Genomic DNA, 72,089 nt, shown 5'->3' with positions numbered 1-72,089 from the left:
GACGGAAAGGAAACTCCAATATTCCTTTTTCGTAATATAATCCCTTAAGTCCGAAAAAGTATAAAATAATACAAAAGGGATGACTTTTCGATAGTTTTAACGAGCCAAACAAGGCAAGCGCTCAATCTTTTTGTGCAATGATCCCTCAGGTCCAAAAATATTAAAATCTAGAAAAGGGATGGCACTTCCAATCACTTTAATGAGATGGAGAGGCCAATTGCTTGGCAATCTTTTCATATTTTACGAGTCAGATGAAAAGAGCTTAAAGTAGACTCGTTTTCTGAGCAACAATTGGTATTTTCGAATAGCAGCTAGTTCCAGGTAAGGTTTGGAACTTTTTAATCACGTCAGTGTAAAGAAGATGGCTAATAGAATCACTCATCGCAGTTGTTCCTCAAAAGGGGTAAACAATCAAATGGAGGCATATGATCGGCTAAAAAAGAGTGGAGATGATGGTAAGAACACGACCAAGGCTCAAAAGTTGATAATTATGCAATCGCAATGGTTATTTATTGAAAGTGGGTTCATTTTTTAATGAGCTTAAACTATGGTGGAACATATGCTCATTGCTAGGTTTATTTTTTAACGAGCTTGAACTTCGTGTAAAACTGCTCATGGCCTGGTTCATTTTTTAATGAGCTTGAACCATGTGACAACATATGCTCAGATTCAGTTTCATGTTTACACAAGCTTGAAACGAAAAACTGTGCTTGTTATAAGTTCGCATGCCCCCAGCATAGTGACGCAAATCAAGGTGCATGCCCCCCAAGCTTTATTGCATTCAACGAGGTGGATGGAATGAAGGTTCACTTTCGAGATCAAGTGAAAGACTTGACTTGGAACTTAGCTCAACCTTGTTTCATTTTTTAATGAGCTTGACATAAGACAAGGAATTCTGCTCAGGTCCTTGGTTTCATTTTTTAACGAGGTTGACACCAGTCAACGAACTATCCTCTGGCGACCTTTGATCACAACTCATAAGGGATCACGAAGGAAAGATTTGGTTTCAATGCCCCCAGTACATAATGTACAACATCACTGAATTGATCGTCAAATGATGTAGGTATGGTAGGGCTTGGGGGTAATACATCGCAATGATCCACACTATCAAAATGGTCAGAGCTCTTCTTAATCTTTGATGATGTAGAAGATATCATATGACAGGTTTGCATTGTGGGCACTTCCACCAGATTACTTGGAGGCGGGAGGGTAAAAGTACCCATTAAGAAAGGGTCTTTTAGGAGACCTACTCTGATAGTTTGAAGTGATTGAGAACTTCCATGGATCAATGGAATGCTTCCCGTAACTTGTGAATTGTTGGGGAGGAAGGTTTGTTGATCAACGATTGTAATTCCTCCTTGAAAAGGAAATGCAATCTTCCTAAAGTATTTTGACACAACAACAGCCATAGCATAAATCCAGGGCCTTCCCAGTAGGATGTTGTAATCAAGGTTTCAATCAATAACTTCGACATCAATTTCTACTGTTTTGCCCCCCAGTTCTACTTGCAAGTTACTTAAAATCACATATGGGGTGTATGTCCGGCCATCAAATGCTTTTAATGTCGTTGACGATCATGACAAGGGTGGTAAGCCTAAAGTTTTCCAGCAACTCATTGACATAATACATGTAGATGCCCCCTCATCAATAATTGTTCGATGAACAGTTTTGTTGAGGGCTTTCACTTGAATGAGGAAAGTGAGTTGAGCTGGTAACTGAGGTTCATATCCTTTATGATTAAAGGCCACAGATTGGAATCCGTTGGGTCAATCCCACCTATTGCTGATAATAGAGCCTACTTTTAGGAGGGGAAATTTTGCAGTACTTCAAGTGTCGACATAGCGGATGGCGATTGGGCCAGGTCCTCTACTATATTATAATTGTGCTGCTCTGGCACAAGGATTAAATATTGATTTGTGTACTACTCCCTTTGGCGGCTTTATCGTTAGCTCAGGAATGATAGGTGGAACAACTTCGGTCGAAGTCGTTGTCGAACTACTAGGTTGATCAATAACCTTGTTGTTCGATAGCTGTGGATTCTCGTAATCTTTATTCCTTGTTGATATCAAAGCATCATTTTGTTGTTTTGAAATGGACAACATAAGAACTTGGGATGGGGAAGCATTGTCGCAAGCAACCAGATTGGTTTCTGGGTTTGGAAATGGATTAGTCAATACCGCTGAGGTTTTTGAGTTCTTGAAGAATTTTTTAATCTCAGCTTTATGCGGACAGTGTTTCGTCCAATGATCCTCATCGCATATAAAGCATGGATGACCGGGTTTCTTTTGCCCAGAAGGGTTTGTAGAAGATTTTCAGGAGACGAATCATCCTATTTCTTCTTTTTGCTTTTCCCTTTCTTCTTGCCCCCTGGTTGCTTCAGTTCTTTGCCTTTGTCGGTTGACACGACAATAACCTTTGAGGCAAGAAGTTCTTGATTTGCATTTTAACTAGAAACCGTACGGGCTTTCTTAGATGTAGACTTTACGGTTTTCATGCTAGTTGTACCTATCACACCATCACCGGCATGAGAGTCTTTGTTTGATTTAGGAGGACGAGGAACAGAAAACTCTGGTCTAGGAGCATCAGGGATTTTGTCATAGAGCGTGCCAGACTGAGTATAGATCAAGTCTAGATATTACGCACGAGCAATCACTTGCTAATTAGTGACAACCCCCCCTTAGCCACATCTTCTGTAATAGAAGGTAACAATGACTTAATAAACCATTCAGCTAGCAGCTGATTAGGAACATATGTTTTCACCATTCTATGATGACGTCACCACTCATGAATATGATCAAATATGTGAGTGGCTGTCATTTTCTTGAAATTGGTAAGAAGCTCCATTCCTATTTCGTACCTTATTGGTAACTGAAAATGGGTTAAAAAGGTGGTGGCAAGGGCGCTGAAGTTATCGAATGAATCTCTAGGCAATTCGATGTACCATTTTGTTGCCGGGCCAGTTAACGTTAGCTAAAAAAGGTGAAGCCTAATCGAATCATCATTGAGAGTGTTGGACGAACACAACAGATGAAAGGTCATCACATGATTCGACAGATCTTCACCCGAATTTCCATTGAATTTAGGAATATCTGATGGAAGTTTATGAGGAATCACCGTCCACCAAGGGGCATAAGCAATTGGATAGTTTGTTAGCCGATTTAGATCTGGTAACTCTAAAGTCGCAACGAAGGCAACTGTTGATTCAGGTTTGGTGAAGCATACCCAGGATAAGATGGGATCGCCTGAGCAGTGGGCCTTTGCATATCAGCATAATGTACTTGATGTTGATAACTTTGATAAGGTTAATGGGCATAACCATTATGATATGATTAATGGTGACCATTTTGAATATACGGCTGCCCATTACCAGCAAATCTTTGTTGCTCAGGTCCTCAGTAAGCTTTTTGGAATTACGGTTGTTGATATTGCACCAGCCATGGTTGTGAAGCCATTTGCTGTTGTCCAATACTGGATGTTTGACCAAGATGAGGGGTAATAGTACCTGTTTGAGCCTAAGCCGCTCCAGTTAAGGAGTCACTAATCGACGATTGTGGTTGTGTCGTGGAGACAAGAGGTTGTTGTATTACGACTTGAGAAACTTGAGGTTGACATACAACAGGCAACGCTTGTACTTGCGACACCGTCACAATAGCCAGTGTAGTGGGGATATTTGACATAGGTAGACTTGGTTGCATTGAATATACAACTCTTAGCTGTTGAGGCAGTATTGGCACCCAACTACTGGTTGTGATTCCAGCTTGACCTGAATTCTATTATGAACTCTCATATGGTTGTTCTCTCGGAGGGAACAATGAAAGGGTATATTGCCCCCCATATGGTGGCAATCTAGTGTTCAAAGGAAAGATTGGCCTCTGGAGACTGGACTGCCCAAATTGATACTGTTGCGAAGGATCAATTTGATGAGACTCAACATAAGAAATTCCAGATATTATTCCGGACGAACAAACGAGAATAAACCATACTGTCGAAACAATCCCTGGGTGGACTTCATCTAGTGGTTGAGAGCTAGTTGGGAGAGATGGTATACCAGCGAACATGGTCAGAGTGGCGGCAAGAGGTTCTGTTGCTGCTGTGTCAAATGACACAGTCCTAGATGTCAATGGCTGTTCAGACATATCGAGTCTATCCAACAGATTTCCTAGTGATTCTACAGGAACTTGCGATGAAGGATCACTAACTTTTGCCGTAGAAGGATATAGGAGGATCCTAGTTCCAAAATGCAATGGGGTGCTGGATGGAAGATCCTCCACAATCTCTTCTATAGCAATCAACCCAGGTGGAAGAGGAAGACCGTCAGGTCCGTAAAAGATTTTTGGTGCCGAAGAAGGTATAAATTCGACAGCGACAGATGCTGAAGGGGTGACACCTTCCGAATCAGTCTTAGATGGAGTTGGTTCAGGAATAGAAGTGTTTATCGTTACACTAGGATCAGTTCTAATGTCCTCTTGTAACTGCGGAACTTCTTCTGTAGAGGCAGGGATACCAGAAATAGTTGGAGTAACTGGAGTCTCTGAGGATGTTGAAACACAAGTTTCAAACAAACCAGGAGACTTTGACCCAGTTAAACGAGTTCACTTGGCCCGGAATGGTTTTGTTTCCGGAGTCAAAGACGGTTGACTTGCCAGTCTCCGCGAATGACGGGGTTTTGAATGACTTTCTTCCCCGATTGCGGATTACTTGATCAACTCAAAATAAAAAGGGGAAAAAGTTATTCCGAATTAAATGAATTTTATGATGCTTTGACACAACTTGCTTTTTTAATTTTTAAGAGTCGAGAAAAAGCTAAAGATGACTCTAGTCGCCTTCGATTTTTAATGAGCTTGAAGTGACAAGTGCTCCGATGGATCTTTTATTTTAAGGAGTCTGAAAATGAACGAAAATTACTACTCTGGAAATCTAGACAGAGGGATTACCAAACCAATCGCAAAACTGCAGAATACTTTTTACGGTACGGCAGTCAATCTTCCCGAATGCTATGTTCAGTGCATTGCGATCGATAAGGCGGCAGACACGGCTTCCTAAGGATAAAGGATATAGCCTATTGTGGTATCCCAATATCTACTCGACGGTATGTGGGAGCACAAGTCCGTACTGGCACTTGTTGTCTCAAAGAGGAGGAATCACCCAACCTACGATGAAAGCGATAGTTACCAGGTTTTACGACGCCAGAATATGTCTCTAGCTTAGACTTATAGATGTTGTGCGTTAGGTTCCAAAGCATTTTTATGTTCATTGAAATTTATTTTACAGTTGATCTTTCTTAAGAAGTTTGCCTTTAAGGTTCACCACGTGATGTAGATATACAATTCCTAAATATGCAATCTAAGATGATAAACAGACGTTTACTTTCTTTTTGCAATGAAAATCCTAGCTATTAAGGAAAGAGAAGTAAAATTCTTTCAACATAGAGCAGAGAGCACACACTAAGATGCACTGTCCTAAATCAACTTCCACAAGTAGTCTAAATGCAAATGCACATGCATGTATTTGTTTTCCGCTTTCTTAATGTGTGAATGACAAAAAGAATGCTAAGTACAGATTTGAACTATTCTTCTTTCAAAGCGACAGTACTAACAATTTTATTTTCGAAAAACAAAAGGAAGGCTAAGATGACACTTTGCGATTTCGAATTTAAAATTTCTTTCGACACTAGAAATACTATTAATTCAAATCAAATACAATGGCAAAAGTGTAATCGACTATCAACAAGAGGAAGACTCTTTTCTTTGATTGAAAACGACACTTGCGACACTTTCAAATCAACAAACGACAATTCTATTAAGCTACTGTTTGCAAAAGAGAACTGTAAATGACGAAAAATACATAAAAACATTTACAATTTCTTTATCAATGGAGGCTAAATAATGCAAAGGAAGAGAGTTTCAACAGTGATAGATTGATCACAGACAACAAAACTATTGAATAAAGCTGAAGACAATGAAGAAAAAACCAAAATCTGGAGGAAGAAACAGTGTTATTTGATCATCGCACCTATAACACAGGGAAACAGGGATGCATCTCACCTACAACACACCGGAGGTGCAATGCATCCAGACTGCGAATGGGAGACAATGTGATGGTCCAGGGAGAAGACTGGGCTTGGTTTTTGCTCACAGTTTGCAACTGAGTTCAGGGGTTTAGGCGGAGCTAATGATAGGCAGTAAACACAAAGTATAGGGGCTGATCTAATGAGGTTACTTGAGCTACCACCAGGGCACTTAGGATGTTTTCAAGTCAGTTGTTTAGTTCATAAACAAACCTGGAGATTGATTGAAGCAACATTGATCTACTTTGCACTTGCATAGCAAATGCAGTTCGAAGGCTAGCTGGCTTAACTTCAGGCTCCGTCTATTATTTATAAACAAAACAAATAGAAACAAGCAAACAAGCTATTCGCTCCCCAGCGGAGTCACCATTTTGTTGCCGGGAAAACTAGTGTCCATTCAGAGCTGCTAGTCCCACTAAGACGGGTAGCTATCTTAGAAACAAACAATCTAAAGTTACTTTTGTTTTCCTTTATGAGAGATAGATGAGAGAGAAGCAGAGAGTACCAACCTCAGTCTTTCGCTTGGCTCCTTGCTTGTTTCCTCCCTCCTTTGACAGAGTTTCGCCACTCCTTCCTTACTTGTCCCGCTTCAAGGAACACTTGTAGAGTCAAAGCAACATAATGCCATCAAAGCATAGAGATCTATAACCATAAACAATATAGGATCAGATGTATATTAACCATACAAATGCATATATCAATACAATATTCAGAGATATACAAGAATAGGAGGAAAACTCAAATAGCCTTATTGATAGAAGTAGTAGAAGAGAGGATTACAACCCATTGGTCTGACCCAACGCCATCCTCCCAGCATGAAAGCCCTCTTCACCTCATGAAAAGCTTAGATCACCCAACAATACTATGTTGCACAGAGAAACCAACAACACTTCCTTACAAAATACAAAATTCCAGCCTTTGGATCTCTAGGATGAGGGATCCATATATAGATGTTTGCAGGTGGGTGAGTCAGCTTCTGGGATTTTGATTAGTGTCCTCTCTCTGATAGTTCTTGGTTCCACTTGGAGATTCACGATCTCTTACTCATCCCTGGGCGAATTCAGAGAGGCAATTATCAAATGGGCAGTTTCTAGAAGATTCTCTGGGTTTCCACCTAGCCAACTACCTCTGCTATTTGTTTGCTCTCGTTCATCGCACCCTACAGAAGGGCTTTTCAGTATGCATCACACTTTTCGCATGTGGCAAGTGAGATGCATCGCACCCTTAGCACTGAGCAATCTGTATGGTCCTGTCTTGACCAGTTCTGAGTAGTTTTTCAGGGGGAACTTTTGGGAGATGATGTAATCAACTAACCTTGCTCCTTTAGGGTATGAAACAACACTTTTATGGGCTTAGAAGCCCTTGGTTTATGGACATATGAGATTGGGGTTGCAGTGCCCAAATATGTCTATAACACATCCCTACCCTTTAACCATCCACCCTTCTCATTGTTCCAATCATCCACCCTTAACATTCCAATTTCCTTGGCTAGGGTGATCCCTCACCCTAGGGTTATTCCCACTATCGTACAACCGATGGGGATGTATCATTGCCCAAACCCACTAAATTTTTCCTATTTTTCTCTCACCATGCCTTTATCAGTCACCCCTGAACCATGTCTATATCCATCACCAAGTGCTCCACCATCTACCTAGGAAGGGCAGTCTTCTCCATTGCCTTAGATCTTCATGGTGAGAATGAGTAGTTGATCAAAAACTTATCATTAATTAATGAAATTGATTATATTAATTTTGGATTTTACAACTAATTGGTTATTGAATTTTTGCAGCAATACCAATTTGGAAATGCACTTGGGAGTGCCAAGAGTGGCGATGGTGACTTATACACCCAATTTCTAGATCATTCATGAGGCCGCTTTTCCATAATGTCATTCATGGGCATGAACTTCCATTATCTATGTTGGGAATGAAGTTCCATTTTGTAGAAAAGAAAAATGTATAGCTAGACAAATTTGGAATACAAATACATGAATTTGAACTTGTGTGTATGACAATGTCTTCATTGACTTTTAAATTCATGATGTGGATTTGATGTTATATTCTATCAATGTTACATTAGTTTTGATGAATGTAGTTAGAATGGATTTATTTGTTTCATTTACAAGTTATCAAGTTTGCAAGTTAAGTTACTTTTATATTTATATCTTACTCAATGTTGCATGCATGAACAAACATATCATTACCAAGGAACTTTGCTTAGTTATAATAATAGATGTATCATGTACATGCAGAGAGCATATATACGGATTTAGATTTATTTTAATTTTTAATTTATGAAAAATAAAACTAAAGTTGAATTTTTGAAAAAGAAAAGTACATTATACATGCCTTATAAGAAAATCTACAAAAATAGATAAATATTTGAGCCTTTTCCACTTCAATACTAACATTTGAAGATGAAAACTTTATTGATAAGTGATGTAGATTTGACCCCTGGGACCTGATGGCTTCAATACAGAATTCTTTCAAGTGGCCTAGCCTATTTTGGGTAAGGATATCTTGGAAATGGTTGAAGAATCTCGGCTATCTCGGAAGGTACATCCATCTCTGAATTCTAGTTTTATAGCCCTGATTCCAAAAAATACTCATTCTGAAGACCCTCAGGGATTCATACCTATTTCTCTATGTAATATCATATATAAAATTATCTCCACCATTATGGTCAATTGTCTTAAACCCTTTCTTCCTGCCCTGATTTCCCCTGAGCAAATAGGTTTGTCCAAGGCCGCCAAATTATGGATGGGATTGTCACTATCCAGGAGGCAATTCACTCTCTCAAGAGCCTTAAATCAAAGGGTGTGATGATAAAATTGGACTTATCCAAAGCCTATGATTGCTTGAGTTGGTCCTTTTTTATGAACATAGTGAAAGCCTTTGGATTTGACCAGCGATGGATCCAATGGATTTATTCTCTCATTTCCTCCCTAGTATTCTCGATCCTCATTAATGGCTCTCCCTCCCACACCTTCAATGCATCCAGAGGCCTCCGTTAAGGTGATCCTATTTCACGCTTCCTCTTCATTCTGGCTGCGGAAGGGCTGGGAAGATATATAAAATCAGTTATTCAAGTTGGCCATTTAAAAGGAATTCATCTATGGGGCAATGATCTTCCCTTATCCCACCAACAATTTGTGGATGATATAATGTTATTATGTCAAGTCTCCCTTTAGGAATCCAGGGCTCTAAAAGCCATACTGCAAGACTTTATGCAAGATTCTGGTACTCAGATAAGTAATGAGAAATCCAATATCTTTTTCTTCAACACCCCGATTCCTTCCCAATCTTTCATGGCCAGGATTATGGGATTTCACATTGGCTCCCTTTTGTCAAAATACATGGGAATTCCCCTAGTGACTAAATTTCTTAGGATTTCCTGTTGGAAAACCATCCTTGAGCGAATCCAATCTCGGCTTCAAAATTGGTCTTTCTGATCCCTAAACATTGTTGGGAGGGTGGTTTTACTTAAGGTTGTGCTACAATCGATCCCAATATATCAACTCTTGGGTCTAGCTACTCCTAAAACTGCTTGCTCTGATATGACAACTATCTTCAAAAACTTCCTATGGTAGGGGACTCAGGAAGCTAAAAAATGGGCACTCCTTTCATGCAATCAGTTGACTAAACCTAAAATGGCAGGGGGTTAGGTCCTCAGGATCCCTTTCTACTAAACCAAGGGATGGGGGGGGGGGGAGGGGGTGGCAATGGATTAAAGGTGTAACTGATCTCTGGAAGGTCATCTGGGGCCAAAAATATAACATGCCTTCAACTATAGAGGAAATACTGAGAATGTAGGGAACTCCAAGAGGATCATCAATTTGGAACTTAGCTTCTGATAATAAAGAGTTAATTTGCAACCATACATTCTGGGAAATCAGAGATGGGAGGAGTGCTCTATTCTGGCCAGATTCATGGCAACAATGGGAAAAACTATTGAGTCGCCAAGATTTGGTGAAGATCTTCCTTTTCACTAATAAATCCCACAATTTGATGGTTAATTAGTTTTGGGACCCGACCCCCAGGAATCAATGGAGACAGTGGAAAACGAAACAAGACTGGAACAACCCTCCTGACTCAAATCAATGGGATGTGTTTGATTCTGAGTTTCACACTAGAAGAATTGCATCGTTAGAAGGACATGACATTCTCAGGTGGGGCTATAAAACTAAAGGTATGTTCACCATAAAATAAGCGTACCAACTAGCATTAGAGGAACATCCAGATCAATACAATCCACTCTGGAGGAAAATATGGATGGGACAATTTTGGCCGAAAGTAATGTATTTCCTATGGCTAGTGTGCAGTGGCAGGATTCTCACCTGGGACGAATTACAGAAGAGAGAAATCCATGGGCCCTCTTTTTGCAATATGTGTGCCTCTCAGACTGAAACCATAGAGCATCTCCTGAATATATGCCCCTTTGTAGCCCGACTCTGGCAAAATATAAATACTCTTTTTGGTCATCTAGACCAGATAATACCAGTATCAAATCCACCATTGGGAGTTGGAGGAAAAAAATCTCTTCCAATCTGATGGTAAATTGAGCCCGGTGTCTATCTCTCGGCTTTCTTTTATGGGCAGTATGGAAGGAAAGGAACATAAGGATTTTGAAGGACCAGAAACTGTCACACTTGGAAATCTGGAAAGGAATACTCCAAAATGTAAGAGAATATATACTAGCAGAGAAATGGCATTCTCATGATTGGAAGGTCAACCCCCAAGAAGCGCGAATATTGTTTACTCTCAACTTATCCCAGTAAATGCTTGCACCTTCATATTGGAACTTAAATTTGCCTCTTAGCTAATCTCCTTCTCGCTTCTCATGACCCCTGAGGGTTTTTTCAAGCTAAACTTCGATGGGGCATCCAAAGATAACCCTGGTGATGCAGGTTTTGGAGGGGTCATCAGCGATTCACGGGGCCAGGATGTCCGAATATATGCTTCGGATTGTGGCATGGCAAGTAACAAAGAAGATGAATTCGATGTTGTTAAACATGGTTTGATAATAGCCAAAAGGGAAGGGTTGACAAAAATGGTGGTGGAAGGCGACTCTTCTTTGGTCATTAATACTATTAAAAATCTTAACCAGGGGTCCCAGTGGGAAAAGATTAGTAAAAGTTGGAGGATTGCTCGCTTGACCAAGATATCAGTGAACTTATTCAATATTTCGAATATATCATCACCTCGCATGTCTCTCGCAATGGCAACAAAGCTACATATTTCTTAGCAAACTAGGGCTATCTTTAGCCGAGAGTGAATGTAGATAAGCCTTGGATAAGGGAGATTGGGGAAGAAGGAATGGAACAATTGACTCTGATTTTGAACCAGGACCTAGCTCTTAATCAGAACCCCCAATAGGGGTGTGAGACAGCTGAAGGCTCACTTGGGCTTGATTGATACGACAGAGCTTTTATTGTTTTGGGACGGTGGGTAGTATCCCTCATGCCCTCACACGCGTATTCACTGTGATAATATGAAGCGTCGCAGATCTTGGCAGATCCATGACATGAAGGTTGGAAATCCTTGGCACCTATAGGTAGTGGGAGCAAAGGTGACGTTAAGACCATATATCTTGTGTATAAACCTGGGTCCTCAGTTTCTTAAGGAGCCTAAGTTTGTTGGTTATAGGTTCGCAACAACAGGAACGCGAGAGGAGTACCCAGCTACTACATGTCTCTGCTAGAGGTTGGCGTATAAAGTCTGGTTTTCCTATGTTGTCTTTACTCTTGGCCTCTGTAGAGTGGCTTGGGTCACGAGCGCGGGAAAGTGGGAGAAGGTTGAAGAAAGGGGGCCGAGCTTGGTAGATATGGTGAAGTCTCAGCCTCACAGTGGAGCCTCGGGTCAAGGTGGAAGAGGTAGAAGACACTAGGAAGATAAAGGAAAATATGTAGATCCATCTTCTGATCGGACTGAGCGGTAGAGGACTGCGCGACAAAGAACTGAACGACAGGAGACTGCGCGATAGGTGACTGTGGGGTAGGTGACTGCGTGGTAGGGGACTGCACGATAGGGGACTGCGCGACGGAGGATTGCGTGGCAATGGACTGCGTGGAAGATGGGTCGAAAAAAATTATGAGAATCTTCAGGCCACGGTCAAGGCTTACTGCGAAAGGACCCCGACGCAGGTGAAACAATTGATTGCAAATTGTGAGGCAGAGTTGAATTTGCAAGCTAAGTTGGAACTGCAAGTCAAAGACTGGGGGAACTAATCACAAACCCTAGGTACACAAGCGACCATCTCACCTTGTTCATATAGTCCATTCATCTTTACTGGTTAATGAAGTGCATAGTGGCCAAAGCAATGGCTGCGAACACCAATGGAGTGGTGCACAATGACGTCGAGTCGGGTCTAGAAGACATTCAAAATGAGCTCCAACTTATCCAAATTATTTTTTATATAAGAGGCATGTACTAAACAACAATGTTGCATGTTATACTTGTTTATATTTTTATTGATAAAACTTACCAAATATTGCAACATTTTTTGTCCAATCATAATATTGTAAATGGATGCCCATACTGTAGAAGATAATTCATAATTTTGAAAACTTATATTCATGTGATAAGATTGTGCATATTTTTTAATAACTCCTTTTACTTATTAGGTGTAAAATAATTTTTTACTTTTATTTATTATTATATAAATATAAATTTATTATTTACTTCATATATAAATATTATACTATTTCATATAAATTATGAAAGACTTAGAATATTTATTTCGAATTTATAAAATATTATCTAAATATACATATTTCATATTACACAATTTTTAAATTTTTTTTATTAGAAGATAATTTATAATTTTGGAAGTTTTAATTTGTGAAAAAAATGGAGATTGTTTTTTATTTATTACTAATTAATCATTTAAATTAAATAATTGGTAAATATCCATAAATCTTGGATAGGGTGCTGCAAGAAAGGGTGCTGCAAGTTGCAAGTGGCTCGCTGTTGCAAGTGAACAGGAATCTTGGAAAGGGTGCTGCAAGTGGCCGCTGTCCGTTATCTGTTCGGATTAAGAGGTTTCACTGGTTTACCCTCTTCCTAAACTTAAATCTTCCTTACCTTAAGATAAATAATGCGTCGTTTAAATCGTCCTTACCTGTCGCGGTCCTTCTTCTGTAGTGCACGGCGGCGGGATGGATGACCTTTCCTTTATGCTAAGCCATACTCATGTATATACATTCTTGAATCCTCCACTGTCACGGTCTGTCAAAGCATTCAACACCCTATAGCATAGGAAATATGGCTTTCCTCCACAATCTGCCAATGGATAGGTACACTTACCTTTTTATCATCCCAAAGTCTTCATATAGGCTTCCGCTCCGCTTAAGCAGGCGGCCATGGAAGCTCCTGTTGAATGAGCTTCAGACACGATGGATCAAACAACGTTCCCGATCTCTCTCCTGGCATGGATATTCATTTTCCTCTTCCTATGCTGTCCATCCGATGCTGTTGGAGCTGGTGATGGGTATATGCTCTCTTCCATCTCTGAAGCACCAGATGGAAAATCCTTGACAGCCCAATTGCAACTCATCAACAACAACTCTCTCTATGGACCGGATATCCAACGCTTGCAATTGAATGTCAGGTACAGTGATGTCTTTGATTATTTTTCTTGGAAATCTCAAGCGTTTTGGCTAGGCATACATTCCACACGCAAAATTACAGCCTCTGTCCCTACCAATGCCAGGAGTCATTTACCTTCTGCTTCCAACGGGACGGTGGGTTCTTCCTCTTGCTTCTTATTCCGCTAGGTGCTAGCTCTTCTGCAATCTCCTTGCAGCGCTACCCAGTAAACACACTGGACTGCCTTTTTTTGTTTTCAAGGATTGGTTCTACCTAGCACAACTGCTGAAACCAAGTTCTTACTGTTCCTGAAGATTCTACCCAGCTTCAATATACTGAAACCCTTTCTTCTATTCACTTTGTTCTCCTTTTCCTCTTCAATAGTAGCTCTCTTCTATGAGAAGGATGCCTCCTCTTTTCTTCTAGTCACTCTGTTCTCCTCCTTTTCCTCTGCAAGAGTAGCTCTCTTTTATGAGAAGGATGCCTCCTCTTTCCTTAGCTCTGCAATTCTAACCAGCACCCCACTGGAATTGCCCTATCATCTCTCTGCTGTTGCTTCTTTTCTTTTTCCTTTATACTTTTTTCCTTTTCCTTTACACTTCTTTTCTCTTCCTTTCCATTCTTCTTCCTCTGCTCCACTGTTTTTATGACCATTCTCCCTTGTCTCCGTTCTTTCTTATTCGTAAGAGGACCATCTGCCCTCTTCTCCAAAACTTCCTTTACCCAAAAAGAAACTAAGAATCCCCGTTCTTCTTAAACTTCAACAGCTCTCTTTAATAAACTTAATGGTCTGAGACACTGACCTTAGAAATAATGCCAAGTGTGCCTTTTCAACCCTACCAACAAATAAATATTAAAGGCCATGTTGGAACAGGCCTGGCCACCTTTAACCGGTCTCAAAGTCATTTGGGCTCTGACCTCATGGCCCCATCACACATTAATTAATTTAACAAATGCGTGGGAAAGCATATACCTTTGGTTGAGGAGTGGAGTATTCGATGGCTTAGAAGGAGTACACAAGGAAGGGCAGACAATAAGCATTTAATGATATATCAGTTGGTATATGCATTGTTGAATATACACTGGAATATGCACCATTTATATTCAAAAATAAATATCCCAACCTTTATAGTGTTTAATGCATTGCTGCCAGGTGCATATTGTTTGCCCACAAGTAAGTGGGATGGTAGATCTGTAAATGTAAAAAAATTAAAATCCTTTCAGATGGGGTAATGATTTGACAACTCAGGCTTCATTGGCAGCTTCACCCTCTTTTTGCCACCAATTTGATGCATGATGAGAGTCAACCAGAGGGCGCAAGTTTGATGCCCATGCATCATTCTCTCCAGCGAAAAAAAGAAAAGTGAGCAACTACTCACAAGATTGGTAGAACAACCATCCAAAGGTTGAGCGATTCATTCCAACTCTATTTCTGAGGTCCAAATAGCATCTTCCGAGCCTCTGCCTTCCTTAGGTGCACTAATGCAAAGCCTCCTTCCTCAAATTTATGTACCAGCCTTTTTACATCAGCTCTTTGCTTATAACCTTGGCAACTCCACTATCTTTGTTGCTGGCCCTGATCATGCACAGACTTCATATACTTTAAAAATGACTTGGCATCTGCACTCCTCTTGCTCTACTTTCAATGTACGTGCCATTTCAACATGCACATATGCAAATTTGTGCCCTTTTCACTCTTTCCTTTGACTCGACACCTTGAACTACTCATGGTTTTGCACCTTGCCTTTGGAAAAATTTCCATGGTTCATTAAGCTTTTGTTTACAGTAATAAGATTTTTCTTGGAATGGGATGGTTCCATATCCAACTCAAGAAAATCCCTTCTGCCTTTTATCTTTCTACTTGCCTTTTCTTAGATTTCGTGGGCCACTAATACAACAAACATCATTTCCTTTTGGTGCTATATGGACACAATAAGGTCCCGCTTGCTATTTTTTCATTTCCCTCATTGGCATAATTCCCACCAACGATCTTCTTCCACTTCCCTATTTGCGGGTGGCATTGTTCTTTCTCATGTTGATTTTGGGTAGCATCGGATGTGCTTTAGCTCCGAAATTTAGTGGAGGGGCTAGATCACATGAGATCTCCAAAACCCAGATATCGTTTGGAGAAATTCCAACCGGATGAGGAGTTATTAAAATAATTAATATTTTTAATGGGTTCTCACCAGTGTTGTGAAAATCGCGATAAATTGAAATAATCGCGATTTTTTCGCTGCCCTGATAAAATTGCGATAACTATACGAAATAATCGCCGGAATTCTTTTTTGCCGATTTTTATTGAATTTATCGCGATAAATTGAAATAATCGTGATAAATTCGAATTTATTGCGATAACAATCGAAATTATCGTGGGGGTCTCCGGCAATGAGGTTTTATAATGTTATTTTTTGTTTTTTAAGGGATGCTAAATGTTTGAAATGCAATTTTTTTGAAAGAAACAAATAATTTTTGAGTGGGGCAGCGTAATGATCAAGTCTAGGCCCTAGTATTGATATGCTATTCATGGTAATGTTAAATTCTTAAAGTAAAAGTGACATTCTCCTTAATCTTCATTTTCATCCTTTTACCTAAATTTTTAACATTACCATGAAATGACTCAGGATGTTTGAGAGTGGTTCCGGCCTCATTGGATTTCATATGGAGAAAGTAGAATTATAGATTTCATTCAAAATGCAGTAGACTTATCAGTTTTTCAAGATTTCAGGATTGGGAGATTGTAATGTTTCCAAGTGACACCACCTGCCCAGGCTACCCCTGCCACCAGTAGAGGACATGGTCTACCTCCTATAGCTCCTACTTCTAGTTCTTCAGCTTCTAGAGCATAGCAGACTCCACTGCCAACTCCACCAGCACCATCATCTACATCTAGAGGGAAAGGGAAAGTTGTGGCATTTTCTCGCAAGAGGGACAGAGGAAATCAATAGGATTTGACTTTAGTTATTTTCTTCATTTTATTGTATATGACATTATGACATGATGAGATACATTATTATATTTTTTGTTGATATTTTGAGGCTGAGTTGGGACTCAGGAGTCAGGACTTACTATTCAGGACATAATTCAATGTTATGTGTGATTTTAGCACTAGAAATGATATTAAACATCTTATATATTAGTTCTTTTATCATATTTATGTGTCAATGTATTTATTTTATGTTGTAGATGGTTTAGATATTAAAAAAATTGAGAAAAAATGAAAAAAATGAATATTTTTGTACCAAACAATTATTTCCCGATAATTCCGATTTTTTTCCGATTTTTTCCTCGTGCTAATATTATCCCGATAACGATTAATGCAACATTGGTTCTAACTTCTCACCTTGTACAAGCAGCTCATAGGGTCCCCGATGTATCTAGTCAATACTAGGCCGGGCATTTGTTACGCCGTAAACACCCTCAGTCAGTTCATGGTAGAACCAAAGAGGGCGCACTGGGCAGCAGCGAAGCATGTTCTCAGATATATACGAAGAACAATCGAGCATGGACTAATGTACACCCAAGGCAATGGCATCAGGTTGAGCGGGTTCACTGATGTAGATTGGGCTGGAAGTTTAGTATATCGGAAAAGTACCACTGGGTACTATTTTAGCATTGCATCAGGAATGACCTCCTGGTGTAGTAGGAAACAGAAACCCGTGGCTCTTAGCTTAGCTGAAGCTGAATATATGGTAGCTAGCACAGCTTCGTGCAAAGCCATGTGGGCGGGTTCACTGATGTAGATTGGGCTGGAAGTTTAGTATATCGGAAAAGTACCACTGGGTACTATTTTAGCATTGCATCAGGAATGACCTCCTGGTGTAGTAGGAAACAGAAACCCGTGGCTCTTAGCTTAGTTGAAGCTGAATATATGGTAGCTAGCACAGCTTCGTGCAAAGCCATGTGGCTTAGGAAATTGGTTGTGAATCTATTCAGGAGAAAGATGGAAGCGACCAATATTTTGTGTGATAATCAGAGTTGCATCAAGCTCTCTGAGAATCCAGTCTTTCATGATCGGTTGAAGCACATTGATATCAGGGGTCACTTTATCAGACACTGTGTCCAACGCGGGGCAGTACAGTTGAGGTACACCCCAACAGGAGAACAGGTGGCAGACATTTTCACCAAGGCCCTAGGAAGAACAAAGTTTGTTTACTTCAAGGGGAAGATGGGGATCGTGAAGAATCTGTTTCAGTAGCAGAAGCAGATAGTATAAGGAGTTGCAGTGCAATAGTTAGCAGTGGCAATGTTATAGACAACATGATGCAGCATATTCAGAGGGAGTTGCAGTACAGATGTAGCAGTGATAGTTACAGTGTCATGGGCAACAATACAGGTTGCAGCAGCACAGTGGATGAGGGACAGTAGACCGAGCATCAACAACACGGAGGACTGGTGCCGTGGATCAGTGTGATGCTTCTATTAGGAAGTATTGCTAGAGCACATTCCTCGCTAAGAGGGAGTGTTGATTTTGGGTAGCATCGGATGTGCCCTAGCTCCAAAATTTTGTGGAGGGGCTAGATCACATGAGGTCTCTAAGACCCAGAAATCGTTTGGAGAAATTCCACCTGGATGAGGAGTTATTAAAATAATTAATATTTTTAATGGGTTACTAAATGTAAACTTAGAAAAATAAAAATATTAATGGGTATTAATAAAGATATGGGTGAGAAGCTTCTAAGAGACGAGGATCAAGTCTGTTTTAATCTTAGTCGTTGATTAGAGATTTTGACTTAATCTCGACCATTGATTCATCAACAAGAAAAGTATAAGAGAAAACTTAAGAGTCATTTGGAGACATACCGGGCAAATACTCAGTAACACGAGGGAAATCGATTCTCAAGGAGAAGGAGTTTGATTTCAGAGGGAAAGTTGCAGGGTGAAGGAAGAGGATGGCATCAACAGCAGTCAGAGATTGAGAAGGAGGTGACGCAGGGCATTCGAGAGACAACACAGAGGGAACAACAGGGAGACATCACCATTGGAGATGCGGTCCTCACGCAGGTTGACACAGACTGATGCAGAGGTGACGCAGAAGTGGGTGAAGGGTCTCCAAGGTGTGAGAACTTCTCTAGGAGGAGGAGAAACTTTGTCTTAGGTGTTTCTCTCAGAAGTGTCTCACTTTTTCAGTAGAATCATTCCTTGTAAAGCGATTGTTGCTGAAGATTAATAAATAAACCCTCATCTGCTGCACCGGTTTTCCCACATTGGGTTTTTCCAGGGACAATTGTCCAAAAACAACTGTGTTGATGTGATTGATTCTTGTGCTTGTATATCACTGTTATTTTCTCTATGTAATTATGTGATAACTGTAGTAGAATTTATTTTAATGTTTACTTAAGGGTTTCGTAAATAACTTATTGTGGGAAATAAGTACGAGAAATAAATCAGTCACTGCATTAGAATTTTGTGTTAGAAATTTTCACATCTCATTCCCACCAATGATTTGTTGAGAAATCAGTGTTAGTAGATTTTAGGGTTTGATTCCTCTTTCTTGATAATTACTTGTGAATTATGTTGGCCTTTTTTACTTTTATTTAGTTTATCTTTCATCAAGCAATTACCAAATTATATGTGTATGAAGATCACAAGAACAGGAGACACAAGATGTAGGCGCACAACCAAGGCAAAACCCCTATAAAGGGAAAACCCAGTCAAGAACTCTTCCTTTAGTAGATTCAAATCAAGATGAGATACTTCCAGACTTCTAGACCTAGACAAAGACCTCCTCCAATCACCAAGTCAGCCCTTCCTCCTTGTAGATGTCCTTTTCTCAGCCTTCCAAGTGTCAACGCTTCAAGGTACAACTTTAGATTAGAATTTCGCACCCATCAACAGATTTTCGGCCTCCCCAGCTTCAAAACTTCAACCTTGCAACAAAAGCAGACTATTGGCCCCAGCTTCAGCCAAGTATCTTCGCATGTGTGAGAGAAAGGTAGCCCAAAAACTCGATTTTCTTCTTCCTAGCTTCTTTCCTTCTTCTCCAACAACTTCACACTCTTTTCCAGCTACTGCTTCTTAGAGATCGAACTTGTTGATAATGCTCTCCAAATGAAGTTGAGTTGCTCAATATATAGGCTTCTTATGAGGTTGAATTGCCCTAATCCAGGCTGATTTGTTGAGGGCAAGGCCGACTTGGTGTGGAGGTGACAAATTATCTTTTTGACTCAAAATAATTCTTTTTACATGATACAAAATCCCAAGAAGGGTCTAATGATAATGACCATGGCTCTAATGACTCAAGACAAAACCTAGAAGCCCTCAATGGGGGCTTTGACCTAGAAAAGCTTGACCCAAGAATGAAACCCATGCTTTAATAAGTCATTTTCTTTTGACAAGTACAATTATAAAGATTGAAGCTCGTTACATTTTTCAGCATGATCTTCTTCCACTTTCCCATTTGTCGGTGGCATTGTTCTTTATCAGTGATTTAAGACGTGAATATTTTTTCGAAGTGTCCCTTCTCCTCTTCTTTAATTGCGATAATCAAGGCTTCATCCATCATCTTTGTTGCAACTTTTTCGTTGCTTATTCATCTACTTCAATATTTTAGCTGCAATGGGCTTTTCTCCTATGTGTGGAACATTGCACATGCTTCTTATCCTTGCAACCAAAGTGCAAGAACATGCATTAGGGATAACAAGGGTTCCTAAAAATTCTTCTTCTAGTGATGACCACTTGATCCTCTTCAACTATCTCAACATTAGCACAAGGGTTCTTTTCTACTTTCATTGATTTTATCACAAAGGTAAATTTTACATGTTGATGGAGTTTTGAATGGCTTAGGATTATGGTTTCACTTGATGCCTTGGTTAATAGTTGATGGCATGATTGAGGATGTAATGGATTCTTTGATGGTTGTTTGTTTGGTATACTTGTTTATCGTGGAGATAAAGCATTGCACTTGGTGATCTAGTTTTTACATTAGTTAGAGAGAGGTTGATGGTACGTGATGACATGTATATCTCTTGATGGAATGCCCTAGCATCTTTGGGGTTGTTTGCCATTGCATTGGCATCTTGGTTTGGTTGACATCATTTTGTTGGAGAATGCTTGGCATTTTGCTCCTTTCTTCCCCTTTGTTTCACACTCATTGGGGATGATTTGACAATCGTTAGAGGCTCATTGTTCTAAAGCCCTAGTTATGGATATTTTTCACACATAAAGATGTTACTTATTAGGTGGATCATGGTCCTCTTTGGAGTGACCCCTTCATTGACACATATGTGGAGGCACACACACACTTGTTATTATTTTATTACTTGAATGATGAGGTTGTCCCCCTTTTTTGATCACTTGGCTGGGTTGTCATATGGATTGATGGTGATACATGGCTCTTTCTTCCATCGATCTAACACCTTGCATACTTTGAGAATTTTTGGGTTGATTGATGGTACACATTTTGAGGGATGGTCTTTTGGTTGATGAGGGGCCACCCCATTTCGTTATGGAGTTAGTTGAGTATTGATGGCATTTCAAATATGTTTTTCATAGATTCGATGCGTTATTTCATGGATCCACTTGCTTGACATTTGATATGAGGAAGGTGTCCACCATTTGAGGCTACTTTGCACTCTTCCATGCCTTATTTGACGGGATGTTTCTCTTGGAGGTCTTACACATGCTATCATAAGAGGTTTGACTTGATTCACACCCTACTTTGAGGAGATGTCCACCTTTGGAAGTTACATTGCACACCTTTTCTTGCTTGTTGATGGGATGTATCACCTTGGGAGGGAGGGGGTTTCATGGTTTTATGCTCTTGTGGATGTTGCTTGCACTTATGTTTGTGCTTATTATTGACGATGTTCACCTTTCTTGGAGCCTTTTTGCATTTATATTTATGTTTGAGGGGAAAGTCTAGCCCAAATGGGTAGCCAGGTTGGTCAAAGCCCCCCTCTGCCAAGTTGTTGGCCCTATGTCACGAGGCATGGGTTCGATCCTTCTTGGGTCCATCAGGGTCAGACTCCATCAGTAGAGTCGACTGGGTGTGAGGCCCTTTCAGGTGGGCCTGCCTAGGGGTGTTACTGCGAAAAAGAGAAAAAAAATGAGGGGAAAGTCTCATCTTGGAGAGCTTCAAGTCCCACATTGGAGGACACCAAGGAAGTTATAAACCCTAAATCTAGGATTTCATTTTATATTTCGAGGACATTCTAGCTTCAAGATAAATTGTCTTTTAATAGAGGGCTGAAATTTCTAACGAACAAATATCTTTAGATATAGAGTGGCTGTGAGATTTTCAAGTTGTGATCATAATAGAAATTCCAACATAAATTAATGGAGTTAGGGTGTATTCAATATCTGTTGCTAGAAAAATTTTGTCACATTTTTATGAACTCTTGATAGGTTCTTTCACCTTGGAGAGCTTTATTGAGGTTGTTGCATAACCAACTCCTTTATTTTATTATCATTGACTTGTCTTATTAAGTTGGTTACATAAGAGCGTTATTGTATTGTTTTTCTAACATATTTTATTTATTCTTCTTGGAAAAGAAAGTGGATCTCAAAAAATCATTGCTACTTTCACTAATGAAGTTGTTAAGAGGTTATTTTATGATATTCCTTGGAAAGCTTAGTGGATGTAAGAAAACAATTATTATTTTATTGTAGAAGGAGATGCAGCTAAACTCTATATAATGAGTAGCTCTCTTCATTTGTAGTCATGGTTGGTTTGTGAGGAGTTTCTCCTCTTTCTTGAATATATTTTGTGGAGGCTTAATGAAATTTCAAGGGTTTTTTCTTATCATGTTTGAAGATATCTTTTATTTCTACTTGTTGTTTGTGGATGCTAGGGGTTGCTTGCAATTTGCGAAGACCTTATTATAAGAAGCCATAAATAATTCATTTACCATATATGAAAGGGTTTTATGTGAGAAATTTTCAACTTTTAATCCCTTTGATGTCATATTTCTAAATGTCTTGTTTTGCATCTATCATCCTGTTAAAGTTGTTGCTGGATCAAATACTTCATTGTGGAATTCACCATTACAACATTATTTCAGCGTGGAACCTTTAAGGACCCCTCCAAATACATTTCATCATCATTTAACAAGAAGTTAAAGCTTATTGCAACATGTATAGCAGTTCTACGTGTCTTACTCTTAACCATTCATAAATTTCTCTCTTTGGCTTGCCCTCTTAACTCTATTGGCCCATAATTGGACAAGCACTAGTCCCTTATTCTTCTTCACCCCTTTATTTTCCTTATACGACAAAAAGACAAAAACACTTTTTTGCTAAAACTATATGGGGCCCCATTTTTATAGCTTTAATAATCCTAATACATAGGATACCCCTTTGAGTTGGAGAAGAGCCAATCAAAAGTGAGAGGATAGGTTGCTTAGGTGACAATGGTGTATTTTTCCTCGTCTTTCTCCTTTGTATTGCAACTTGTGGATTAGGGTTTTTCTCATCAAGTGTGAGTTGGGGAGGTAATGCTTAGTAGCCTTAGCACTACCGCATGGTGCCCTTCTCATCTCATGCAAGCTCCATGCCATTATTTATCGTTGTACACTCATCAACAAATAAATGCTCAAATTAAACAAGGGCTCTCTCTGGACTCTTCTCTTTCTCTTTTGCAGCTTTGAGTCTATAATTTGCAACTCAGGGTTGCTTTATCCACATCTACTTTCCATTGCTGTTATGGCAACATCATCATTGTCATGCTCCTCATCGCTATCCATCTTCTTCTCATTCGTATCCTTCTCTTGGATGTAGGAGTCTCTGCCTTTGCAATGAAAACAAATACTGGACACATTTGTGTCTGCCCTCTACATCCATAGCCTTCAAAGTTGGTTTCTCTTCAATTCCATTAACACTTCTCATGTCATGCTTCTCATCCTCTTCTCTTTCAACACTATTTTTGACAATTTCACTTTTGAATATGCCTAAGAATATGCACTTGGAACCTGAGAGCCTCTTGCATATACACGGCCAAACATCTCTGATCGAGATCGTTGACCACTATGTGTCAACGACCCATAGCAGTACACCTCCTTTTTTCGCAAAAGGGATAGCGCCTGATCGATGTGTTTGTGCCTTCCAGCTATCATCATTAGCCTGACTTCCAAGATGTTTATGTAAACCCATTCTGCATGTATATAATGTAAATAATCTCAGAAGACTGGTGTCATGTATGTAACGACCTGGGTAAACCTACCTTTCTAGTGACGATCTCCATTCTAGGAGGCTTTTTGTCTCACCGATTCATTTTCGAATAATTGGCAGAGTTTTTCCCTCTAGTCTTACCCCAAAGCTGGAATGGATTTTGTTGCTAGGATTTTAGGCGAGTCCTAGTGTTCTAGATCGAGTCTATGTAAAAGTAATTTGGAAATAATCCTAACTATTTGGTTAGATTATTTTATTAGAAATTACTTGGTCTGCTGGATTATACTTGTGTCGCAGAAATGGGTAATCTGTGAGGGTCTATTACAAATGAGTTTCCCCTCTTATGATGTAAAAAATATGAAAATCATGATGTAAAGTGTCTTGAGGGTTGGAAAAATAATTTATCCCCTCATAGGTTAATTAATTAAATTTTCGGGCCCAAAATTAATTAAAATCTTAAGCCGGAAATTTAATTAATTCTAGGTCCTAGGTAAATTTAAATTCTCCAAAAGCAAAATTCGTCGGTCCTAAAAATTAAATTTTAAGAGGTCTAGGGACTAAGGTAAATTAATTATTTTGATAAATTTTAAACCTTTGATCCCCGAGATTAAGTCAAAGTCAATTTTTTTGGGAAATTAACTCAAAAATTAAATTTTTGAGTTAATTAAAATGCATTTAAATAAAAATTTCGAATTTCCTCAAAATTTAAGTATTTCGACGGATGAGATTAAAAGAAATTTTGATCTTCATCAACGGTCGAGATTACTTTGACGAGGATCACTCGATCCATCCGATCTTTGAGTCGTGTGCTTAGCAAGAAGCTCTGGTGTAATCTTTTTCTAGATAATAAAGAAAGACTTTGGGGTTAAATTCTGCTGGTGTTACTCTTCATGGGAATACTGTAAGATGTCTTATTTCATGCATATTTTTTTCTAAACCCATTGATGATAGCATCTAAAGAGTGATTTGAGTATAGGTATCTTGCTTAGTTGTTGGGATTTGAATAAAGATTTAAATTTTGAACGTGATAGTAGGTATCTCTATTTGTCTAAGTTTTATTATTATTTTCTCGCTCTATTTTTAATGGTTGGATTGGGTTTTGCAGCGAAATCTTGATTTAGATCATCGGGCGTCAGGGAAAGTTTTCAGTTGGACCAGTCAACTCCCGATCTATGTTTCCTGAAGAGCCTAACTAAATTAGTCATGGGCTTATCATAAGATTTTTGTTTTATTGATGCATAAGGGTTTCGAGTTAGCACCTCCTTTATTTTTATTTTTATTTTTTATGTGCGGCATAATGATAGATGTGGCTACTTAGAGCCTTCAAGTTGTAATTATTTAACTGGGTTTATGGGTTTTCTTTTTATCATTGTATATATCATTCTGGGTGTCTTGTTTTTCTTTTTTGCAACTACAGATTTGAAGGAGAATTCTTGTTTGAAGCCAGATCTAGGCCTTGGAGGGTAACATCTGGCCTCAATATCATTTTGCGAGGACTTTTTTTTTAATTTTACAGTCTGAGGGTTTTTAAATTTTAAATCTAGAGATTTTATAAGGGTTTCAAGGATAATCTGAAGCAGAAGAATACCACTTTGATCACAAATTTCTAATTTTTTTTAAGGGTTTGAGCTACCAACGTTTGGTTGCATTTTTCTTTCTCTCGAAAAATTTCAAAATTCATTTTTGTTGCCTGGTTTTTTTTTTTCTTGCAATTCCTCCCTCACTGCCATATCCTTGCTGCCTGACCTATGAAACCCTGCATAGCTGTTCGTTTCCTTGTCGTGACCTCAAAACCCTCATCTCTCCCTCTCCGCGACCCTCTTTCCTCCATCGACCCGCAACTTCCTTCGCTCGAAATCCTACTGTTCTCATCTGCAGTCATTCAAAACCCCTCTCCTCATCGACTTGCTACTGAAACACATCCCTCTTGCTCGAGCCTCCTTCTCCTCGCACCATCTTACCATTCTTCTCGACCCACGACTCCCTCTCTCAGCTCCTTCATTTGCTTCGTTGAGCTCCTGCCACCGTCGAGCTTCCCGCTCTTTCGCATCTCCTTTACCTGCGTCATTTGTCCTCGCTGCCCCCTATTCGCTGCAACTCCAACCCTCATCATCGTAGCTCCTCCGTTGAGCCCCTCTCGCCACCTCTCCCCCACACATGCACACACTCAAACAAATTCGACCCTTTTTTTGTTTCATTTGTTTTATGTTTATGCATTAGGGTTAGGCTTAAATTTTGATTTCTCTGGTTTATGTTAGTTTAGGTTAGACTTTACGTTAATTCAATTTTATTTTGTTGTTGTTGTATTTTGATTTGATTTGACTTTTTTGTTTTACATTTTTTTTTTTTACCTAGGACTTAGATTTTTGTTTAAAAAACATTTAAAAAACTAAAAAAAAACTAAAAGATTTGAAAATTTTCATTTTTGTGACTCTGAGATTACTAAGGAATTAAATCGAAAGGAGAATTTACACTTTCACATTTAAAAAATTAAATTTTTATGTGGCCTATGACCCATTAAAAATTTAAATTTAATTAAGTTCATTTGATTTTTATCTTTGGTCACATTAAAAAAAAATTAATTAAACATTTGCCACATTAAATTTGCTTCATAAGCTTAGCACATTAAAAATTTACCTAAGGGATAACTAAATTCTAATCTAAAGTTCCTTGGTGTCTTTTTGTGTTAAGTGTAAAATTTTGTGGTATTGATTTCTCTATTGTCAAGCACATTTAATAAGTTTTTAAATCATCTCTAAAGATTGACTATAGGAGAAAGATAAATTCTAGATCTGGGTTATTGAAGAAAATCATTTTAAATCTAAAATCATTGCTTAACAGTTAAATTTCATAGCTTTTCATGGTATTTAATTGCTGGAAAATCTTCCACGATAAAGTTTTGAGCATTTACATTTAATTGTTCATGATCGTCACTTTCATCGCATTTATAAATTGCTCTGGATAACTTGTTTTCATTTAGTTTATGTTTAACTGAATATTAAGGCACTGGTCTAAAATCATTTCTATCTTGAGGTTGTATTTGTCTTAATTGTTTGATGTATCCATCTTGGTTAACCAAGAATTGTTCTATATTCTACAAGTTGTTCATCCTTAAGTCTCCTAGAGCCTGTGTTCCACAGGCTACCCTCATTTATTCACCCTAGAGACTACCCCCCTTGACTTGTCTAGGAGAGAGTCTAAATGGAGTGAGTAAGGATTAGAGTGATAGCCCTTACTCTGAGCGTTGTCGCGGTGCCTAGATACTTTGTGCGACAAAAAGGATACTTGAAAAAGTATGCGAGGGTCTGAGAGTCTCTGAGCAAGCAATGGAACCTTCCGTTTATCTTGTAGTAGATAGGGCATCCAAAAATGAAGTGCACCTCGGTCTCTACTTGTTGTAAAAGGCATACCTGGCAGATTTTGTTTGGTCTATCAATCTGGTGGTCTGTCTCTACCCGAAGTCTATGATAACCTACTCTGAATTGGCCTAGAGGAATGCGAAGAGTATGCATCCAGTGGTGAAACATATAATAGGGTCAAATAATGAGCTCGTCTCTCAACTCCAAAAAGTGCTCACCGTAGAAGGCCATCTTTGGGCGCAACCCTCCCGGAGGATTGACCCAGGTGACCTAGATGAACTGCCTGTAGATGTCCTCCCTGATGATCTTGTTCAACTCCTGTCTAGTAGGTAGAAGGTAACCAGGATCATCCAAGGAATATTGGAAAGGAGGGAGACGATCCAATTGAATGCCCACTGACTCTAAGAGATCTAAAACTTCTGTAAACCAACATCTAGTCCGACTCGAGGGAGTAGAACGGGCAATAGTCTCATAAGAGCAATATGCCAAGTAAGGGTAACGGTCCTTGCTCTTTATTGAGTCTGCAAATCCTCGGACACGATGCAAGAATGAGACCAAACTGAACACTATCTCAAGCCGAAAGGGCTGAGATTCAAACTCTGCAAGGATGATGTGCTGAGGTACTGTCTCTTTGCATCTAATGATGTGGCAGAGAAGTAGAATCTGTACTCTCTCAACTGAAGCCCAATCCAACTCAAGTAAAGATGGTCCCCAAATCTCTAGGCCATATAGAATAGTGGGACGGATCAAGGTGTCCATGAGGCTCATCTTGGATGAGATGTCCTGGAAGTGATATCGAAAGCACTGACTCTTGAGAAGGGCTAACGATCCATATCCTTTGTTGATTCGAGGCTGAAGCGTTGGTCGCAAACTAAAGCGGGGACCTAAGAATTGCACCCCAAGTACATATACGTGTTGGTGATCTCAACCTCCTCCCTTTTGAATAGGAAGTGAAGGTCCGAATTTTTCTTCATCCCATTGAAGATCATAATCTTGGTTTTAGCCAGGTTGATTGTCAATTGTCGAAGATCGCAAAATAGAGCTAAGGCATCCAACTTCCTCTGTAATCCTTTTGGAGATGAGTAGAGGAGGACCATGTTGTCAACAAAGAGTATACTTCGGAGGTTAAATCCCTACCATCCACCTAATAATTATTGACAATTAAATTAAAATTGTGGAAGCTCTATTCCAAAATAGACACACCTATCAGCATAATAAAATCCCTAGTCTTTCTTAAACTTTAACTAAAGCTATCTTTAATAAACTTAAATTCCTAGACTTTGAAATAATTGCAAGCGTGCCTTCTCAAGCTTTACCACCAAACAAAAATTAAAGGCCACAATGGAAAGTGGCATGCCGTACAACCATCTTTAAACTGTTGCCAATGTCACATGGGCTCTGGCCTTGGTTCCCACCACACATTAATGCATTGAACAAATGAAAGTGCATGCTATTGGAAGACAAAGGGAGAATGCAAGGGCCAAGAAGGAATTGCATAGGGACATAGGACGACAGACCCGATGTTTCGAACAATGCGCAGGTGAATAACAATGATTACATGAGTTGATGATTGGATGGCTTAGGATTCATTGGTGGCTTGGTCCTCCTTCCTCCACAACTTCGATGCGTTTAGAGTCAATGGGAGGGGGCAAATTTGATGCCCTTGCATTGTGATCATTGTTCTAATCCATGACCTTTGTGACAACATATTTAGAAAAGATTTTCTTGCTTCTTGGATAAACCATTTATTGAATTGTTTTGTAATCACTTGACAATTACATTCCAATTCATTCAAGTGAGTTTAATACGTTTGAGCATGTGTTACATTTATCGTGATAATATTGGAATTATCACAATATTCTAGCCAAACCCCAACTCAATCATAATGTTTTTTTTTTAACACGGTCGAATACTTATATATTAAAAAAACTTCAAAAGAGGGACAAGTCCCATTACATATGTTTGAGATAGCACAGTTGAATTGGTGCAAAATGGGCTCGCAGTCCCGAAATCCAATTCACTGTTCTTTTTTTTTTTTTTTAAATTTGGAAGACATAACGGCTATATTGCCGTAAAAACTGGCCTAGAAGCATACAGTATTTACAATGCATGTGGTTTTATCCCCAGAACTGGTTGACCGAGTCATTAGGCGGCTGATCTTTCTTATCACTGTTTTTGGTGGATGCTTCGCCTTGGATACTTTGATTCAACGTTTTTATGTAACTGATTGCTTCTTCCAAGTGATTGCATTTCTCTTTGAGGCCTTCGATTTCCGCCTTCTGTTTTTCAAGCTTTTTCTTCTTTGATTTATTCTCTGACTGAACTTCTGCTTTGAGTTCATTGAAATGCTTTATGAAACGGGCTATCATAAAGCAGTGCGCCTTGCAGAGAGCGCAACTGCTATTGGTTTCAATGCGATCCAATGGGTTTTCTGCCATTGGTGAGGTATCTTTGATTGACTTGATGATCTGGTTTCGGGACTTGAACAACTTACTCCAGCAGGGAGAGAATTGATCAGCAAAAATTCTGAGAGTTAAAGACAGTCGCGTGAGGGTATTGAGGATAGAAGAGCAGTCCTGAGAAGGGAGATTATTCAGCGGGTCTCCGAAGGTTGAGATGAGCGGATAGCTAATGATCACAGTGAGGGAGAAGAAGCCACCAGGGGAGAGCTGAAGGGGATAAGAGGCAGAGAAGGGAGCGATGAACACGAGTGGGTGTAAATAGAGAGAAGAGAGGACAATCCATTGAGAGTCCAGCACTAAGAAGATATTGAATTGACTAATGCCTAAATTTTGGATGTCCTTCCCACGAGACTTTCCCAGCTCCGTCATCCAATGCGGATCTTCTCTATGCCTAGAGATATTCATGGCTGCTCTGTAGATATGGTGGAGGATAATGTCAGTATTGAGAATTTCGGACATGTTGCTGTATTGTCTCTGAGGATAAGCAATCTTTTTGCTGAGGTGATTGATGTAACACTGTGTCACATGCCTAACCACGAGGAGGGACAGATTATGGAATTGGCTTTTCATATGAACTATTGTTCTCTTGGACCTGCCTAATAGTTCTATTTACTGCATTATTAGCTAAAGAGTCGGCCTTAGTGTTAAAATTTCTCAAAACATGGTTATATTGGATGATCCCCAACTGCTTTGTATTTTCCATGATCTTTTTCTTGATTCTATTGAGGGCCTGGTTTTTGAAATCTCCCCCTGATTCCATAGCTGCAATTATTATTGTTGAGTCGCCTATTATAACAGGATTTTTAGCTTGTCGGTTTTTAAGGATGCAAGTGCCCAGGAGCAGACTATAGGCCTCTGCTTTGTTGTTTGTCATATTGCCCAGTCCCCATTCATAAGTAATGATAACTTTCCCCTCTTGATCAGAAATAAATCCCCCAGCTCCAACTTTACCGGGGTTATTTTGGAGGCACCATCGAACTGTAGAGTGAAAGTCTTTTGATCTAGTATCCACTGTTCTATTTCAGTTTGGGTTCCCTGGAGTTTCCAATCTTTTCTTCTTTTTCCTGAATTGGTTGCCACTTGTTTATTCATTGAGTATACCAACGGGGATTTGTTGAACCATTCTTCTTCATTTTTCTGCCAGTTGGTATGGTCGTTTTTATGCACTGAGTTTGCGCTGATCATTTCTACCACAAGCCCCAGAGTTTTGGCCAAAATGAGAGCTGGGTTTGGCTTTTGGTTTTTGAAGATACAACTATTTCTAGAGAGCCAAATTTGCCAACAAAGGACAGAAGGAATGCAATTCCAGATTCTCATAATTGTGGATTTACATTTTTTTGCATATGGGTAGCCTTTTCCCCAGTTTCTATTTAGAGTTGAGAGCTGATCAAAGTTTTCCATAGGTGACCTCAAAGGACTTGTAATTTGTCGCCAACAGTGCTTAGCAAAGGTGCATTCTAGGAATAAATGTTGACTGCTCTCCTCCTCATTGCGGCATAAACAACACATTGATGGCCCTTGAATCCCTTTTTTCTTGAGATTTTCAGCAGTGAGAATTTTGCCCTTCAAGAGGGTCCAAGCAAAAAATTTTATTTTTGGAAGGCATTCATTCTTCCAAATTGTTGATCGAAGGTTCCAGTTTTCAAGGTTATTGTTGGATTGTAGAAGCTGATACCCAGCTTTCACTGTAAACTTCCCTCCGCTAGGATCCCAAACAAAGCTGTCTTGGGAGGATTTGTTAGTTGGGGCAGCTCCAGTCAACGTAATTTTCAGTTCAGCCCACTGATTTTTTAAGTGGTTTGGAAGAGGGAGGTCCTTCCAGGCGGACCAACAATTTTGATCCCAGACCGAAATGTCATGGAGGGAATTTAGGCTTTTTGCCTCCATCCAATTTTTCAAGGGTCTGTACTGCTGAAATTGGCTTCGTGGCTCCGATCCCATTATTCTATCTGTCCATAGATTTATATCTTTTCCATTTCCAGGAATCCTTGAAATATGATTTTTGATTTGAGGAATAACCTTTTTAATGAGTCTCCATGCTTGAGTGCATGGTCTTTCCGCAATCAGATCAGAGAGGATCTTTGAATGCCGTCCATTGAGGTATTTCTTGAGAAGAGCCTCGACCCACCAGCTGCCTTTTTCCACTAGCATTCTCCACACAAGTTTAAAGCCCATTGCTTTGTTTGTTAAACTTGGGATCTTAATAGATATGCCTCCTTTATCAAAGGGGAGGATCACCTGTTCCTAGCGAACCAAACTGAATTTTTTTGTGTCTTGTTTCCCTCCCTGCCATAGAAAGCCTCTCATGATTAGCTCCATTTGTTTATGTATGCTAGCTGGAGCTAAAATAACAACATACTGATAAATGTGAAGGGCTAAGAGGAGAGCTTTAATGAGGATGGTCCTGCCCACTAAGTTTAACCACATCAGCCCCCAGGTTTGAAGGTTCTCTTTCATTTTTTCTATCTGCTTGTTCCAAGTCTCGGACTTGACCACTTCCTTTGCAAGCGGAAGACCAAGGTAGGAGAAATGGCTCCAGTTCTTTTGGATTGGGATTTCCATGATTTGTGTGATCCTTTGCATTACTTGGGGCGAGACATTCCAAGTATATATTCTACACTTTTTATTGTTAAGCAGGCCCCCTGAAACAACCAGGAAAGTATCAAGGATTTTCTTGAATCTCCTAGCTATTAAGCTTGAGGCTCCTCCAATTAGGAGTGTGTCGTCAGCAAAGAGAGAGTGATTGATTTCTTTTATTCCTCTCGCTATGCTTATGCCAATTATCTCCCTTTTTTTCCTTTGATTTTCTAGATGTATGCTTAAAGTTTCCGCCATGATGATGAAAAGGAAGGGGGAAAGAGGGCAACCTTGTCTCAAACCTCTAGAGCTTCGAAAATAGCGGCTAGGCCTTCCATTGATCAGGGGGGCTATCCATGGATTTAAAATGCATTCCATTATGATATTGATGAATTTGCTAGAAATTCCAAACTTCTGAAGAACAACCACAATAAATTGATGGCTGACCCTGTCAAAGGCATTTGCCATGTCAAGTTTTATGACCATGCTTTTTTCTTTTCTTTGTAAACTGCTGTGGATGGCCTCTTGCACCAGAATAACATTGTCCGTTATCTGTTTTTTTGGGACAAATCCTCCTTGATTCTCTGAGATGAGAGTGGGCAAGAGCTTTTTCAACCTATTTGCCAGGATTTTTGTGACAATTTTATAGGAGACATTACAAAGAGAAATGGGTCTGTAACGGTCAAAAGAGAGAGGGTTTGGCTCTTTAGGAATGAGTGCCAAATGGGAAGATTTTGTATTTTCTCCCATCTTGGTTTTTTTGAAAACATTTTTAACCATCTTGATAAGATCTTTCTTTATTATGTCCCAGTGAGTCCTGTAAAAGGCAATGGTGAAGCCATCTGGCCCAGGAGCCTTGTCCGGCTGCATACTCCACGTAGCTTCTCTAACTTCTTCCTCAGAAACCTCCTTTTCCAAATCGCTGTTTTGCTGCCCACTGATTTTGCAGTCCATTGGAAGGAGAAAATCCACGTTGTCCATAGGCTGGACATCAGCAGTTAAGAGGGATTTGAAGTGGTTATGGGCTGCTTCTTTGATTTCCTCTTGCTCTCTTACTTCTTTCCCCTCAGCAAGGATTTTGTCTATTTGATTGCCAGCTCTTCTGAGCTTGAGATTGTTATGGAAGAAAGAAGTATTTTTATCTCCCACTTTGAGCCAGAGGCACCTCGATTTTTGTCTCAGCTCCTCCTCCTCAATTTTGTTCTGCCTGTATAATTCCATGAAAATTTCTTTCTCCTGAACTTGCTCTTCCTCTGATGTTTGCTGGCTTTCCTTTTCCTGGTTCCATTTTTCCAATTTTCTTTGCAACTCAATTTTTTTGTTTTTCTCTGTTATTGCATTCTCTTTTGCCCACTTTTTGATTGTTGTTCTTAAATTTTTTAATTTGGATTCCCAAACAAAGTGAGGGGATCCAATAACTTCCATCTCCCAACTGTCTTTGATGATCTTGCTGAAGTCCTCCTTACTGTCCCAATTTCTGTTGTATTTGAATGGAATTGGCCCAAAATTTTCTATTCTGTCTAGTTTCAGAACCACAGGTTTGTGGTCTGAAGCTGTGGCATGGACGATCTTGCTTCTTATGGATGAGAATCTTGCTGCTATACTTTCATGGATTAAGATCATGTCTATTCTTTCTTGCTCCATGTAAATTTTCCATTACATGGCGGTATATCAATGAGTTTATGAGATTCTATTATTTCTTCCAAAGCAACTCTTGATGGGTCAGCGAAGCATTTTCCTCCCATCTTTTCTTCAATGTTCCTTATTAGATTCAAGTCGCCTCCCAAGACCATCTTACTTCTTTGGCATTCCTACATCTCTGATTTAATAGAGTCCCAACAGTAGGCTTTGTCCCTGTAATGATTTGGGGCATAAATGTTTAACACTGTGAATTTTTCATTTGTAATTTTGTTTTTTGAGATCAGTTCTGACCCACCAGTGAGTTGATTTTTGACTGATGAGATCCCATTTCCTCTTGTTCCACATTGTACCTATTCCTCCTGAGGCACCCAATGAATCTATCACTATTCCTTCAAAGCTTCTGTGTTTTTTAATGAATTTTTGAAAGTCTTGATTTGACATTTTGGTCTCTTGGATCAAAAAGATATCCGACTATTCTTGACTGATGATATCTCGGGGCTGCGTTGGATTTTAAAGAGGAGCCCAAGCCCCTGCTGTTCCAAGAGACCAAAATCATTACTTATTTGCTTTTGGATGAGCCCCACTCTTCTCCTTTGTCTTCTCCCCACTTCCTCTTTGTTTGGCCAAAAAAGAATCCATCGGTTGTTGAGTACTTGTGGCCATTTCTTTAGCTGCTGTTTCATCTCTTATTTCTTTATTCGATTTCCTGCCCACTTTTTTTGGTTGCTCTAAGGTGATGCTTGCTTCTTTGACTTTGTTTCTTGTGAGGATATGGTCTATGGTGGGAGGAGGTGAAGGAAAATTTTGAGAGGGAGAGTGAAAAACTGCTAATGCTTTGTCTTGAGACGGAGATTGTGGGGATGAAGGATCTTCTTCTTCCAGGGATTTGAATGGGTTTGATGTTAAATGAATTGACTGGGTCAAGATGGGGGGGGGGAGGAGAGGGGGTTAGGGCTTGATTTTCTTGGGGTTACTTTGGTGTTGGACCTGGTTGTTTGGGGTTTGTTTTCTTTTTTTTGACTTGCTCCCATGTGTCTTCATTGGTTTCTACATTCTTAGTCATTTTAGTTTCTTTTAGTTTGCTACACCTATTAGCAAAATGACCATATTCATGGCATACCTTACATTTGAACGGGATTTGTTCGTAGTCCAACTGCTGAATATGGGTCCACTAGTCCACTTTGATCTTGATTGCTTCCGGGAGGCCCTTCCCTAAGTCGACTTCTACATAGATCCTGGCGCATGCGTGCATGTTGTCCTTTGGTTCGCATCTGTCGATGTATTTTCCAACAACATTTCCTATTGCTTTGACTGATTCATCTCCCCAGCAATGGAGAGGGAGGTGAGGCAAGCAAACCCAGACCGGGACTGCATTGGGGATATCCATTTTTGGGTCGAAATTAGGTGATCATCTGTTCAGGTAAAGACCTCTTGAGTCCATGAAGTAAGGGTCGTTTCTGAAGATGAGATTCCGGTCTTCTTTGGATTCGAAGAGGAATGTGTAGTATCCTCTTCCACAGAATCTTATTGCGATTTTCCCTTGAATGTTCGCATTCCAGTTATGCTCCACCCATTTCTGAACAGCTCTAGGAGAGGGCCACAGTCCAGTAAATTGGCCAACCAAACCTCTCTCTGCTAGAGAGATCGCTGCTTTCCTTGGAAGACTTGGAGGAAGAGAAATTTCTGGGATATCAGCGAGTTTTTTAACAAACTTTGATGTTATGGGTTTGTTTCGTGGGGCACCATTTTCAGAGATTAGAGAAGCGAAAATCACAGCTTGTTCATCAGAGTCTTATAGTTGGGAGGGTACACTCCCAGCCATGTGAACCAGGGGACCAAAAAGAAGCCAGCAGCAGCACTGGCCGAAAGAGGGAGGCAATGCCCGATTGTGGGGATGCCAGGTGCGAAGGCAGAGAGCCTAGCAGCGTGGGCTGCTAGGTAGAGGACCGACAGAGGGCCGCGGGAGCTGAGGGGAGGCTGGGGCGCGGGAGCACCAGTTCAAAAACGCGTAGTCTTTTTCAACTCAATCATAATGTTGCTATAATAAATTGTGATAATTTCACTTGAAAATTATTGAGATAATTTGAATTTATAGTGATTTCCAAACAATCAAAATTATCCCCTGCTTTAAGTCTTGATTTTTGGTTTTAAAATCTTATTTTATAAAAGTTGCTAAAGGAGATTCAACTCTTAGGATATTGTGATCATTTTCCATCAAGCAAAAAAGATGGAATCTATAGTTTTCATTTTCATCAACTAAGCATTTGTGGACTAAGCATTTACTCCAATCTACCATATGCATATTCCTCGGCATGTCAAAAAACTTATGCCATCATTTTCTGTTTTTTTTTCAAGATTTAGTATAGGGTTTGCAATGTCTATTAGATACCTCTTCTTGCTCTTTTTTAATTGTGGATTCAACACTTATATATCTATGATATTTTAATTGTAGCATTCTTGAAGTTTTTTATGGATTTGGATTTGAAATTTCCCCTATTTGTTTTTTCCGATAAGTTTACAAATTTAATCAATGCTTTTACACCTTTCAAAATGCTAAAATCTTTGGATCCAATGTGGGAGTGTGGTCTACCATATGATGTTCCACAATACCCAACCTCTGAGTGTCCTCACCTTTCTTTGTGTTGAGGTCAATGCTTAGGGGACAACCTTCTATTTGGTTGAAAGTGAAAACAAAAGAGAAGGAGGAGGCTGACAAGATTGTAGCAAAATGTTTTTTGTGGAGTGATCAACATTACCAAGAACAACCCATTCTATCATTCCATCTTTGAAGCCACTACTATTTTTGGTCTGGGGTACAAGGACCCTTCCTATAATGACTTGAGAGGGCCTCTCCTTCAAGGGGAAAAGGTTGTTTGCACAAAGAGATTGGGCTAGCTTTTGGAAACATGGGAGAGCACAAGATGCATTATTATGTCGGATGTTTGGACATATGGGAAGGGCAGGTCCACTTTCAATTTCTTGGTTAATTGTTGTAAGGGGAATGTTGCCACAAAATCTAGCAGGCCTTGTGAGGGGACTCACCAGGCAAGGTCCATACCCTATGGCAACAATGAGGAAGGGTTGCTCTTGTCACCTCAACAACCTTCCTCTTGCTGTTTAATGAAATTTCACCACAAGGAAGGCTTCCCTGTATTCACCTATATGGGAATTTTGGTTAGGAGGCTCAAGGTGATATAAATGACCTAGGGAAAGATACTTTAAAGCCAAAATAGACTCGAATTTTCTTTATGAAGGAGCAAGTATTCTAACCTAGACTAACTAAGGACTACTACAAGTTAGGGTTAATTGATAGGCAATGATAAGGAATATCTGGACATGTAGCAGTCAAAGAAAGGATTCCCTCAGTAAATTAAGTCAACAAAGATCTAGAGGAACCCTAAGATGGGATTCAAGTTGAAGCTTCGCTAGGGACTAGGGTTTTAATGGCACAAAGGAGCTAAGAAAATATGACACCAACCCTAAATAGGGAAGTTTAACCATTGTCAATGCTAGATTTTGCGATTGGAGTGTTCAAGAGGCTAAACCTTGGACTTTCATCCACAACGATCCATTGAAACTCAACATTTATGACAATTTGGCCCTAGGAAACCTTAGGAACTTGCCTTACAAAGCGTAGGAGAGGTAAAGAAAAGGAAAGTATTCAAGTTTTGATGGATTTTGATCGACACAACCTTGGCCAGTGCCTAATCCTACAAGGGCTAATGGAGTTTTAGGGAAAATTTTAAAGGAAGATGAAAATTTGATTGGAATAAGGAGGGAGGAGGATATTTTTCTTTTGTAAAACCCTAGCTACCTTTTTTGTGAGGGGAGAAATTAAGTATAGAAGATGCACCCCAAGAGTTCTTTGAACGGTTTCAAGGAAGAATAACTTTGACACAAATTTCACTAAGATTTCCAATAAACAATATGCATTTAGACATGAAACATTTTGGGAACCCTAGCATAAATTCATTCACATGCAAAATATAGAAAAATCAGCAATAAACTTACAAATTCCACCAAGAAACTCTTCTTTCAATCCCAAAAAGGTGTCTCCAATGCAAAATTCAATCTCGAATATAAATATTCTCCATAAAAATCACATTGTACCAAGTAGTGAGTTAGACAAAGGCAATTCACACTCTCTCTCAGGGGGTTGAATTCACATGTGTGATGATGATAAAATGAAGTGGAGGGATCCTCTGCTTATATTAGGTCCATCTCTTTACTTTTACAAGATAATTAAGCTTACAAGTCCTAATACAAGCTTATTCTTGAGTGTTTGACAAGACAAGAGGTTAAAAGCCAACCTCATAGCTCAAACCAATAAAATAATGCCATAAATGCCCATACGCCTGGGTCAATTTCCTCTACAAGGATGACCTCATCTCCATTTTTAGCAATAAATGTCACAATAAAGTGTGGAATTGGCTAAGGAGATGCTCCACCACCATAATCAACTATAAATCATAAGGAGAAGCCTCAAGAAGTGCCTCCATGTCCCAAAACTATGCTCTAGGTGCCCTACATTACCCTCTCAAGTTGTAGATGGGTGACATGGCACCTTCTTTTTCCAACGTTGGGGTTGGAGGATTGAGTACAAGTCCTCCTTTGTCGTCCTGGGGATGACCATTGTGATATGGACTTTGGAACAAGCAACACCCATCAAACAGTGTCAAGGCTAGCCCGGGGGCATCCTGGGTATATTGGGTACAACATCAAGTAATTCCAACAACAAGCAAGAGGATCCCAATGTTTCAGCATCTGAGGGTGCTTTGGGGTGTCAATCATCTTATGGAATCGTTAAAGTACCCAACGCTTTGCTCTAGAGCGGCAACACTTCATCTGCAAGGTCATCACTCCTCTTTGAAAGATGCAAAATGACCTGGGCAGTGGAGTGATGTAAGGTGCCCTCAAGTTCCTCTGCTATTGTGTGAAGAAACACTTGGAAAAAACATCTCAAGATCAAGTGAAAATCACCAATCATTAGGGACAAATTACAATGATCATAGATGCATCATAGTGGACCATACTTAATGTTAGGGACATAATTACACTTCAACTTGAGATCACCTTCAAATATCTAACTAGACCAATTCCTGTAAAAGTGTTCCCTACTTGTGTTAGGGATGGCTAGATGGTCAATTGTATTAGGTGTTTCTAGCCCCTAAGGGGAAGTGACAGATCCTATGTCAACTATTCAATCAATAGGTGCTTGTGATAATGGTGGCAATGGAGGGGAAGGACTTTAGGGCAAGGTGACACGACCAAGGAACTAGCTGATGGGGGTCCAACATCTTCAGTGTATAGATGTAAGGAGAAAGCAAATGTGGAGGCATGAGTTGCCCCTTTCCTCAACCTGCTTTTTTCACCCCTTTGATGCGCCTTTTACTTCTTTTTGATAATGCTTTGACTGTGAGTATAGCTTAGGAGCCCAATATTTCTTTTAATGGTTTAGCCTTTATTTACCCTCCAATGGTGAGACAACTTATCGCTCAACAAGGTTGGGAGATGCAAGAGTTCCTTTATTATGTGACAGAGCATCAAGTGCTCAAGGAATTGGGTGACGGTTAATGAGGGGGGTAGAGCTCATGCTAGGCTTTTTCACATGCGCTAATTATTGTCTTAGGCATATTTTTCATTTCATTGTGGCCATTTGCTGCTTTTAACATCCTTTTAGCTACATCAACCTCTAGGTAAAAAATTGTTGCCTATACTCAAGGATGAGGATAAAAGAGTGCCAATCCCAATGAACCAATGATCACATGCCCGGAGAATGGAGATGAGATTTAGGGAATGATGGAAAGTGGTATGGAATATCATTGACATGCTACTTCAATCAAAGTTTTCCAAGTAGTGCCCTTCCTATAACCCTAAGGCCTCAGAGGAGGTCCCACTGGACTAGGGCTAAAAACTAATCCCCATAGTGAAGTGAAAGAACAATTTTAAAGTCAAGATTTGTCAATCATTTAGATCACCACTTTATTCATATTATAATGCTTGAAACATTAATTCAAAGCACATGATTGCAAGATGGTTAAAGTACCTATCAAAGGATGATCCACCTTCCTTCAAGAGGAATTCCAGATGGTTGAGAAGTGTTTGATTGTTGCAAATGGTGGAGAATCCTAGCACAATGTCATGTACTAGCAATGTAGGGTTGCTAGCTAGCTCGCTGTCCAAAGAAGGTTACCCACATTTTGGTGGTTGACAGGGACAAAGTTTATCAAGTTTGTTGATCCATCTACATATATTAAAGATGCACAATTACCATATGACTTGTTGGATAGCTTCATTGATGAGATAGGTTTGTGATATGTTTTCCAAGTCATTACGAACAATGCTACAAATTGTATTGCTATTGGGAAGTTGCTCATAGATAGGTATTGAACCTTATATTGGACTCATTATGCTAGTCATTGAATTGGTTTGATGAGAAAAGACATGGAAAAAATCCTTGAATTAAGGAAATTGTTGAGTTGGCTTGGAGTGTTACCCCCTCCCACACATATATAATCATACATATGTTCTTATGCTCATGAGATGGTTCATAGGAAATAAGAAGTTGGTCCATCCCACCTGTTATCACTCAGTGTTTTCTCAAGGTTAAAGAAAGAAATCACTGAGGTAACTACAAACCACTTTTGGAGATCAGGACCTAGCCTTCCTGATGTTCAGAGAGGGCTCTCTCTTTAAAATTTAACTTTGTTTTAGTTAAGATGTTTTAGGCTAGCTATGATTGTTCAAGGGGTGTTTGATTTGTGTTTGTGATTGGGTGGTGGGATCTGCTTAGACAGATGGATAATTGATGTCTTTTAGACCATTGGGCTATGGAGTCAACTAATAAGGAAGCAAAACTGGATTAACTCACTAGAGGGGATCTTCCAAGGGCAAGATAGCAGAGTGTTTTTCAGATTTTTGAGACAGAGGGGTGAAAGGGTTTCACTCGGGGTGAGAGCAGTTAAGGGTTCTCAGACCCGGGTAATGAATGAGGAATGAAGGGGTAATCAAAATCAAAGGGCAATTAAGAATCCTTTAACCTAGATATTCATGAAATCAATCTAAACCAAAGAGCAATTAAGAATTCTTTAATTTAAATATCAGAAGAAAATATTCAAATGCATAACTGTTAAGACAGAGTGTAATTAAACAAGTTTTGAAATATTATTCCAATTATAACATTTAGATTGAGAAATGTTACCACTCTGATAATTCCTTTGAAGTAATAAGAAGGACTAACCAAAGGTAACCACTATCCACTTTTAGAAATGTTATTACTTTGATAATTCCTTTGAAGTAATAAGAAGGAATAACCAAAGGTAACCACTATCCACTTTTAAAAATGTTATCACTCTGATAATTCCTTTGAAGTAATAAGAAGGAATAACGAAAGGTAACCACTGCTCGGAGAGGGCTCTCTCTTTAAGATTTAACTTTGTTTTAGTTAAGATGTTTTAGGCTAGCTATGGTTGTTCAAGGGGTGTTTGATTTGTGTTTGAGATTGGGTGGTGGGATCTGCTTAGGCAGATGGATAAATTGATGTCTTTTAGACTATTGGGCTATGGAGTCAATTAATAAGGAAGCAAAACTAGATTAACTCACTAAAGGGGATGTTCCAAGGGCAAAATAGTAGAGTGTTTTTCAGATCTTTGAGACAGAGGGGTGAAAGGGTTTCACTTGGGGTGAGAGAGCAGTTAAGGGTTCTCAGACCCGGATAATGAATGAGGAATGAAGGGGTAATCAAAATCAAAGGGAAATTAAGAATCCTTTAACTTGGATATTCATGAAATCAATCTAAACCAAAGAGCAATTAAGAATTATTTAATTTAAATATTAGAAGAAAACATTCAAATGCATAACTATTAAGATAGAGTGTAATTAAACAAGTTCTGAAATATTATTCCAGTTATAACGTTTAGATTGAGAAAAACATTAAAGATTATGAATAACTTGAGAAAAATGACAACAACACATGAGAATACTTGTCTGAAATTCACTTAACAAATGAATCCTTTGAAATGTTTGATCTTTATTCATCAATCCAACTTGTTGGCTCAACAAATGATACAATAACCTTTTGGGTCTTTTGATCAAAAAGTCTATAGAAATTTCCAATAGAATCCACCCTACATATTTCGAATTGTGAAGTATTTATACAAAAGTTTATTACAAAATATCTCAAACTAATTTGAAATTTAATCTAGGAAATAAAAATATCTTCTTGCAAAAAGATAGAGACAGCTATTGAATTGTTTCATGTTGCCCCTTTTATTTTGGTACAGTTGGCTTTTATGGTTTGATTTTTAGCCCTTTATGCTGCTTTGTTGTTTGATTTTTCACGCTGGAAGCTTCATTTACTTTTGGCTTTCATTTGATACACTTTGACCCTGCTGATCTGTCTTCATCCTTTTACCATGTTGCTTTACTTTTATTGTACATTAACCTTTTTACTGCATATTTCTACAGTAAATTAGTTAATTTCTCCCATGCTTCAGCATTAGGTAATTGGATTTTTAGCATCCTCCTATGTATTTCATCTGCCTCAGTGTATTTGGCAAAAGTAGGCTTACTGATAAACAAGTGTTTTACCTCATGCTGGAGGTAAAACAAATTTTCATATGTCTGGTAGAGTACTTTGCCTATTGGCAATGCCTTCATTGATGATGTATTGACCTGATCTTTTTCTAGTTCTCTGATTTTCTTGTTGTAATCCTCATGTGTCATGAGCTTGTCATTAATTACTAAGGGACTAGGTAATCCCTTTTCTCTCAAAATTTGGAACTTAGCCATAAATCTGTCAATAGCTACCTGCATATTCTGACACTTATCCTCTAAGTTTTGCATTAAGTTCCTCTTGGAGAGGATCTAACCTCCAAAATTGTTTTTGTTCTATCCTCTATTTCTAATTCCCAAAGCTCATACTTATTCTTGCTGTTAAGAAAGTGGATAATTTTGGCTTCCTCTTCTGGCATTTCTCCCAATTCTTCTTTTACTCTTTGGATGGCCTCTGTAGCCATCTTTATCAACTCTACTTGCTCAAAAATCACCTGAATAGATGGCCAAATATCATTGACAGAGTCAATGATATTGGCCCATAATAGTTCCTTAGCTTGCCCAAGGGGTTCTTTTAGTGTTAGGTCCTTTTCCATGGCTTTCAATCTCTCACTCATCCTGACAGCTTTTTGCACTTCTTCTTTGTGCATGATTTTGGCAAGCTTGTAATCAGTTTCCAAGCTTGTCACCTTTTCTTTGAGCTTATTCATCTCTATTGCCTGTATGGACATTTCTTCCATAGCTTTAACCAACTTTGTTGCTTCTTCACCTGATGTACCTGTTGCTGATGTAGATTCTGTGGAAACTGGTTGTGCTGTGGCCATTGGAGCTGTGGGAGCCAATGAGGCTGCCAATGTGGAAGGAACAACGATGGTGACTGCTGGGATGACATTCACCAAGCTAGTGCCAATATCAATTTGCTTTAATTGGATTAGGCTGTCCAATTCCTTCTCTGTCTCCCTTAACTGATCATTTAGTTTGAGGACTAAGTCCATCAACTCTTCATGCCTGGTTTGGTTTTCCAAGACTTCCTGTGTCTGGGGATGTTGCAGTTGAGGTATCTTCAATTGCTTCTTGAGTGCTGCAATGTCATCATTCTTTTTCTTGATCAGTTGTTCAGTAGCTTTGATGTCTTTGGGATCATGTCCCAATTCAATCACTAAGTCTTCCAAAGACTTGATTCTGGTGTCTTTGGCCTGTGAGGAGGCCTTTTCCAATTGATATTGGGCTAAAATGTTGTTCAATGAATTCTGCAACTGATGGGCAGTTATTGCTTTTCCTGTATGGGTGCAGTAAATCATTTCTCCAGCCTGTTTGTGAAATTCAATCTGGTAAATGGGATGAATATCCCTTGCCAATACCTCAAAATCAATCTTCTTGAAATCTGCTGATGTTCTTGGTTGTTGTATAGTTGGCTTTATGAAGGACATTTGCATTTTTCCTTCCTTGATGTCAAAAGCTGACATCAACCTGGTTTGATTGGTAGGTGTAAGCTTGAGATACTGTGCATAAGACTGTGCCTTTAGTTTCTCATTTCTCATTTTGATTTCTTTGAACCTATCCTTAATGTCCTTATCTTTATCAGCAGGCCTACTAAATGAGGAGACTTCTACACTGAGTTGCCTTTCTAACATTTGAGTCTGTGATGCAGATGGCTCCTGTGTTTCTCCAGATGGAGCTGTGCCCTTGCTCATGTCTAACTCAGTATTAGTTATTTCTACTGAGCCTTCTGTGTCTTCTTGTTCTGAAACAGGATTGAGTCTTGGCCTTTTACTCTGGCTGGCTTCATACTGTACATTGGATGTGTCCATGCCTGAACTGGAGGCTCTCTCTCTGTTCCTTTTGGAATTCTTTTCCTCATCTTGAGGAGTCTGCAAAATAGTATGGGTACTCATGGTTCCTTCGTGCTCTGGTACCTGCAGGAATGAGCTTTCATCAAGTTGTCTCTCTAGATCAAACAAGGTATTTTCAACATCTACCTTTGTACTATCCCTGTCTATGAGAGTGTTTTCCAACCACTCAGATTGATTGGCATATCTCTCTATTTCTGGTATGGGGTGATGAATGTAAGGTCCCAATTTGACCTTTTGTCTTAGTTTGGTCATAAACCCTTGAGGGTCATACCTCCATATGAAACTGTTCTGAAACTTCATTTGTTGTAGAATTTGATCTGCTTCCTGCCCTGCTTCTCTAGAATTGCAAATGAAAGGGCCTAACTGATTTTTGACCTTGAACTAAGTTCTTTTCTTGGCTGAAACAAAGTTGACTTCATCAGAGTTCATTATCTGGCTATAATACTCTAGAGCAAATAACCTCATGGGGAGGTATCTGGGCAGTTTGTATGGGGCTAGCTGCCAACCATAGATTCTTATTTCAGTGTGATTTTGGTAAAGGTACCAATCTCCCACCTTACTTTGCTTGGACAATTGGAGGACTCTTTTGATTTCTTGGCTTATTTTGGGTGGAGGACTTCCTGTCAGCATAGTCATGACTGGATGGACAAAAGAGTCAATGAAGTCTGTGTAGGTGTATGGTGATGAATATCTATGGAACAATGGTGTCCAAAATATAACAGACCTGGGTTGGCCTTTAGTATCCAACTTTTGGATGGTGAAAGGAAATCTGTCTGACTGATAATACAAAAACATGTGGTATAATACAGATGAGTACTTGAATACTCTTTCATTGTGCATTCTGGTAAACTGTTCATGCATCCTCTCAGCTATGAACTGGGCATAATTGTACAAAGTAGCAGGAGGCTTTCCTGGGGTGAAAATGGACATGAAGGCCAAGATGAGCTCATCAACAAATTCATCAATGGTACAACCCAGAATACATGATATCATGGTTATAATTTGCTTGCCCCTTTCAAAGAAAATGGCAGAAACATATGGAGGGGAATATTTAGGAATGTGCTGCTCTTCTACAATGAAAGTTTGGAATATTTGGGCCAGTTTTGATGGACTCAATTTGGTGTACTGGTCTAACAAATCCCCAATAGAGAGTGGGGTCAGGTTTGGACTTGGTTGGACTTGCAACATCTCATTGATTGACTCAGTTGTAATTGTGAACAAGACTTTTTGGTTTGGGGACATTATAGCTCTTTGGCTGGAAATGTAACAGGCATGGCACATATGGACAATCTCAGGAAAAATATGTACTTGTGGAAACTGGTATTTTGGCAAATTGGAGTCCCAAAGGCCAATGTCATCAGAATGGTTCAGATATCTGTCTTTACTCAAACAATGAATTTTGAGTAGGACTTCATATGCACTTGTGTCTCTGATTTGAAAATTCCTATCCGCCAAGGGGAGGTGGTCAAGGTCCAAATGGGGAGTTGTGATAGGTCTGACATCCATGGCGACGGGGGCAGCCATAATTTAGTTCTTGTGGATTTGAATTTGGCAATACAGGTTTATTCAAAGGTTTTGAAGGAAGCTGGGAAGCTTTCAGAAGGGTTTGGGCACACAATTTTTTTTTTTAAAGTAATTTCAATTAATTTTACTTAATTAAAACACTTTAAAGACTTAACGTTTTCAAATTGAAAAGGTTGTTTGGTAATTTGTCTTCAAATACCTGGAATTTGGGTGAATTGACTTTAAATTCGGCGTTCTCGGCAACTGCAGAAGTTTGTATGGCTCTGGTACGGTTTAAGAGCTTGCTTAGGGTCTCTGCTACTTCTTCAGGAATGGAATTTGAGGTCAATTAGTGAATTTAGCGTTTGCAGGTGTCGCAATGGTTTGCAGAGGTTTACAAAGAAAATGAGTGAAAAAGGCGAAATAGGGCTTCTCGGCCTTTTTATTAAGCAATGGTCACTTTTTGGCAGGTAATTACAAATGAACAGTGGGCGGTTTTTCAGGTTGAGCGGGGAGGCGGTTTCCCAAGCCATCGCACCGCTTTCATGGAGGGAGTGGTATTTTGGAGGGGTCACCCGATCTATGCCAGCGCTTGACACGTAGCAGATAGGGGGTTGGGCAAAACCACTTTATCGGGTGGGTAAAGGTCGGTCATCGGGTGAACCCGATATGGCTATGGACCATCGGATGTGGGTGCTAATGATCGGACGACATTCGGGCGACGGATGTGCTTGGATTAAATGGGCAGAGGTTTCGGGGGGCCCAGGTCTTTAATCTTTGGCGGTTTGGGATTAACTAGGAGTTAATCTTGGGATTAAACAATCGAGCGGGGCTTAATGATGGGATTATTTCAGATTTACCGCGAAGTGGTGAATTAAGTGGGTTTTGTCGGGAATATGGGGTAAAAGCATAGTTTATAACTAAACTAAAGGTTGGGGTATTATATATGGGATTTAATTATATACGGGAGAAGGTATATTGGGAACTATAGTATTATGTTAAAAATTAATATGAAATGAAATGAGTGGAGTGAACATACCACTGAGCATAATGTAACATTTGTGCATTTTATTCACATACACTTTATTTTTAGGATAAATTTTTTTTTTGTGGGTTTTTTGAATGAAATGGAATTTTAACTTGGAGTTTAACCTTAGGAAAAGAGGTTTTATTAGGGAAATAAGAGAAATGAATTTTATGAAGGGAATTCTAACACTTGATGTCCATAAGTCATTAAGTCGACGGTCTGGTCCCACCAAAAGTCAGAGAAATGCTCTGAGCCTTTATGACTTGAAGGATTTTTAGTACTAGAACTTACTTGTGGATGGGGAAATTAGTAAATAAAGGGATGAAATGAATAAGGGGGAGTTAATTAAATCAAGTTGTAAACCATTGTTTTTGCATTCTTAACTGCTCATGCACATTGAAACATATAATTAAACATGATAAATGTGCTTTTATCCAGTCAACTTTATACTTCAACAACCTTTCTTCTACTTACCCATTACTTACCCTAACATTTTTTCTTCATTTTATTTGGGTGCATTTAGGCTAGTAGACTCTTATCATTCATTTTTCTTTTGAAAAGTAAACCGTCTAATTCTAACCTTAATCATCCAAGGGCTTAGATTAAACTGATGAACTCCTTTTATTTTCTCTACCTATCTAATGATCTGCCAAGATTAAACTGTTTGGTTAGATTCTATTATCTAATTATAAGCATAAAATTCAAAGCATGAAATAGTCAAGATTAAGCAGTTTGACTACCATGGGTTGTGGCATGTATGACAAGCTACACACAACCATTATTTAAGACAGTAAAGCAGTAAAATAGTAGTAGCATTTAGACTTGAACACTTTCATGATCTGTTTTTGTTTTTGGGGTTCATATATTTTCATTTTTTGATCTTTTCTTATTCTTTTTGTCCTTTGATATTTCTTTAGGACATACCCTCTTTACATTTTTAAAATTTTTAATATGGAAAACATTTGCAGAAAGCAAAGGTATGTACAATATTACAAGGCTTAACATTAGCCAATTCAAAATTATGAATCCTATCACTATAGGACTCTAACACCGCCGTCATCTATTTTTCCACTAGTTTCATTTCTCTTTAGTTTCACCACATTTCTATGTTGGAATTGTAAAGATTGTTTCTTTCAGATGAGTGGAATGTTTATCGCACTAATTGGATGGACAAGCCATAACCAAACTTGTGAGACACAATCCGAGTTTTTGGATGGAAGTGTAGGAGTTGTGTGCGATTGGTTAACCTTTTATAAAGGTTCTTCACTTGGTTGATAGTAAGAAGCCTGCAATGGGCTACTTGTATGAGGCCATGGATAGGCCAAGGAAGCTATCTATCGGTACTATTAGGACAAGGAGGAAGAGGGATTCACTAGACGAGCCAAGATATGGAGTGTGATTAATGAGTGATGAAACAATACTTTCATCATCCAATTCACGTAGCAAGACTTTGCCTCAACCCTGCATACTCTTATCCATGTGTATTTAGGTTTGATGCTGAGGTTATGGATGGATTTCTCCAACGTGTTTAGAGGATGGTGTTGACCCCTGCTGAAAGCTTGGATATCTCCATACAAATTGACATATATAAGTGCTAGGACATTTGGGTATGATATGGCTGTCCAAGTAGGACCATTAGGATGATAGGTAAGCTACAGACAATTTGTTTCAAACTTTCAAATTTCAGTCTTTCCTTTCTATCTATTTGTTGATGGAAATATAATTGTTGTTTTTCCTTTCCGTTTATTTGTTGTAGATGTTTGGTGGGGAAACTATGGTAAAAGAGCCCCATAGTTGCAAAAACTTGCCATTTGGGTGCTAAGTCAAATTTACAACTCTTCACGGGGTAAGTGCAATTGGAGTGCCTTTGAAAAAATACACTCCAAAAAGCGCAATAGGTTAGAAATGTTTAATTTTTTTTTTTTTTTTGTATGCCCATCCTTTGATTACAAAATGGCCTTCATGTAGTTTAGATGTCCGCCACCTCAATGACATTGTCTATGGCTATTACAATCTTAGGTTGTGGATGAGGTATATAGACAAAGTAGTCGACACTGATGCCATTTCATTGGATGCACTTGACACCATGGGTCTGCGGAGGGTGGAGACTGAGAGGCTTTCCATGGACAAGGTACCCAAGTAGTTGGAGCATCATGTTGATGAGGAGGTATCCTAGTATGTTCCACTTTCAAGAGAGACACATTTGGAGCAGGAGGAGGACATTGAGAATATGCCACAACCAATGCTACTACCTCCATAGAGATAGGCAACTAAGGGAAAAGGAGGAAGACATTCCACTTCAACTTTCACCTTATCCCCAAGAATTGCACCTTCTACCTCAAGCTCATAAGACATTCCACTTCAACTTTCACTCACCAAGAATTGTGCCTTCTACTTCAAGCTCATCCTCACTTCAAGCTCATCCTCAACACATCCACCTAACACTTCTAGAGGAAAAGCACCAACGTTGACTTTTGGCCATAAAAGGGGTAGAGGGAGTCATTGATATCTTAGTGCATCATGATTAGCCTTGTAGTATGTAGATACCTCATGACGATAATCTCATGAGATACATTCGTTTTTGTTTTATCTTGTCAAGCCTTATGGCTCAAGATAAATATTATATTTTAATATCACTGTTTGATGTACCACTTGACATCTTATACATCTTTTTTTTTTTTTAACAAAACACCCAACCCTCCAACCCATAGGCAAAGATAAGATATTCCATAGGGCTCAAGTCCGTACGACAATAAGGCTCGAAGATATGAGCTCAACATGTCACTTGCGGGAATTGAACCTAGGTAGAGAGGATGATAATCATTCCCCCAACCACCCAAAAACCCCAATTAACTGGCATCTTATATATCTTTAATTACAATTTTATCTTCATGTTTATGTCACAATGTGTTTGTTTGATATTAACATTTCTTTAAAAGTTAAAAAAATTGAAAAATATTATTTTTGTATTTTCATAAGTTTCCCGATAATTTGCAAAATTTCCCCGATCTTGCCCATAAATTATATTTCAGACCATTGGCCATAAATTCTCAATAACAATAAGTTTAACATTGGTCTAAGCACCATATATATTGCTTTACTCATCAAGATTTGTTTTGGCTCTTACTCAGGCCCTGACTTTGGTTTTGGCTTTTGCTCAATGTTGACTCTAGCCTCTTTATCTTTGAACTCCAGGCATAACCTGCTTCACCATATAAGAACGAATTTGAAAGCATTTCCATGATCAAAATGCTTTGATACCATTGATCTATAGTTTTTTTCTATGAATTTACAAATTTCAGAGATTAAACGTTGCCTAACTATGCATACTATTTTCAGCAAAGAAAACACAATTTCTGCAATAACAAGATAAAATACAGTTGAAAGCAACAAAATCATCATACAGAAACAGTTGGAATTAGGAAGATTTGAACTTGGAAAAACTAAAAAAAAACGCCAGATATATTTTGCTTGATAGAAGAAAACTGGGCAGAGTATAATACCGGAGTGCAATCGTCCTTCACCATAGTGTTGGCAGCAAAGGTTACAAGTTCTGTTCATATCCCTTATCTGGCCTATATCCTCTGTGACAGCAGACCGCATATAGCACGTGTTGCATCCTATTGACTGCATTCTCTTCTTTTCCTGTCCCATGTAGTTCTCTCAGATTTCATAGTTCCATTGAGATGATATTCTTGTGCTTGTATTATCCATTTATTGTGTTGCTTTGTACTTGTTTAACTGCTACATTCCATATTTTTTAAGTTACCGTAGTGCAGCAGAGCGTCAGTGAGTTCCTACGTGGCTTCACTTCGCTTATCAAGAACATTTTTAAACCATGTTTGAAATTCAATTGCTGATAAAAAAATACGTGTATAAACTTCTGAGTGCATAATGCATTAGATATGGACAGCAGCACAGACCCATCTAAGCCTTTTGCTTGAAATGGATATAAGCTATAGACATGAGTTTACCAAGCTCAAGGATAGCTATTTAGAATCCCATAAAAAGATGGGCCAATTGTCAAATATTAGAATTCAAATATGCGACCTGATATGGATATAGGCTATAGACATGAGGTTGCCAAAGCTTAAGCATACATATTTAGAGTTCACATGAAAAGATGGGCTGCTAGTCAAATATTAGAAATCAAATATACAACCTGGAGCTTGGATACTTATTTAGAATTCACAGTAGCAAATAGGCCACTGGTCAAATACTAGAATTTAATATACGGCCTGAAGTTTGGATACCTATTTAGAATTCACATAAATAAATGAGCCACTTGTCAAATATCAGATTTGAAATATACAACCTGAAGCTTGGCAATCTTAAGGTGCATAGAGCATTAGACTTACATGAATCTGTGTTAGTTCATGAACTAAGAAAGAGGGCTTAACTGGATTGAATATGGCTGGTTTTCAGGTATGAATCCAATGATCAGCTGAGAGTTTATATTACTGATAGTGAGAAGCAGAGATGGGAAGTTCCAAGAGATATTCTGCCTAGATATAATGGGGTGTATACTAACAGCACTGATACTGATAAAGATGAAGTGGATTCTAAGGACCATCTTCATGAATTGCTGTTTACTTACTCTAACAATCCATTCGGCTTTGCAATTACAAGGCGTTCAAGTGGAGAAACTCTCTTTAATTCAACTGCGATGTATAACAATGGTGATTTATTTGGAAATTTGGTGTTTAAAGACCAATACTTGGAGATCTCTACTGTGCTTCCATTTTCTGCTTCTCTGTATGGATTAGGAGAGAGCACCAGGCCTGGATTTCGTCTCAACAAGAATGAGAGCTATACACTCTGGAATTCAGACATTGCCAGTGCGAATCTGTATGTGGATCTATATGGGTCTCATCCATTTTATATGGATGTGAGAGAGGGTGGTGTTGCTCATGGGGTTCTCCTGCTGAATAGCAATGGCATGGATGTTCAGTATGGGGAATCCTACTTGACATATAGAGCAATTGGGGGAGTATTGGATTTTTATTTTTTCTCAGGTCCTTCTCCGCTTGCTGTTGTTCAACAGTACACACGACTCATTGGTCGTCCTGCTCCAATGCCATACTGGTCTTTTGGTATTTGCTCATACTTCTCTTGTGAATTTTGTAGATTTCTATGAGTTTGTTGCTTCTTTATTTCTGAAAAAAGGAAATTAGTAGTCCTTTTCCATACTTACGGTGTTTTCTGGGATTTTTATTTTAATTTTGTGCTGGCAATGTTCAGGGCCCAAAGTTAACTCCATGCTTTTTAGGCACCCACATTCTTGGGAGGACTGGGGCACTCTCCAAATCACCCCTTTGAAAAGGATCTAACACAGCTCTCCGGGGGCAAATGTTCAAAGCCCACAGTCAAAACCCTCATCGATTCAATCCCTCCTTTTCTGGATTCTGTTAATACAACTTTTCTATCTTGTTTTTTCACAGGCAAAGTAGCTCATTATCTTTGATGTTTTAACTAGTAGAAGCAGCAAGTGATGTATTATGTGTGTCCTAATGTCAACATCCGATTACACTATGAAATGTTCTTGTTGTATCAGTAGTTTTCATCTATTACATTATAACATACAATCCTGTTGACCCACTTCACAAGCTTCCCCTCATCATAGGGACAGAGTAAGCTTCAGGACAGGGACATGCAAGTTCCTGATTCTGAGCTCAGGTCAGTTCCTGCCTCTGTCTACAAGGAAAAGTTCTTACCTGAGCGATATTGTAATTGCCATGATTTTGGTATCACCTCCATTCCTTCACTCAGATCAATCATAGCAGCATAAAGTAAGTTTGAAGACCTCTGGAAACTTACTCTGTCCCTTGATGAGAGGAAGTTTGCAAGTATATAGGATTTGATTTGTTAGAAGAATTCCAATGTTTTTGGCATCCCATCGGGCATGAACGTTTTTCCCAATCAGTAGTGGAGCTTTTCACCTCGGCAGTCTGAGTGTTGGATGTGCAGGTGGAGGCATTCAATTCTACTGTACTATGATTTCTTTTCCTAGGACCAGTGTGCTTCTAAGTTACAACTATCCTAGTCTAATAGCAAGATGGATCAAATTAGGTGATCCTTTTTCAGATTTACAAGATCTAAATTTTGTCGCTAATCAGGCAAGTAACCCCCACAAGTAGACACTTGGAATTTCCCCCTCAAATTTCGTAACCGGAAGATAGAGCCAGCTGCACCACTAGCTTCAATTGTGGGAAGCTATGAAAAGAATCCTGAATTTAAGGCCACTCTGTATATCAGGACTATCTATTTAAATAGCAATTGGAATGACTTACAGTTTCTTTGAGATTTGGCAGCCTTTTCTCCTTTTGCAAAAGCCAAAGAAAAAAAATCTAGTTTTACAGGTTAACTCCCAAGTAATTAAAGGTATTCCCCTGATCAATGAGATTCCTTTCTTAAAGAGGTGGAAAGGTGACCAATGCCTATTCTCTAGGCCATTCTAGAACATGGGCACCTAATAAGCGAGGACAAGCATTTGAACTGTGGTTGTCACAAACTCAAAATCAAAGTTAATTTATTTTCTGACTACATAGTAGAATAAAGTCTACAGTGCCCATGTTAATTGATTGATTGGATAGAATCCTTACCAAACTATCACTTCACATTTTTACAGACAATGGAAAGCTGCAAAAGAAACAAGCTCACATTTCAAGGAATATATTTGTGTGTTTCTATCGTTTTTGATGCAAGAAAATTCTGCTCTACGTATATTAGGTGGAGACTTCACTTATGATTAGACCCTCCTTTGGATGATTTGTATTGCCAGACTGTAAAAAGGCTGCTAGGAAGAAATTTTAACCCCTAGAAAGTTACTGAATCTGCTCACATAGATATAATTGTTTTTATATTAATAGAGATGTGAGGAAAAAAGGCATGGAGTATAGAAAAAATCCTCCAGAGACTTGAGAGGACGAAGTTTGAACACATAAGGCTGCTTAAATGTGGCCTATGTGAAAGGGGACCACACAATTGTTGCTTCAGCCAACAGATGGGAATAAGTGTAAACGTTTCTCCTGATATTAGTGTATTAAAATTCAGGAATTTTCAGAGCTCCAATCTAGTGTGTATTGAGGAGGATATATGAATTCTGACATATGCTTAGGACTCAGCAGACACCAAAAACATATGGTAAAAATGTATATGAATTTGTTAGCTGGTAAGAAATGGTTAACAGGAATAAACTTGGGATGATTGAATGATGCAATGATGTAATGTTCATTTTTAACTTTTTAATTGCAAGAAATGCTATGCGTTGTTATAAATTATAGTAGAAGGGAAGTCTTTTTTAACCTATAAAATCAAGTTCTTGAAAAAGAAAAATATTCAAACCCTTTCATTTTTTATCACTGATTTACAGGATGATCAGTGACAAAGTTCAGTTTAATACTGTCTTGGCAGCAGTTACTCTGAACATGTAAATCAAGTTCTTGAAAAAGAAAAATATTCAAACCCTTTCATTTTTTATCACTGATTTACAGGATGATCAGTGACAAAGTTCAGTTTAATACTGCCTTGGCAGCAGTTACTCTGAACATGTGATCACATTGCCATCCATTTACTCTCGTAACCACATCCTTTAAGCTCTTTCCGTGATTTTCTGAAGTAGTTTTAATATACTTAGTCAGGATATGATTTTGTATTTGCAGTCCTTTTAATTTATATAATTGGATTGGATTGCACAGGCTTTCACCAATGCAGGTGGGGATATGAAAATATTTCGGTTGTTGAATCAGTTGTAGATGGATATGCAGCAGCAAAAATTCCTCTAGAAACGATTTGGACAGACATTGATTATATGGATAGCTACAAGGATTTTACTCTAGATCCTCTGAATTTCCCTGAGATGGAAATGCAAAAGTTTGTTGAACGAATCCATGCTAACGGGCAGAAATATGTTCTGATTATTGATCCAGGTAGGTTCAATTGGTTATTGTCCTAGAATTGGAGAAAAAGAACAGAGAAAGAAATAAGAACTGAACTGAGCCTTGTTAGTATATTCTGAACATACAATTCATTTGCTTAATTGTGCAGGAATAGGCTTAAACGAAACATACAAGACTTTTCAGAGAGGGATACAAGATGACATTTTTGTTAAACGAGGAGGTGTGCCATATTTAGCAAAAGTGTGGCCAGGCCCAGTCTATTTTCCAGATTTTCTCAATCCCAATACGCAGTCATTTTGGACAAAAGAAATCTCTGAGTTTCATGAGACAATTGCATTTGATGGTCTTTGGCTTGATATGAATGAAGTTTCAAACTTCTGTAGTGGGGTCACATGTTCCTTGCCAAAGGAAGGGGATTGCCCACGGAAAGATGCACAGACAGATTGCAATTGCATTTGTAGCGATGCGAACACCACCAGATGGGATGATCCCCCTTACAAAATCAATGCTTCTGGAACACACAGACCACTGGGTGACAAAACCATGGCGGCTAGTTTAGTTCACTATAATAATATCTTGGAGTACAATGCTCATAATCTATATGGGTTATCAGAGGCTATTATGACAAACACAGCATTGAAATCAGTAATAAAGAAGAGGCCATTCATACTAACCCGTTCTACCTTTATTGGATCAGGGGCCCATGCTGCACATTGGACAGGGGACAATGCTGCAACATGGGATGATCTCTGGTACTCCATACCTACAATGCTGAGTTTTGGATTGTTTGGAGTCCCAATGGTAGGTGCTGATATTTGTGGATTTATAGAAGACACAACCGAAGAGCTTTGCAATAGGTGGATTCAATTAGGTTCCTTTTATCCTTTTGCTAGAGATCACTCAGAGAAGGGAACAAAGCACCAAGAGCTTTACCTGTGGAAATCAGTCACAATGTCTGCAAGGAAAGCATTAGGTCTGAGATACAGGCTTCTTCCATATATCTACACATTGGCATTTGAAGCTCACACTAAAGGATCTCCCATTGCAAGGCCTCTGTTCTTTACATTCCCTGAGGATCCTAATACACTGGGAATCAGCACCCAGTTTCTATTGGGTAAAGCGGTCTTGGTCTCCCCTGTTTTAAAGCAAGGAGCAAAGACTGTGGATGCTTATTTTCCAAAGGGAACTTGGTACAGTTTGTACAATGTATCAGAGTCAATAACAGTTGAGAGTGGCACATATGTTAGTCTTCTTGCTCCACTAGATACCATCAATGTCCATGTATTAGAGGGGACTATTTTGCCGTTGCAAGAAATGGGTATGACAACTAGGGAAGCCAGAAGAAGCCCATTTAGTCTGGTGGTTGCTTTGGGTGGTAGGAAGGAATCATACGGGGACCTATATGTGGACAATGGAGAGGATTTGGAAATGGTAATAAAGCATGGCAAGTCAAGTTATATCGAGTTTTACGCAGATATTGTAGAGGAAGGAGTGAGACTGAGATCAGAAGTCCAAATGGGGGAATATGCAATTGGGGAAGGATGGCTTCTGGAGAACATTACAATTTTGGGAACTACCACTGCTGTTCGTTCTCATTATGCTAATTCATACATGAAATTGGAGGCAATCATGGATAAAATGATTGTGGATGTTTCAGCATCATTCTCTATGAAGAGAATCAAAACTGATTTTAGACCTGAAATGGATCGTTATAATAGCTTTGATGTTGTTTTAGTGATTTCAAATCTGTCTCTTTCAATCGGGAAGAACATTGAGCTTGTTATACCATGGGAGAAATGATTGGGTAGTGCTGTGCATTCACATGGTAAGGAAATATACTCACTCGTAGGTGTGTTGTGTACCGCAAATTAAACATAAGATGTTGTTATAATACGTCACTGTTTTCTGCTGAACGCTTAAAATGCATCCATAAAGCTGATGGGATTCTTGTTTCAATTTATAGGTAAAATTGGACGCAAGGACGAGTTTCATCAATTGCCACACTTGTGTCTGGTGTGGTGTGTACTTCTGCATTAACAGGGTAACCTACTACAAGGGGAGGATTTCTTGAACTTTGACTCTCCACCTAAATGTTGAATAACGTTCCGAACTAGTCATGGGACACTACCTGAATATTAAGTATAAATTTATATGGGTCTGTGCCAATAAAAAAATCTGGCCCTCAAGATCAACGATATAGAATAATCACCATCTACGTTTTCCCATGGTGGCATTATGATATACATTAAACTGAACAAACAACCACATCTCCGATAATTAGGCTAAAATGTTGTGAATTAATTATAAGAGTGAAATCATGGAAAAATGTTGTGAATTATTTATAAGAGTGAAATTTTAAAAAAGAGTTTGTTTGTTTGTTTGTTTTTGTTTAAAGAAGAGAGATTTTTTTTCCCAAAAGGAACAGGTAATGTTTTGTTTTAAGTTTTATTTATTCCTCACTCACTTGTGTCTTAAAGAATTTCCTCCGGCCACTGAGGCACTGCTTCATACAACAGTTAATTTCAACCTTCTCCTTTGTTAACTTTAATAATCTACAAGAATTGATTTCTAATTTACAATTTTTGAAAATTTATTTCTAATTTACAACTTTTGAAATTTTTGATTTGTGTTTAACCACTTGGGTAGTTAGTGAGAAACTTTGGAAACAGAGAAGGCTTTGAATCTGAAATTATATATGTATATAATATTTAGCATTACAATAATAATATTACATAAGAGGATCATTTTGAAGTTTAAGAATAATTAGGGTTGACGAGAAGAAATCAATGCAAAGTTGTTATTATGGAAAAAATGATAAATTTATGCTTTTTCTCTCAAAATTCTTACTACATGGGCAATGTTTGGTTTAGTACAAATAATAATATGCATCAAACTTCCAACAATGTTTCCATAAGGAACACAAGATATGACTTTTACTTCTTCTATCTTGGGACACTATTCTAGAGATAAAGTTTCTTGTTTAAACAATCTCTTTTAGTTTGCAACGCCAAGATTTTACATTCTTGATAAATTTCCTTCATGTCATTCCAATTACCAACATACATTAACATATAATGCCACAAAAACAAAATGATCACCCACATGTGTCAAATGCACACAATGACTAACATTACTTCTTGAAAATCCAAGTCTTAATATATAAGTGTCAACTTTTCATATCACATTCTTAGAGATTGTTTTAGCCATGTAGGACATTTTTTTATTTTCAAAACAACTTATTCTTTCCCTTATTGTAAAATCCTTTCACTGTTCTATGTAGATTTCTTCTTCAAGATCCACATATAGGAATGTTGTCTTGAAATCCATTTGTTCTACTTCAAGATCCACATATAGGAATGTTGTCTTGAAATCCATTTGTTCTACTTCAAGATCAAATACAATGATGATAAACAAAAGAAATTTAATTGAAGTTAACTTAGCAATAGGAGGAAAATCTCACCAAAATCAAAACCCTCAACTTGGGAAAATCCGTGGAATAGTAGGTGAGTTTTGTACTTCTCAACTTCACATTTTATGTTGAACTTATTCTCGAACACCCAGTTTCTACCATCAAGTTTGTCTTTGGTAGATAACTTGACCGAATCCCATGCCCAATTTTTGTCCAAGGCTTCCATTTTTTCAACCATGGCCTTGTTCCAAAGTTCATTTTTGTTTGAATCCACTGCCTTCCTAATAGTTTCAGGATCATAATCCATGGAAGATGAAAGAAAATAAGAGCAAAAACTTGGGGGGCTATACCTTTCCATTTGTCTTCTTTCTCAAACCATTGGCCTCAAATTCTTCCTCTATTTCATCTTCTTTGTTGAATCAAAGTCTCTGTCCTCCAACTCAAACTACATTTGTCAAGTTTTTTTTTGGTTTGTTTTCCTACTTCGGAGTAATTTCCCTTTCTCTAAAGATTACATCTCAACTATAAATATTCTTTCTTGTTTAAAGGTTCCAAACCTTGTATCCTTTAGACTATCTTTCTAACCAATAAAAATACATTTTGTTATTTTATTGTCTAGCATACATTTTTTTGTTTTTTGTTTTTTTGTTTATTCCTTTGGAAAATGAACATAAGCATCACAACAAAATAAATTGAGATGTGCAAGAGAGGTTTTCTTACAGGGCCATGCCTCATGCATGGTTTTATCAATTAATGTTGATGAAGGTGATCTATTTCCTATGTAAGATACAATACCTATGCTTCTATCCAAAATTCTTGTGATAATCTCACATTACTAAGCACGTCTTAATGTTTCATTAATATTTGTTGTATTCATTCAATAACTATATTGAGGTATTTATGGAGCGAGCTTTTTCCTTGATATATCACACTATTCACAAAATTGCTCAAATTAATTTCCATAGAGCTCTCCACCTTTGTTTGTCCTTGACACCTTTATCTTTCTCTTCTTTGTTTGGTTTTCTATTAGATCCTTAAATTCTTTGAATTTATTGAAGACTTAATATTTTTATTGGAGGAAATATATCCATGTATTCCTCAAGAAATCATTAAAAATAAAACATAGTAAAATGATTTATCTAGTGATGGAATGTTCAAACACACAATGTGTATTAACTCCAGGATGCCTTTTTCTCTTATAGCACCATCTAGAAACCTAACCTGATCCTATTCACCATAAACACAATGTTTATAGAAATCACAATCTAGAGGTAAGTCACAAATTCCTCCAATCATATGTTTATTGTGCAAATATCAAAAGCTCTTGCCTCCAATACATCTTGACCTTTGATGCCAAAGCATTGTTGTTGGAGAGGTAAATCCCCTCTACGGGTAGAGGCGATCCCTACTAGCCCAGCAGGGGTCTAGCAACAATCACACAATGCTGCTACGCATGTTCCTAATTACAATTAAACAAGAGGTAAGAAGCACCTACTTGGATTCCTGCGCTGTCGTTTGACGAAGAGATGTTGCCTTCGCTCCTCCGCTTCGGCCGGTCACAATCCTCCGCGATCTCCGCGAATAGATACCTGCACACACGAAGGGGAAACAAACACAAGCGTGAAATCTAATAAAAGTAACCATACATCAGTCAGAAAAGATGTAATTCACATTTAACCATTGCATAGACAAACGAGAATGGAACAATAATAGCAGTCATCTATTATTAATCAGAATAGAGAAGAGTACAACCAAATGTTCTGACGTCGGTAACTTTCTCAAGAAGGGCCAGTCAGCATGTATCTCAAGCATTCACCTTTGAGGATGATTCTCCCAAGACAAACAACTCTCTCTCTCACATAAATAGCACAAACAACCTTCCCTAAGCAATCAATCACTTCCACACCTAGCACACCACACCTATAGCAGCAATCTGAGCACTACAAGCTCTGTACAATCCAAGCTATTCCAAGCTAAGTCTAACTAGCTGCTCATGGTAGTGGTGGAAGTTTATATAGGAGAAGGAGTCTCCTAAAAAGGTGGAAGGATGAGCTTATCTTTGAGAGAAACGATTGCAAAGGGTCGAACAGTCATGCCATAGAAGGGAGTCGACATTCACAAAGTTAACAACCAAGCCTGGAGTTATCTGGAAGGCTGGTTGTTTGAACAAATTCGCCCAAACTGGATCAGCGCGGATAATGAGGAAACTGACGCGATGTCGCCGCGTCTACATAACTGGGACAGTCATGTCAGCGCGGAAGAACACGGGAAAGACGCGCTGGCGACCAGCGCGGAAAAGTAGTGTCCTTCCGAGCTGTCAGCGCATTGAATACATTATGGAGCGCCAGTAATCGCGGATATTTTTTAAACAGACGCGCTGAGGCATAAAACTTTAGAAAAATGGGTTTCTGGGCTAGTTCAGAAGACATGAAGCTTAGTGATTGACACAGCAGGGTGACTGACAGGAAGGCAGTGACAAATTACTGTGTAACAGATGCCCCCTAAAGCATGAAGACCGAGAGAGTGGGAGGGGTGAAATGCTTTACAACACACGTCGAACTGGAACACCACCAGGAAGGACCGAAATATCTCTGATAATCAAGTACATGCAGTCTAGGCATGGGCGCAGCCATCCAAAAGACATGCGAAAAGGTCTGTGGAATGGACGCAGCCACCCAGCTAAAGAGACCATAATAATGACAAGGTATGGTCGCAGCCATCCATGAAGACTCAGGTATGGGCGCAGCCATCCATCAATGAGTCATGTAATGATCATCCACAAAATCGCAACCTGGCCCATAACAGACACGGATCCAGGGTCTTGCGCTCCGTCCCGATCCGAACAAAGTACAAGTTCAAACATGTGAATATATGAGTCGAAGTCGAACATGCATGAACATCGTCTGATTACCAGTCAATGATGAAAACCGTTAACAGACGCGAGAGGGACCACCAATAATGACAATGGCCCTCAAGGTACTATAGGTACAATCCGCGGTATGTGAATCAATGAGCTATTGTCGAACATCCACGGAATCATTCGATCGGAGGCCAATGATGAAAACCTCTCGTCGAACACGAAGAACCTGCCATTGAGGCATGCAGGCTCTAAGGCACCTGAAGGGAGTCTCTAAGTCACCTTCCCGGATAATGAGCTGAAGTCGACAGGAAGGGACCTTGATCGAAGGTGGGCCATAATGATTCCCACATCATCGACGCGAGACAGAGGAAAAATGATTTGTGTGAGATGACAGATGAGGTTGTATTATTGCAGAGGTCAACTTCTCTTGAACATATCGGCGGCACTATGGCGGGTTTGGCAGTATTTGACATCAAATGAGCAAAGGGTATAGTGATGATGGCAATGGGCAGATGAGAGGTCGAATAGGATAACCCAAACCCACGGAGGCCAGTGAAAAACAAGATGAGATGATCCCACCCAGACACGAAGCAGAAGAGTGCCATGTTCAAGAGCGACATACTGCCGACACGACTATGATTACTGTTCCATTTTCCCCACCATTTCTGGCAGGTACCCCGGTTATTTTTGGATGACAAGCTTGACGGGGATAGCATATGCTTGAAGAGTGTCATTTTGACAATGTCCGATGTCATCAAGTGTTTAACGAGCCTGACAAAGGAAAAACTCGGCGTCTTTTCTTGTTTAGAGAGTCTGAAAAGACAGCAGAAAAGGAGACTCCAGGGGGGTCCTTTTTCGTACAGTTGTGTCTCTCGAGCCCGAAAAAGTATAAAACAATGCTCGAAAGAACCGCCCGACCATTACGATCGAGGAGTACTTTTCGTAAATAGTGTTTTTGACCCGAAAAAGTAAAAAAGCGGTCGAAAACACGTCGTTTTAGAACCAATAACGAGTGCGAAACGACAAACACCCGGCAATCTTTTTAAGTTATACGGTCGAAAAAAGAGCTGAAAATGACCGCCTCTCGTTCCCTTTAACGAGCTGAAAGGAGGCTCGGCCATCTTTTCTCGTTTTATGTCGGAAAAGAGCTCAAAGACGACATTGTTGGGGGCTAAGTGATTTCAGAACCATGATGATTTCCACCGTTTATATTAACCTGCACAAGAGCACTACCCGCATAAATCCATTCGATATGAGTAAAAAACATATCAAAACATGTATTTGACAAAACTAGGGCTAAATTTATGGCAAAAGGTGGCAAAAAACCCAAAAATATGACAATTTTATAAGTTTTTGCTATAAATAGAAGAGGGTGAAAACTCATTTTTACCATTTTACCATTTCTGGATGCGAAGGACGTGGAGAAGCCAGAAAGTTGACGGAGTGATTTCCAGCCCGTACGGACACCATTTCTCGAACCGCTTCTTCCAGGTAGGTTCTCGCTCTCTTGCCCTGCATTTTGGTCGTTTTTGGTAGAATTTTAGCGGTCGAATTTGCCCAATCGGGCGAATTCTTAGTGCATGGATGCGCTCTCGGTCAGCGCGGATATCCCACGCGGGTCCGCGCTGGCCGAATTAGGACAAAACGTGGCCAACTTCGGGTCAGCGCGGAAAACCCGTGTTCTTCCGCGCTGACCTCGAAAATTAACAAAGGGCTGTCATGGCCAGCGCGTCTGTTTTTAAAACAGCCGCGCTGGCGCGGAAAAATTATTTGGTTTTAATTTGAACGTAAAAAAATCCAATGGCAGCACTTCTAATTTCTTTTCATGGTCCCTGCAGGACGTAATGGCTTTCCAATGGCAGGAAAGAGTGCACGATGTCGAAGATGTTGCTGCTTGGGCAAATGTGGATCGCTGCAATGCCATGCGAGCTTGCGGTTTTATGAAATTTTTTCTCACACCTCGCCTAAGAGCTCAGCATGATCTTCTCGAGCTACTGATCAGGGCATGGAACCCGGTGGATATGAAATTCACTATCCGGGGCCAGGATATCGAATTTGACCACATGGATATCTTCTTTTTGACCTGGCTGTCACGCCGAGGTGCGAGGCCCATCATAGAGGGGCAGCGACCTAGCGGCGGCACGCTAGATGATCTGATGGCTCGGGTATGTCCGGAGGCTGAGAAGGCGCGAAGTGGGAAAGTAGCAATCCCCACAGTGGGAAACATAGTGCTTCGCACCATTTTGTTCATGGTGACCCGGGCAGCGGGTAGTATGGCTAACCACGAGGCCTCAAAGACTCATCTCTTGTTAGCTCTCGATTGCCTTGAGCCTACAGTGTTTGATTGGTGCACAGCAGTGACCAATAACATGAAGAGGCAGCTGAGCAACTGTCGTCGCGGGGAGACGAAACAGTTCGGCTACGGGTCCATCTTAGTCCCGCTTATTCTAGAGCGAGTGCCAGCCATGCGGCTGCAGACGATGGCCGTGGATGCTCCTAGGGATCCTCGGGAGACGAGGGCTTCACGATGGGCTCGAATCATGCCACGCGGAGGTGGCGGCCGGCCACATAGCTGGGGAGCATTTTTCCGAGACTGGCTGGATCAGCAGGAGATCTTTGTGGAGGATTGGCCATATGCGGGCATGGATTTCCGCAATGACCCTGATCTGGCACTGCCCCCAGGTGAACAGTGGGATGATGCAGGTATAACACTTTGACTTTTGAATTTTTTAATGTTTTTGGATTTTTTATGTACATGTCTTTAACAAATGTCATGGTATGCAGATGTGGGGCCTACTAGACCGATTGGCCTGGCTGCCACGGCACGGAGAGAAGGGCAAGGAGCTGGGGTCCTGGCCTTAGCCCCTCCAGGGGTTGATACGTCAGAGACTGTGGCTCGCAACCTTGAGGGGTTGCTGGAGGGGGTGCCTGACTACCAGGGGGTCGAGGAGGTCCCCATAGAGCATCAGATCCATACAGTGGGGGTGCAACCCAGGGTGCACCGCCTTCTGAGGCGGGTGGCACGAGCAGCTGTGTACTACAGGGAGCATCACCCAGCCGAATAGTCGCCTAGGCTTTATTTCCACTGTTATTTTGAGACTCATGACTCAGACATACTGATTTTTGGACATATACACTTATTTTTGAGCGCCTTAGTGCGCCACACGATATATATATATATACATACCGGTTTTTGGATGGATCATTGTTACATGTGATGATGTTTTGTTTATGTTATGCATTTATTCAATACAATTGTGATCTTATGTATGAATTTGCACGACACATGACCCATGGATTTTATATATTTTTTGATGCAAGCTTAAAAGCACCTATATGCAAACTATGCTTGAAATGATTTATTTACATATGCTTTACTCTATTATGCGTTCTATGTCTTCTTGCATGATGTTTATCTGTTACGCAAATGTCTATCTAACACATGATTCGCCAATGCGTCGGTCAACGTATTTAATCGTCTCGGAATGTGTTGATAAGTAATGTAATCAAAGTTCCGTTCTAACAATCTTACACGTAGGTACATCCTTAATATGCGCTGGTCTCTGACGGAATATCGCCCGTTGAGTTGATGGACGACTAGCTGGGAGTCCAGGTTCACCACTAGTTCGCGGATGCCAAGGTCAACTGCTTCGGCAAGTAATTCAATTACAGCGCTGTATTCGGCAACGTTGTTAGTGGTACGACCTAGGCAGACACCCTGAAGGTCTACCAATTCTCCGTGAGGATCGTAGATCACCCACGCCGCAGATGACAAATTGCAAGTACTACGGCAGGCGCCATCAGCGAAACCAACATAAGGTGCTCTAGACATCTGCACAAGAAGAAGAAAACACAATAAGAGGCAAACACGCTTTCACACCAAGGCAAAACGAAAACATGCACAACACACAAAACACACGTGTATACAAAGTGAATGCGCGAAGTTATGCATAATATTTCTTCAGGTACAGCCCGTTGCGGGGCTTGTCCAGAGGATTTCCTTCATAATCAATCAACTCATATGCGCCCTTTTGTAAAACTCTTTTCACGATGTAGGGACCTAACCACATAGATTCGAGTTTTCCTGCCCCCAGCTTATCCTTAGCTTGATCGTAGAGCAGTACTAAATCTCCCTCAACAAAGGAACGCGGGTGAATATTCTGATCGAAGTGAGCCTTGACTCTCTTCTTCTGTGCTTCGATAGCCAGAGAAGCCAAACGACGAGTCTCGTCTAACCGTTCTAGGTAAAGAAGCCGTTCCTCCACCGGAGTGGTGTTGGGGAGTAACTCGACAGCTAATTTTAATGAAGGAATCTCGCATTCGACGGGAAGGGTAGCCTCCAGTCCATAAACCAACTGGAAAGGGGTGAAACCGGTGGCATCCTTCACAGAAGTCCGGTAGGCCCACAAGGCTGGGAAAAGCATAAGGTGCCAGTTAGACTTGTGCGTATTGACGGTGCGCTGAAGCATAGTGATCAAGACTTTGTTCACGGCTTCAACTTGGCCGTTAGATTGCGGATAGTACGGTGTCGAACTATCTTGGCGCAAGCCTAGTTGGGTTGTTAGCTCCGTCATCATATGATTTCGGAAATGCTTTCCATGATCTGTAACAATAGCCTGAGGGACTCCGAAACGAGTGATAATATGATTGAATAAAAACTGCGCCGCGGTGTAACCGTCTTCGTTTAATGTAGGCATCGCTTCGGCCCACTTGGTGAAATAGTCCACAGCAACGATAATGTACCCATGCCCCCCGACCGAACGAGGGTTACAGGACGTATAATCGATGCCCCATTTTGCAAATGGACCTACGGTTACGACAGGGTGCAGTGGTGCGACAGGTGCACGCATCTTCCGGTGGTAAACCTGGCATTCGTGACATGCACGAACCGCAAGGATGCAATCCTTGAAAATAGAAGGCCAGAAATAACCAGCACGGAGGATCTTCTGAGCGGTAGCATATCCAGACATATGGCCGCCACAAGCGCCGGAGTGGCAGTCATTTAAGACTCTCTCAGCCTCCTCAAGGGTTAAGCATCGGCGAAGAACAGAATCGACGCCGAGGCGGTACAGGGTATCGCCCAAAATGCGGTATGGTTGAGCTTGGTGACGAATTCGTCGTCGAGCATCTTTCGATGTGTTGGGACGAAACGAAGACGTTTGTAAATATACGATAATGTCCCCGTACCATGGGTCGAGAGTGCTGATGAGAAATAGCGTTTCATCCGGAATATGTTCCTCTGAACGAGATGGTGTAGATTGAGATGGTAAGGAGCAGAGTAGTTCGGCGAAGACCAGTGATTTCTTAGACTTGGCTGCAGTGAATTCCAAGTCGAACTCTTGGAGGATTACGATCTACTTTGAGTATTTGCCCCCCAGCAACTGACGTGACAAAATATAGGTCATGGGGTTGCAATCAGAGATCACGGTCGTCGTGCGCAACAGGATGTAATGACGGAAACGTTGGACGGCACAGACAGCTGCCAATGCCAACTTCTCGACGTATGCATAGCGAGTTTCCGTATCCAGAAGGTTGCGGCTGAGATAGTATACAACATGCTCGGTGCCATCATCGTCGTCTTGCACTAAAACCATGCCGATGGTGGTATCGGCGGCGGCCAAATAAAGGGTGTAGTCACGGTGGTAATTTGGAGGTCTTAGGAGCGGAGCTGAGACCAGAAGGTCTTTAAGACGCTCAAAAGATTGTTGAGCGATAGCGTCCCAGCGAAAGGGCGTGTCTCGCTTCAATAATCGCGTGAAACCCTTAGCCACCTCGGCATAATTTGGGATGAATCGTCTGAGAAAATTGGCTTTCCCCTGCAGGCTCTGTAACTGCTGTAGAGAGGCAGGGGGAGGAAGATTCAAAATGGCCTCGACCTTAAGGGGATCCAGACGGATACCTTCCCGGGAGACGATAAACCCGAGCAGTCGGCCAGATTCTACGCAGAAGACACACTTATGCGGATTGAGTCGAATACGGTAGTGTCGACAGCGGAGAAAGATTTCGCGTAAATGAGATGGATGGTCTTGACGTTTAGCTGAATGAGCTGGTAGGTCATCCAGGTAAGGTTGTACGATGTGTCGGATATCATGAAAAGCATACGACATCGCACGCTGGAAAGTGGCACCGGCATTTTTGAGACCGAAAGGGAGCTTCTTGTAAGCGAAGGTGCCCCAAGGACAAATGAAAGCAGTCTTGTGCTGGTCTGCGGGGGCTATGTTGATCTGGTTGTAACCAGAGAAGCCGTCCATAAATGAATAAATTTCGCTTCCTGCGCAATCGTCGATAAGCTGATCAATAAAAGGCGTAGGAAAGTTATCTTTTGGACAGGCGCGATTGATGTCGCGATAGTCAACACAAACCCGAATAGTACCCTGTTTTTTATTCACAGGGACTATATTAGATACCCATTCCGTGAGAGGAATGGCATAGATGAAACCAGCTCGAAGGAGTTTTTCAACTTCGGCCTTGATGGCTGCAGCCTTTCGAGGGTGTACTGGGCGTAAGTGTTGACGAACAGGCTTAGCGCCGGGATAAGTAGGGATTTCGTGCTCCACGATACTGGGGTCAATGCCGGGCATTTCCTCGTAAGACCATGCGAAAACGTCACGGAATTCACGAAATAAATCAGTGTAAAGTTGAATTTCCTCAGGAGTGCATGTGACTCCAATATGAATATTTTCGACCACCCCTGTTTTGACAGAGATGTCGATAGCTAGAGTTTGCGTAATGTTACCCATGTTTCCTTCCGAAGACACTTGATACAACTGAACAGGCGTTTGGAGAGGGATAGATGGGACACATGAAGCAAACCGCTCGAGACATGTGGCCATTTCCGAATGAGGAGGGAGAAACGAGGAGCGATGGTGGTAATCTGACCAAGGGAGCTCCTCGGGAGACATAGTCTCAATGATAGCCTCGTCGGAGGGAAATGATTCCTTCAGGGGATCCGAAGTGGCCTCCCCTCCCATCCAAGGGAAGCGGTCATATGAATCGGGAACGCTGCTTGGAAAAGCAGGTTCAGGAGGTGGAGCCGATGCGGCGACTATCTCGATGTAGTTGAGCTCGGCGGGACTCAACGGCATCATCTCGCCCCAAGAGTCTTCCTGATTCAAGGGAGGGAGAACCCATGGATCGGAACGCACTGAGATCATGTTAACGGAGGCGAGATTTGGAGGTGGGAGGGGAAAGACTCCCATCAGGGAGGGATCTTTAAATAATCCAGCACCCACACTCACTAGCGATTTGGAGGTATGCTCTACGAATGGCACATTCCCTTCAGAAGAGGAAGCAAAAAAGGACAGCTGGTCCACGGTGACGATTTTCCCTTGGTGAGGAAAACGAACGACACGGAACAAAGAGGAAGCCACGGCCTGCATGGCATACGTCCAACTTCGTCCAAGGAGGAGGTTGTAAGTGAGATTAGCATCAACGACTTCAACCTCGACCTCTACCGTTTTCCCTTCTAAAGAGATAGGCAATCGCGGGAGGATACCATATGGACGAGATTCTCTTCCATCGAAAGCCTCTAGGGTGGTAGGAGACTGGCTCAGAGCAGGGGAACCAATAGCCTTCCAACAAGCAACCGACATGATGCAGGTTGAGGCACCTTCATCAATGACCGTACGATGGATCGTTTTGCCATTGATGAGAACCTGTATAAGGAAGGCCACCTGGTGAGGCAATCTCTGCGTAAAACCCTCGAGATCAAAAGAGATTAAATCCGAATCTGCCGGGTCTATGCCACCAATTGCTGATAGCAGGGACTTCCTCTGGGAGGGGCAGCTCTGGAGGACTTCTAATGCGGACATAGCAGACGGAGCCTGAGCTAAGTCCTCGACAATGCTATAATGCTGTGCAGCACGAGCATTGGGATTATAAGATGACTTCCTGAGTACACCTTTGGGAGGGGGTCGGGGGATCGTCTCGGTGCTGGGCCTTTCGATGTGAAGGGGACCAGAACTGGACGGAGGAGCGCTGGAGGGAACTTCCGGCTCCTTCCCGGCTGAAGATGGGTAATCTTTCGCTCGAGTTGTAACATGGATGGGGATGGATCCAGCCATGAACACCTGAGAACCGAACGAGGAAGAGGATTGAGAAGGATCTGCCACCTGATGCGTCTGCTGGGACGGGAAAGGCTCTTTCAGCACGGCAGGGGACCCTGGAGCACCTTTCAAAAGCCGACTAACCTCGGACCGCCTGGGGCAATCCTTGGTGTAGTGATCCTCTTCGCAAATGAGACAAGGATACTTAGGCTTCCGTTTGGCTCCTTCCTCGGAGGGAGGTTTAGGAGGGTTCTGCTTCGGCTGTCCGGGTTTATCTTTGGCCTTCCCTTTCTTTTTGCCTTTCGAGGATTTGTCTGCCGCGGTGGACTGAACGGCATTTACCTCGGAGGTATTCCCAAGAATAGATTGGCTCTGAGAAGCATTCTCGTTAGATGCATTTTGTTTCTGCTTCCCAGGGTTCGCGGCCGATTTCTTAGATGGTGGGTTTACGGAACCGATAACTCCATCAACAGAAGGCTTTGGTGGAGCTTTGGGTTGTCCGTGTCTCGGGGCATCTGGCAAATACTCATACAAGGTACCTGACTGAGAATACACTAAGTCCAGGTATTGAGCTCGCGCGATTGCTTGCTCCTCAGTTACACACGCCCCCATTGCGATATCTTTGGCAATTTTAGGGACAAAGGATGTGGTAAACCAGTCGGTCAGGAGTTGATCAGGGATCCAAAATTTAATCAAGCGACGGCGCCTTCTCCATTCATGTATATGATCGGAGATGTGCGTTGCCGTATCCTGTTTTAGAGACGTGAGAAGATGGGTCCCAGTCTCGTACCGAATGGGTAACTGAAAATGAGTTAAAAAGGCCATAGCCAACGAGTTAAAATCAGAAAACATGCCGCGATTGAGTTCGATGTACCATTTAGCAGCTGAACCAGTGAGGGTCCTTTGAAAGAGGCGAAGTCGGATAGAATCATCAAGCCATGAGTTAGATGAGCACCAAAGGTGATAAGTCATTACATGGGCCTGAGGATCCTCTCCGGCTTTGCCGTCGAACTTTGGACAGTCACCTGGTATTTTGGTTGGAACCGGTGGCCAATATGGATTATGCAAGATAGGGTCATTTGTTAACTTGGACACATCAGGTAGTTCCAACGTTGCCAAAAATGGTAGCTGCGGGTTGAAGGACATCTGTGGCTGCGGATTCGAGGCGACATTAGGGTTCCACCCAGATTGGGGTTGCCCCCACGAACTTTGTCCGGACGGGCCCGGCCCGAAAGGACCTGACGCGTAGGAATTTGGTCCCGACGGACCAGGTCCAAAAGGACCTGGCGCATAGGGAGTTTGTCCGTAGGAGTTTTGTCCGTATGGATTTTGGCCATATGCGGACGGCTGTCCCTGTGTCTGCCCCCCAGCTCCCCAGGTGTTAGCAGCTTGCCCGACAGGTTGACCATATTGATAATTTTGATAAGGAGTGGCCTGTGGTTGCTGATAATTTTGATAAGGAGCATACTGATTTTGCCCCTGGGGTGGCTGGTAGCCAGATGACTGCTGGGTCCCATACGGAGCCTGGTAAGCAGGCTGCGTTTGGTATGAAGGTTGATAACCTGTTTGAGTTTGAGGCCCAGAGTAATGTCCTTGAACCGGCTGGGGTTGAACCATATGTCCCGAAGGTTGACTTGGTCGGATTCGAGATGGACCTGGTTGGCCAGCAGGGTAGCCTTGCTGGGCGCCAGGTTGTCCATGTGCCACCAAGGGTTGTCTTTGCGGAACGGATGGTCAAATCGGCTGGATAGCTGGTTGACGCCGAGGTTGGCCAGCTTGTCCAGTTTGACGATGAGGGTGGACACCGGGTTGATTCGGCTGTATAGACGGTTGGCCCGTTTGTCCCCCAGTGTGACCAAATTGAGAAGAGGGTTGGGCTTGCTGCATAGCAGGTTGCCCCCCTTGGTGCATGGGCTGAGCAGAGGGTTGGCCTTGCTGTAGAGCAGGTTGCCCCCCTTGCCCAGAAGGATTCATGATTTGAGGGGTGGGTTGGCCCTGTTGAACATAGGGTTGTCCACCCTGCCCAGGGAATTGACCAGACTGGGCGGTAGGTTGGCCCTGTTGTACATAGGGTTGTCCACCCTGCCCAAGAGGATACCCTTGCTGGACTACTGGTTGATTTGGAGGATTGTAAACTGAGCCAGTTTGTCCAGAGGGGTACCCTTGCTGGAAACCGAGTTGGCCTTGTTGAAAAGAAGGTTGCTTCGGTTGTCCAGTGGGTTGATTTTGATATGGATATGGCGGACCTCCAATGCCCATGGGTTGTTCCTGGTAAGGTTGACCTTGTGGGCCCCCAGATTGTCCTGGGTCAGGCGGGCCATAAAGTGGTTGCCCCTGGGGGGTTTGCACGTAGAATGGCTGGCCTTGATTGGGTGGTCCTATGGGCTGCCTGGGAGGATCCCGGTTCCCTTGGAACATATGAGTAGCGTAATCGTACGTGATATTCAAGGGTTCCTCGTTTTCTTCGAAAGGGCGATGAGGGAGGCCTGAGACGCTCTCAAGGAACTCACCGTTTTCATCATAGAAAAAGAAGGGACCTTCGTAATCCGGGTCCGTTATGGGTTCCCCATAAGCATCATACGGCCCTGATCCTGGAATTCCACCAACAAAGGAACCAGCTTGAGGGATTTCAGACGAGGAAACCGGTACAGCACTGACGACCGGAGTCGAACGTGCTACACAGACAGTAGGTTGAGTGGGAACTGAGGTGACGGGCGTGTTAAGCCCTGACGTAAGGGGTGTACTAAGGGGTTGCGAAACAAAAGGCCCAGTGGAAGCAGCAAGACTAGGATCCCATATAGTTGTAGAAGTCGTTCTAGCGGCATACCTTTCCCTCAGTGATTGGTATCGTGGAGGGAGGGGAGAGGAAGCCGGGATCGGGGTCTCGACGTCTGTGACCACGGGTGTCTCACCGGTGCTGGAAGCTGCCTCATCCATGTGGGACGAAGACATTGGAGACGACATACCGAGAGGGGTACGAGGGGTACGGGGGGTATAATCGGGCTCCCAGATGGGGTTCCAATCCTCTATGTAATCTTCGTCGCCTGGGGCACGTACGTTGATAGGCCGGATACTTGGAACAATGGGAAGAGTACCGCTTACAACTGGTACCTCTGGAGCGACAGAGGACGGAGAACCTTGATCA

The 72,089-nt window shown here is 40.6% G+C and overlaps 1 protein-coding gene across 1 annotated transcript; it reads left to right on the top strand.

The window, feature by feature from the left end:
• Positions 1-13,304: 13,304 nt before the first annotated feature.
• LOC149225953 (putative alpha-glucosidase Os06g0675700) lies at positions 13,305-57,010 on the top strand. Its single transcript, XM_089377351.1, has 5 exons — positions 13,305-13,675; positions 51,158-51,825; positions 54,430-54,660; positions 54,779-56,455; positions 56,594-57,010. Exons 1-4 carry the CDS (start codon positions 13,461-13,463, stop codon positions 56,428-56,430), a joined length of 2,766 nt encoding a protein of 921 aa, XP_089233477.1. The 5' UTR covers positions 13,305-13,460; the 3' UTR covers positions 56,431-56,455; positions 56,594-57,010.
• The last annotated feature ends 15,079 nt before the right edge of the window (positions 57,011-72,089 follow it).

Source organism: Pinus tabuliformis, chromosome J, assembly GCF_031772625.1.
Source record: "Pinus tabuliformis cultivar Carrire ecotype Pingquan chromosome J, CPIR1, whole genome shotgun sequence".
NCBI classification, from domain to species: Eukaryota; Viridiplantae; Streptophyta; class Pinopsida; order Pinales; family Pinaceae; genus Pinus; species Pinus tabuliformis.
The sequence above is the reverse complement of the archived record's forward strand: the minus strand, read 5'-3'. Positions and strand labels throughout refer to the sequence as shown.

Excerpts from the sequence above, each read along its gene's own strand:
- LOC149225953 (XM_089377351.1), top strand. The coding sequence starts at position 13,461 with ATGGATCAAACAACGTTCCCGATCTCTCTCCTGGCATGGATATTCATT. Across the intron at positions 51,826-54,429 it reads AATGCCATACTGGTCTTTTG|GCTTTCACCAATGCAGGTGG; the intron begins GTATTTGCTCAT and ends TGGATTGCACAG. Across the intron at positions 54,661-54,778 it reads TGTTCTGATTATTGATCCAG|GAATAGGCTTAAACGAAACA; the intron begins GTAGGTTCAATT and ends TTAATTGTGCAG.